The 72,089-nt window shown below is 42.9% G+C and overlaps 2 protein-coding genes across 2 annotated transcripts; one reads left to right on the top strand and one right to left on the bottom strand.

The window, feature by feature from the left end:
• The first annotated feature begins 12,948 nt into the window (after positions 1–12,948).
• UBE2S (ubiquitin conjugating enzyme E2 S) lies at positions 12,949–32,302 on the top strand. The gene is made up of 4 exons (XM_083377199.1): positions 12,949–13,159; positions 24,077–24,224; positions 24,801–24,991; positions 31,982–32,302. Exons 1-4 carry the CDS (start codon positions 13,157–13,159, stop codon positions 32,270–32,272), a joined length of 633 nt encoding a protein of 210 aa, XP_083233325.1. The 5' UTR covers positions 12,949–13,156; the 3' UTR covers positions 32,273–32,302.
• A 9,253-nt stretch (positions 32,303–41,555) lies between these two features.
• On the bottom strand, positions 41,556–50,716 carry RCVRN (recoverin; the record flags this gene model as incomplete). Its single annotated transcript, XM_083376093.1, has 3 exons — positions 41,556–41,667; positions 43,707–43,818; positions 50,336–50,716. 3 exons carry the CDS (start codon positions 50,714–50,716, stop codon positions 41,576–41,578), a joined length of 585 nt encoding a protein of 194 aa, XP_083232219.1. The 3' UTR covers positions 41,556–41,575.
• Between the last annotated feature and the right edge of the window lie 21,373 nt (positions 50,717–72,089).

Below are 72,089 nucleotides of genomic sequence, written 5' to 3'. Positions count from 1 at the left end.
AGTTCACCGACGTCTTCGACGGGTCATTAGGCAAGTACACCGGGGCCCCCATATCGTTCAAGCTTAACTCGAACATCTCCCCCGTTAGGGTCCGGCCGCGGCGAGTCCCGTTTGCGCTTAAACACAAAATCGAGCGCGAACTAGACAAGTTGGTGGCCCAGGGAATCTTAGAGCCTGTAGATGGAGGGGAGTGGGAAACCCCCATCGTGACCCCCCTCAAATCCAATGGGGAAATAAGGATCTGCGCCGACTATAAGTGCTCGGTGAACCGCGCCCTAAACCCGCACGCTTACCCGGTTCCCGCGGTCAGCCACGTTCTCGCTTCCCTCCAAGGCGGCGCCATTTTTGCAAGGCTCGATCTTGCACAGGCGTACCAGCAACTCACGGTCACTAGGGAAACAGCTGACATCCAAACCATAGTAACCCATAGGGGGGCGTTCCGGGTGAACAGGCTGCAGTTTGGAGTCAGCGTTGCTCCCGGCATTTTCCAGGAGGTTATGGAAAAGACACTCAAGGGCATTCCAGAAGTCTGCCCCTATTTTGATGACATCCTGATCGCAGGAGCATCAGCAGAGGAACTGGCAGGGAGGCTTAGGGAAGTGCTGGCAAGGCTGCACACAGCTGGCCTCAAACTCAAAAAGGAAAAATGCAGCATAGGCGTTCCTTCCACAGAATTTTTGGGGTTCAGAGTAGACGCCAGGGGAATCCACCCCACAGAATCCAAGGTGAGGGCCATCAAACTAGCACCCACACCCAAGAACAAAGCAGAGCTTCAGGCATTCCTGGGTCTGCTGAATTTCTACCATACATTCCTCCCACACAAGGCAGCCATCGCTGAACCGCTCCACAGGCTGCTAAACAAACAGGCAACATGGGCCTGGACGGCCACCCATGATCAGAGCTTCAAGGCCCTGAAGGCATTGCTGTCGGACAAGTCCACAGTAACCCATTTCATCGAGTCCAAGCCCATTTGTATCGCCTGCAATACATCCCCTTATGGTGTGGGCGCTGTCCTAAGCCACCTTGAGCCCAACGGGGCACAAGTCCCCATAGCATACTATTCTAGGACACTGTCTGGAGCACAAAGAAACTACGCCCAAATAGACAAAGAAGCCCTGGCAATCGTGACAGGAATCAAGAAATTCCACGATTACTTATATGGCAGGGAGTTCACTGTCTTCACGGACCACAAACCACTCCTGGGCCTGTTCACCACAGACAGGCAACCCCCCCAGATTCTGTTCCCCAGGATGCTCCAGTGGTCCATCTTCCTTGCAGCATACAATTGCAAGCTGGTACACAAGCCAGGGAAGGAGATGGGCCAAGCAGACGGTCTAAGTAGGCTCCCCCTAGACACACACAACCCAGACCCAGCACCAGCCACACAGATCCTAGCCCTGCAGGAACTACCCGAGTGCCCAGTTCTTGCCAAGGACATTGCCAGCCACACAGCCACAGACAACATCATGGGCACGGTGCACTCATGGGTTTGCACAGGGTGGCAGGACAAATCCCCGGGACCAGAGTTTCAGGCCTATTTCATTAGACGCGATGAAATCTCCACACACAAAGGGTGCCTCCTTTGGGGTAGCAGGGTCATCATTCCACCCGCACTACGCGCCAGGGTATTGGACTCCTTACACGAAGGGCACCCGGGGGTGGTCAGGATGAAGGCACTGGCTAGGATCTACCTCTGGTGGCCCGGGTTGGACAAGGAGGTTGAGGATCGGGTCAAGGCCTGTTATACGTGCGAGAGATCCAGGCCAGAAGTGCCACATGCACCAGTACACCGGTGGGAGGCCACACACACACCATGGTCCCGCATTCACATTGACTATGCGGGGCCATTCCAGGGTCAACTATTTTTAGTAGTGGTGGACAGTCACTCCAAGTGGTTAGAGGTAGTCCCTGTCCCCAACATGACCTCGGGGAGGACAATCCAGGTGCTCAGAGCTCTCTTTGCCACACACGGCCTCCCCGACGTAATTGTGTCTGATAATGGGCCTCAGTTTACTGCTGCTGATTTCCAGGCGTTCTTGAAGGCGAACTGGATTAGGCACGCCACCTCTGCGCCTTTCCATCCATCTACCAACGGGCAGGCCGAACGGATGGTAAGGACGACCAAAGACGCACTCCGGCGCATCATCAGCGGGGACTGGCACCACAGACTGGCCAAATTTTTACTAGCCCAACACACAACACCATGCGTGGCTACCGGCAAGAGCCCAGCAGAACTGCGATGGGGACGGCGCCTCATCACCAAGCTGGACCGCCTACACCCAGACCGGGTAGCAGCCGAAACTGGTAGGGCAACATCACCATCATCACCATCACCACCAGCATCACTACCATCACCATTGCCATCATCATCCACACACAGGGTCCTCAACCTGGGGGACCTGGTCTGGGCAAGGAACTATGGGGCTGGACATCCTTGGGTTCCGGGGACAGTGGTCTGGAAAACAGGACCCCTTTCGTACATTGTAGGGGTGGAGGGGGACAGACGCATAAGGCGACACATCGATCAGCTCAGAGGAAGAGTCCCTGAGCGCGTCACACACGTCCCTGAACTCAACGCACACGATCAACAGGAGGACCACACTCCAGGAGGGGTCAACCCAGCTGATGACGTCACAGGGCAGGGACCAGAGAAGGAGGACTTCCTGATGCCGGCTCCTTGCAGCCCTGCACAAAGGCCTCAGGAACCCACAGTCCAAGCCCAGGGGCCAAGCACACCCAGACGATCCACCCGTCCACACAGGACACCAGCCTACCTGTCGGACTATGTGTGCAAGTGATCCTCACACAAGGACACCACTGTTTTTTTATATATATATATACTCATAGTTATAGTAGTTGCATGTTGTTGTTGTTATGTGGGTCTTCTCTAAGGGGGAGGGGTGTTATGTATGCAGGCATCTGCATAGCAACAGCCCTCAGGGGGCGTTGGCCTGGACAGTTTCGGCGGGAAACCTAGGGCCAACCCCATTGGCTGTTAGCTTACCTGGCCAGGTATATAAGGAGGCCAGGTAGCCCTCATTCCTCAGTTCACTTCCCCTTCCAATAAAGAGCTGAACTCACACACCGGCTGGCATCTCTCTTGCGTCGGACCCACTTCACAATATCATGGATATTCTGTTCCAGTCTACGACTGGCCCTGTTTGTGTGTCAGGGACAACCCCTTTTTCCTTTTTACAGTCAATAGGCTGGAAAAACCCAACCCAAATTTATTTACAGTTCAAACAAAAAAGCAACAGAATATTTCCTTCAATAAATGGATCAAAATATCAAACAAGAGTCAACAAAGAAGAGTTAATCAGAAGTATCCAGAACAGACCAGGATTCCCTTAGAATGTCTCCAAACGTTTGCTTTCAGCAACCAGCCCCGCTCACACCTTCCCCTTTTATTATCAGTCTCAAGGCGTGGCTTATCACTGCCTACTCCTACTCTCACTGTGTTGCCTCATTGATTTTCTCTGCTCTGCTCTGCTCTGCTGGATTGCCTTCTGCTTCTAGCATCTCTGAACAGATTCAGCTGTGACTCTTTTGAGTCCGACACCTCATACTCACACAGCTGAACCTCATGAGGAACATGACTGGAGGGGCCAGGCTGAGAGTCCTATAGTGCATCAGAGCCTCCTTCTGACACCAAAGGCTCTCCAAACCCCTCCTCCTCCTCCTCAGATTCATTGGACTCAGCTGCTGGGAGCACAGGCTGACACTGAATCACAACAATATTACACTTATAACTTGGGGATGTTTCTGAATCCTTCTGTGGCAATAGAGGTACAATTGGCCTTGGTGGACCTTTCACTATCTTTGGATGTTACCCCACTATGGCTCTACTTGGAGAGCCTTGCAACAATATTTCCAGAAAATATTACTCTGGTATGCTATATGTGGCCCTGCTCTTGAAGTCAGTTCAGAAATTTCAAAAAAAAAATGCTGTTTTTAAGAGTAGTTGAGCTTGATTGTTTTCTTGCAGATGTTTTATTACCAAACTAGGTAACATCATCAGTGTTAGTAGGGAGTTAGGGTTGCTCTCAATTCATAACATATTCTTGTGGCTTGCCCTATTAGTGTTAGTGGGAGTGGTCTTGTTCTTTGGTTGGCTGTTTATTGTTTGCTTTTTTGGCAGTTCCTGGATTGGGGGTATTGTTTAATTTTAGTGTTAATCTCTGCCCATCTGGATGTTGATTGCTAGTCAGGATGTGTTTAGGTCTCTTTGTTCCCCTTTTGGCTTGTTGATTGTCTCTTTTGAATGGTGTGCAGATGTTGTTTATGTCGATGTGCTTGTTAATGGCTGATTTGATAGAATGCCAAGCCTCTGGCATTTTGGACTTGGCTTCATCTGAGGATGGTCACAAATTCTCAACATCTGACTGCTAATGGATGTTCATGGATGTGCAAATTTCTCATTTGCCTGATCCTTCCCACTACCAGCACAATTTTGTCGCTTTTGATGTGCAGAAGAGCAAACAGCTTACTTTCTTGCAATTCCTTCCTCTCCAATCTGTCTGCTTTGCAAGTAGGGAAGAAAAGAAGAAGAAGAAGAAAAACAAATTAGGCACAGGACAACATACATTAACTGTTAATTACTGTGACTGGGGGATGCTGCAAAGATCATATATAGTCAAAAAATGACCATGAAGTTATTTTGTCAGCACCATTATAATTTTGAACATTCGTTGAATGAATGGTTGGTAAACAAGTACTAACTGTACAAGAAAAGAAAGCCTGAAGCTGTCTATGGAGATTCTCAGTCATCCAGGTCATAGTTGTCCCAAAGATGCTTTTTCCCCAGGCAACTGGACTATCTTGCTTTTCTTTGAAGACGTTTTGCTTCTTATCCAAGAAGCTGCAAAAAATATACTGGGAATATGGAATGTAAGAAGAATGATCAGGGAAATCTCAATACAGAGGAAGCTTAAATGAAACAATTGTAGACATTTTAGACATCAACAAATTGAGATGACTGAGATTGAACACTTTCAGTCAAAGATCACAGCTGTTTATTAGCACATGATAAATAAACAATGAACAGCATTGCTTTTATACTGTACATAAAAGGTAAAGGTTCCCCCGCACATGCGTGCTAGTCGTTTCCAACTCTAGGGGCCGGTGCTCATCTCCGTTTCAAAGCCGAAGAGCCAGCGCTTGTCCGAGGACGTCTCCGTGGTCATGTGGCCGGCATGACTAGACGCCAAAGGCGCACAGAACGCTGTTACCTTCCCACCGTAAGGGTCCCTATTTTTCTACTTGCATTTTTACGTGCTTTCGAACTGCTAGGTTGGCGGAAGCTGGGACGAGTAACAGGCGCTCACTCTGTTACGCAGCATAGGAAAGGTATAAAAAGAACAGTACTTGGCCACAATGCAATCTGTGATTGAATAATAACAGTTAGACTTTGGGGACAACCCTTTACTATGAGTATCATTCATGTTTTTTTAAAAATTCTTTTATCCAGCATGTTTAGCTGTGATGACTATTTTAAAAACTCAGCTCTATATTCTATTGTCTGATTCTATATTAGGAAGGCATGAATATGCCTTATACTAGGATTATGTGATATTGGTCACAAAAATCTAGATTACATCTGAACTCAGCAAAGAGATACAGAAAGTGTGCCATCTGGTAATCATCCTGATTTTTGCAACCAGGACTTGGTAGATCTAATGAACATTTTTAAAAAAGTCACCCTTTTGGAAGCATTTTTGGGTAGAAATCAATATGGAGATTTTACATAATGACACCAGCTAATGTTAATATTTGCTTTGCCCCTTATATTGCAATCTATTAATCCATTTACTCTGTTGAATTCAATATGAAATTCACTTTCACAAGACACCATCAGACAGATTTTTGCAATTTCTGCATCCAAAACTCATCCAGAAAGTTGCAATTTGTTTAAATTATTCCAAGAGTGATAAATTATGAATTCTATACTTATTAGAATAACTTAAATAATATAGTGTTGGAAGGAAGTCTTCATCATGGTTTAATCCAAGCTGGGAATAAACATGGCAACTGTTTTAGAAACAAGGTTGCAGTTTATTCCCAGCTTGGACTGAACCACGATGAAGACTTCCTTCCAACAATTTAGCACCCCAGATGGGACTCCAAGCTAACCTTTCCAATGGACTGAGACTGGTAAGCCCCATCTTGCCGGCAGCAGACCCCTTGTGTCTGTGAATGGGTTCCCAGGCCCTGCCCATGTGGAGTCAGGGTAGAAGAGGGAGTTTGGGGTTTGAGCTCAAGGGCTGCTTTAATAATAATAATAATAATAATAATAATAATAATAATAATAATAATAATATAACAACAACAACAACAACAAACAATAATAATAATAATAATAATAATAATAATAATAATAATAATAATAATAATAATAATAATAATAATAAGTTGGAAGGGACCTTGGAGGTCATCTAGTCCAACCCCCTGCTCAGGCAGGAAACCCTATACCATTTCAGACAAATGGCTGTCCAGTCTCTTCTTAAAAACCTCCAGTGTTGGAGCATTCACCACTTCTGGAGGCAGGTTGTTCCACTGGTTAATTGTTCTAACCGTCAGAAAGTTTCTCCTTAGTTCTAGGTTGCTTCTCTCCTTGACTAGTTTCCATCCGTTGCTTCTTGTCCTGCTTTCAGGTGCTTTGGAGAATAGCTTGACTCCCTCTTCTTTGTGGCAGCCCCTGAGATATTGGAACACTGCTATCATGTCACCCCTCACCCTTCTCTTTGTTAAACTACACATACCCAATTCCAGCAACCGTTCCCTATATGTTTTAGCTTCCAGTCCCCCAATCATCTTTGTTGCTCTTCTCTGTACCCTTTCTGGAGTCTCGACATCTTTTTTACATCGTGGTGACCAAAACTGGATGCAGTATTCCAGGTGTGGCCTTACCAAAGCATTGTAAAGTGGTATTAGTACTTCACTTGATCTTGATTCTATCCCTCTGTTAATGCAGCCTAGCACTGTGTTGGCTTTTTTGGCAGCTGCAGCACACTGCTGGCTCATATTGAAGTGATTGTCTACTAGGACTCTGTCTTCTAGGACAGTTACTACTATTGAGCAAGGTACCACCTATACTAAAGCTGTGCATTTGATTTTTCCTGCCTAAATGTAGAACCTTACTTTTTTCACCATTGAATTTCATTTTGTTAGATAGCGCCCAGTGTTCGAGTCTGTCCAGATCCTCCTGTATTTTAAGCCTATCTTCTGGAGTATTGGCTATTCCTGCCAGCTTGGTGTCGTCTGCAAATTTGATGAGTTCCCCATCTATCCCCTCATCCAAATCGTTAATGAAGATGTTGAAGAGCACTGGGCCAAGAACAGAGCCCTGGGGCACCCCACTACACACTTCCTTCCATGTAGATGCAGTTCCATTGAGGACCACACGCTGAGTACGGCCGGTCAGCCAGCTACGAATCCATCTGGTGGTGATGCTATCTAACCCACATTTTTCTATCTTATCAAGTAGTAGGTTGTGATCTACTTTATCAAATGCCTTACTGAAGTCCAAGTAAATTATATCTACAGCATTCCTCTGGTCCACTAATTTTGTCACTTGGTCAAAGAATGTAATAAGATTTGTCTGGCATGATCTGTTTTTGACAAACCCATGTTGGCTTTTAGTGATGACTGTTTGCATCTAGGTGTTCGATGATTTGTTGTTTGATTATCTTTTCCAGAATCTTCCCAGGTATTGAGGTCAGGCTGATAGGTCTGTAGTTTCCAGGATCTATTTTTTTCCCTTTTTTGAAGATGGGAACTACATCAGCTCTCTTCCAGTCCTCTGGTAGTTCCCCAGTGCTCCAGGATCTTTGAAAAATATAGTTCAGTGGTTCTGAGATCACGTCTGCCAGTTCTTTGAGAACTTTGGGGTGTAATCCATCTGGTCCTGGTGATTTGAACTCGTCTAGGCTGGACAGGTGTTCACTTACCATTTTTTTGCCTATCTTGTGTTTCTATTCTGTTTTTTATGGCACTGGTTTTGGTAGGTTGGACTGTTTTTTCCCTTTGTGTAAAGACAGATGCAAAGAACGAGTTAAATAGTTCTGCTTTCTCCCTATTGCTTGTCACCTTCTTTGGAAGGAAGGTGAAGGTGAGTACCTCTAAATTTTGACTTTGGAGCCCAGGGGAGCGAGAGAAAGGTGTGTATGTCTCTGTGTGTGAGTGAGAAGACCCTTTCCCCAATCACAGTTTGGATTTTGCTCCCTCTGGTCTTTCCTAAGCGCAGAAAAGATCTGTTCAAATGGCAGACCTTGGAAAGCATGGGAGTTTGGCCAGAGCGCAGGACCTTCTGTTAGGGAAAAGGGAGAGGTGTGTGCAAATGGAATGAGTGAAGGAAAGAATTGGATTTGGGAAACCAGCTGGTTAGGCCCTGTTCTGTACCAGCCTGCTACCGGCCCTGCAGAAAAGGCAGGGACAACCCCTTTTACAAGAAGGCAAGAGGCTGGAATTACGCCTGCCAAATTTATTGCTACAAAAACAAATAGAACAAGACACGAACCAAGAAACAGGAGCTTTTCAAGCGGTTGCCTTCAGCAAACCAGCCCTCCCACGCATTCCCCCTTAAATACAGTTCAGGGCGTGGCTTCTCTCTGCCTCCTTCCGAGGAGCCCCATTGCCTTCCTCTGTTTACTCCTGATTGACTGCCTCCTGCGTCGGGCGTCCTTGAACAGGGCCAGCTGTGGGTCATCTTCATCCACGCTGTCAGGCTCACACAGCTGGGTCTGCGTCGTGACCAGATGAGAGGGGCCTGGCTGGGGGCTCTCATCAAGCTGTCCAATCCCCTCAGCAAGCTCTTCAACACTCCCCTCCTCCTCCTCCTCTGAGTCGTCCGACCCAACTGCCGAACCCACAGGCTGACCCTGAATCACAACAGGCCCTGTAAGCAAAGCTCATCTGTAGGAGGGGCTCATACTAGTGCACAAAGCACAGGTCCTCCCAGACTCCTCCTGAGTCTGAAAACTGAAGGCAGGGTGATAGAAGGAGGCCGTGTACCTGTTGCGGCACGTCCTCCTCGGACTCCTTTTGGTCTGTAAAGTGACGGCAGGGAGTTCCCTAGGGGCCTGTACTTTGTTAGGGAACCAAAGTCCTCCTGGGTAATTTTTTTTACTGCCCCAAAACTGACAGGCGGGGCGGCAGGGATAGTGTCACTAAGAGTGGCTGGGAAGTGCCGCTAGGGACTCAACTAAGCTGATTGAACCCCACATTGTACGGGGAACATGGTTAGCTATAGTTCAAGGGTGGGAATTAGGTCACCTATTGGAGATTTGCTCGAGGCATGGGATGAGAGGAAAGAGCCTGTCCTGGATGGTATGAAAAAGGAAGTGAGCAAGACAAATTTGTGAAGAATGGGCTTTGCTCAGGGCTTTGCTGGGAAACCAATTTGGCTAAATAAAGGTACTTAAATGGAAAATAAGAAATAGTGATTCATTCCCTCCCCCCCCCCTCTCTCTCTCTCTTTCTTCTTCTTCTTCTTCTTCTTCTTCTTCTTCTTCTTCTTCTTCTTCTTCTTCTTCTTCTTCTTCTTCTTCTTCTTCTTCTTCTTCTTCTTCTTCTTCTTCTTCTTCTTCTTCTTCTTCTTCTATGCAACCATGTGGTATGTTTAAGATTTGTCCCTTCCCTAATTTGAGTTGTTGCTCAAATTAGGGAAGGTGTTTGCTCTGTGGCTCCAAAGCTTTCCATGTATAACTTCCTGCAAATTCCAAGGGGGAAGGGAACCAGGCCCCCTCAGGCAATTTACAATTCACATCCCCTGACTAGGGAAGTAGCAGAAAAGAGATCTCCAAATCTAAGCCCTGAATATCTTGCACTGGTGGCCTCAGATTGGAAGTACTAGGGCTCACTATGTGCAATTTAAGAAAATTTAATAGCCTGGCTTGCATACTGGCTAACCTCAATTGGACATTACAAACCTGGATAAGAGCTAAGGCAGGAAACAACCCTTGAAAATGGGCAGCCAGTGGTTATGTACTGATGAAGACCTTGGCTGCAAAGAATTTTGGGAGGAATGTGCAAACTTGACTGGAAGCTCAAAGTGACATTCAACATTTGAAAATAATTGGCACAGAATATTGGTAACTATAAATTTCTTTTCCACCTAACAAAATTTCTGCCCTGACTTTTAGAACTTTATGGGTTGGAAGCTCCCCTTTTGGGAGCCGCTGCAGGGATCTTTTTCTGCTTGCCTTTATTAGTGTTTGCCTCTTCTTCTTTTTTTGGTTTAACAGTTTAAAGCTTGTTTACCACGTCTCCCTGATCAGATCAATTTTAATCTTGTGCCAGTGAAAGTGTGTCACCCACACTCTGATGGCACAAAGGTGGGATTGTGGGAAGTCAGCCCCCCCCAGAGAAGGAAATATTAAAAGGGCAGGAAAATATATTTCCTCAAAGGATCTTAAAGAGGCAGAAAAGCATGCCCAGTTTTTCTTAATAGCCGCAGGTCTCCCTCCCCCAAGTAGAAACCAGCTCTGTAGAAATGCAGATGGAGGCCCCCAGCTAGAAGACTAAGAAGACAAAGACACCTAAAATCTACATACCCCATCCAAACTCTAAGACAGGACATAATAGGATTAACTCATAGGTGCCAAATGGACACAGGTCAATATACATGACACAGGAAATACAAAGCCTCAAAACAGGAACAGGAAATAACTCTAAACAAAAGGCTCCAGAGGGTATAAAAACCCACTCCCTACATGTGCTCACCCCTTTTTCTCTTTTTTCCAGAGCCATCTTTCTGTCTGGCTCCCCTCTTCAATGCACTGCAACCTTCTTTCTAAAGCAGTCGTCATGTAGTTTATCCCCGGCTTGGACTGAACCATGATGAAGACTTTTCCTTCAACAATAGCATTTTCCCTATTGCTCAGTAAAATCAATGTGATATTTGTTTATACAGGCATGCAATCTATGCAAATGTTATATTTCTTGAAAGTTGTGAAATTCAGAACATGTTCCCAATGAGAGGGTTTGGATCATAATTACTTTATGGGATGTCATTGCTGTTTTTGTTCCCAATTAATTCACAGCATCCTTCAGTAGCATCTTGTCCTTTGTCCTACATGCCAGGTTTTCAAGAGTTCCTTGAAAACCTATCCATTTCACTCTAAGGCAATATTTCTCAGCTTTAGTGATTTTAAGATGTGTGAACCAACTCCCAGAATTCCCGAGCCAGCATGTGAGTTGAAGTCCACACAATTTAAAGTCACTGTAGCTAAGAAAGAGTGCTCTAAGCATATAGGAAGTCCTTGACTTACAATCATTCATTTAGTGACCATTCAAAGTTACAATGGCACTAAAATAAAATGATTTATGATAATTTTTCACACTTACAACCGTTGCAGCTTTCCCACGGTCATGTGATCAAAATTCAGAAGCATGGCAAACTGGCTCATATTTATGACTGTTGTAGTATCTCAGGGTCATGTGATCACATTTTTCAACCTGCTGACAAGCAAAATTAGTAGGGAAGCAAGATTCACTTAAACAACCCGGTTACTGACTTAACATCTGTGGCAAAAAAGGTGGAAAAATGAGGCAAAACATATATGCGGCTTAGCAAGGGAAATTTTGGATTCAATCGTGGTCCTAAAAGACTATCTGTACTTCCATCACTTATGGTGTGCTACGTTTCTACTGTTCACCTCAAAATATAGCATAAAAGCGTCAAAGGAAATTGTACTGGGAAAGAGGATCTTTCCCAAATGAATACGTAGTGAACTGTAAGTTTAATTATCTATTCTTTCAATGCAAGAGTTGGACAAAGCATTTTCAAACGTGGTGCAATGGACCCCTGGCTTCAAAAAGTATTGTTTTGCATAACTTGTGTTGCTGTGAGAAATTAAAAGAAGCTGGGGACGAGCTCCTCGAAGTAGCAGACAAGCCACTTTCGAACTTTGCTCTTTTTGCCCAACCTGCCGTCCTTCAGATATTTTGAAATTCAACCCATCCCATTTCCAAAGGCCCTGAGGGTTCTGGGAGTTGTAGTCCCAGTACATAGGAAGGTTGGAGAAATCCTATTCGTGTAAACCCCAAACCAGGGGTAGGCAACCTCGGCTCTTTTATGACTCATGGACTTCAACTCCCAGAATTCCTGAGCCAGCGCAGCTGGCTCAGGAATTCTGGGAGTTGAAGTCCATGAGTCATAAAAGAGCCGAGGTTGCTACCCCTGCCCCAAACGGTTGTGCCTGAGCCACGTTTCGCTTTGTTTTTCCTGTCAAATCCTCATAGCATCCCCCGCCCTGCGTATTATTATCAGTACCGTATCGACATATTTATTTTTCGTTCTCAGTTTTAATTAGATGCTTCTTCCGCCTGGTGGGAGGGATTATTTTTTTTCCTCTGGCCAATTAGGACCCTGCCCGCTTTGTTTGAATAAGAGGATTCAAAAGGGCTTTCCTCGTTGGCCACTTTGTCATCGTCCATTGGCTGCCCAGCCACCTCAATTGCGATTCCTTACCCCGAGCGCCTTTCGGCCCACGCTTGTATTCTATTGGCAAAGCTTCCCATCAATCGAACAATCTGAAACCCGCCCCTCGTCTCGTTCCTTCTTTACAACCGTTAGCCGATAAACCATCTTCCCTTTAGAACGCCACTTTTGCCTAAGCGTTCATATTCAAATTCCTCCAATCAAGCTCCATGGCTCCGCCTCCCCGCTACGCCGATCCCCATTGGCTGCCGACTGTCGCGGACATTGGTTGTCAACGGTTCTCAGCGAGGAGGGGACCCAAGAAGGGAGGGGGGTGGACCGGACTCCCTCCGTTCTAACGGGCCTGATTGGGTAGCCGGGGTTCTAAAGGGGTGTGGCTGATCTTGACCGTGGGTTATAAAATCGTTCGTTGCTCAGGGGCCACCCTCATTGAAAGTGAGGGTGGCAGAGTTGAGTTGTGGGGGGGGGCGCCTCACAGAGGGGAAGAAGTAGGGGGGGTGGCGGGGAAATTATCATAAAAATATACTATTTGCAAACTTGCTAAACAAGAAGATCCGGCATCCATTCAGTGGGGGACTGTCTGAACCCCCAAGTCAATTCTGGATAGGTTCCTGATCAGAAGGAATCTTTAACGATCGATTAAGGCGCGTATGTGAGCCCTCCAAAGATCAGGGGGTAAATCGCGCTACTTTGCAACCTCTGTGCAGACCCAACACAATGGTGAGTGGCTTTTAGTGCTGCGTGTCCTCCTTTCCTTGCCCACTTGTTTGAAGTTTCTGCTTGGTCTCGGGGACTCCCCAGAACTTGGGTGGGTTTAGGTGGGTAAGTTTCGGGAGGTGAGTAAACCTTAAAAGGATGGTGAACTTAAAACTCTTTCCCAAAAAAACAGAATCTGGAGAGCTTACATGGTTGTGCTGCGCAGGCACAAGTGTAAGTGCAAAAAACCAGTAGCATGGAGTGAGTGTCTTTCTGTTGCCTGAGTTCTACTGCTACTAACTAGGGACCAAAATCAAATTGTGGGTGGGTTTACGTGGGTAACTTTCGGGATGTGAGTAAACCTTAAAAGGATGGTGAACTTAAAACTCTTTCCCAAAAAACAGAATCTGGAGAGCTTACATGGTTGTGCTGCGCAGGCACAAGTGTAAGTGCAAAAACCCAGTAGCATGGAGTGAGTGTCTTTCTGTTGCCTGAGTTCCGCTGCTACTAACTAGGGACCAAAATCAAATTGCTTTTTGCAAGATTTTTCTGGAGTGTGATCTTTGGGCTTGGAGCATTAGATTTCCTACCCTGAAAAAATGTGTGAACTGTTATCAAAGTTCTATTTTGGAACAGGATGGTGTCTTTCCGTACTTCTCAGTACTGTATATTGCATGTTAAATTGAGTCAGTGATTGTAGGGTGGGATATAAATAATACGGTAGTATTGCAGGAAGTTGGACCCAAATATTGCATTTTGAGTGTGGCCTGGCCTTCAGCCTTTCTGAATGTTCAGTTAAAATTTTAAATCTCTGCAGCTTAAGTTGCTTGAAGAAGGTTAAAGTTTGGTTTAGACACTGTGGAGCGTCCATGAAGTATGTCACATTTCAAACCAATGTTTCAGATTACTTTGCTTCTTTATTTCTTTGTTCTAACTTTATTGCCCCCTCCAGGCTCTTCTCCTGAAACATGAAGTGTGGCATATCTTACGGTTAATTCTTACGAAAACTTATTTTCTGGAGACTAGAGGATATTTTAAAAAACCACTAATACTTATACAGGAAAGTAGATTTCTAACCACTAACAACATAAATAAGCTTGGTTTTTCTGGAATGCAGTGCTATTGGAAGCACAGTTTCTAGCACATCTTTAGTGATACACAATATCTGGATTGATAAATGTTAAAGTGGTGTGCATTTTTCTTTTTGTTTGACAGGCTTCTAAGTAGGTGCACGTTTTCTTCCTGCCAGATATGAGAAGATGCCTCTTTTCTCAAAGAGGAATATTCCATATTTGTCAACTTTTTCACTCACATTTAGCACAGTAAATGTGGATTGCAGTAATCAAAGCTGTGAATTTTAGTGGTTTCATTAACAATACTGTTTTCAGATCAGTCTTTTAAAAGTCTTTTGCTCTGATTTCAGCCATTTAGGCCTTTAGCTCTCTTCAGTGCACAGTTGTGTTTGTGTGCACTGTTCCGCATATCCTTTCAAATATTTTCTCTGTATTTGAATCTGCACAGTCTCTGGTCTTTTGCATGCTTTAAAGCAGGGGTCTTCAAACCTGGCCCTTTTATGACTTGTGGACTTCAATTCCCAGAATTCCTCAGCCAGCGTGCCTGGCTGAGGAATTCTGGGAGTTGAAGTCCACAAATCATAAAAGGGCCAAGTTTGAAGATCCCTGCTTTAAAGTGTATTTAAATTTGGCCTTTTCTCAAGGAGTCAGACTTGGTAAGTAGTATATGGGAGTGGGGGGAGGCACTGAAGATTGAAGATAGCTGTGGGTGAGGTCAGAACTAAGATTCTCTGCTAACTTCATCTCCGCATTCAGATTTCATTGAACAGTTTTTTAAAGTGTGTACAAAAAGGTGTGTGTGTGGGGGGGGAAATGAAGCATTTTTCTTGTACAGGTAGTCTTATTTAGCATCCACAATTTGGCCCAGCAGCTTGGTCGTTAAGCAAAGCAGCTAAGTGAAACCATGACCATGCTTACAATTTTATTTCAACTTTTCGTTGCTTTACAGATTTGAGTAGTAAATGCAAGGATTGATCATAAAGTAATTTTGTCATCACTGTCCCAACTGAACTGTTACTAAACGAGGACTAACTTTAATTTAAAAAGTTTTCTTGGCTTATGTAGGCAAACTGAGAATGTTAGGATAGGAAACCACAACAATCTTGCCTAAATCCTTTGTATTCTTGCTGGAGTCTTGCGGTTGCTCCCAAGAGATAGCATTCTTATAACATCCAAAATTATTCTACTTCTGTTTATACACCTCAGAAGTCACTTACATTAGACAGGTGCAGTCACTTCTACCATCATTGGTTATAGATTGTTGTACTGTAACATTTTTTTTTATAGTTGGTCTCTTAAGGAGAATCCGATTTTGTGGGCACAAAAGCTTCCTAAGGAAAACAGTAGCTTTATGGAGCATCCTTTTCAAGTGTCAAACTCTGTATTAAGGTACTGGGTAATTAGTAATTCAAGGCCCCAAAATGTGTGCAGCTCTATTTACACTTCTGCAAAGGGGTATTTTGATGTACCACCCACAGTTGTTATATTGTAGCCAAGGTTTCTCACCATTCCACCATCAGGTGTAATAGGTTTTTGTGGCCTATGATAGTGAATTATTGTGGCATTAAAGAAAGATATAAAATGGGAGGCCCGTGACAGAAATTAACCACGGCAGGTCTTCAAATGGAAGTAGCAAATTCTTACAGGGAAAGCAGAAACATCACGGTACAGAAGGCCCTGCTCCTTTCCATACATTATTTTTGGTTTTTTTAGAAAAAACATTCTAATTTTTAGAATTAAACTACTTCTCAACGTGGCTTGCCATTGAACATTTTAAAAGAGAAATACAGTTATATTTCAGATGTCAAAAACATCTGGTTCATCTTGATTTGCCAGAAAGGTTAAAAATGCCAATTTTTGAAATATTTATTTGAGATTGTAGAAATGATAGTGAAATGCAGCTGGACGTACCTATAGTGTAAGGGGAGAACTGGGGTTTTTCTATAGTCTGATGTCACAAAGTACAGGAAGTTTTTCTTAGTAACTTGTCCATTGTATGTTGTCCATCAGTGCAATCCCTTGAATTCTTTGTCATCTTCTGGTGATTACATATAGACGACAAGTGTCCCAAAATTTAGTACAGGTAGTCCTCAACTTATGACTACAAATGAGCCAAAAATTACCTGTTGTCAAGTGAGACATTTGTTAAATGAATTTTGCCCCATTTTATGACCTCTCTTCCCTCAGTTGTTAAGTGAATCACTGCAGTTAATAAGTTAGTAACCCGGTCGTTAAGTGGATCTGGCTTCCCCATTGACTTTGCTTGTCAGAAGGTTGCAAAAGGTGATGATGACCTGATCTTGGGACATAGCAGTGGTCATAAATATCAACCAGTTGCCAAGTATCTGAATTTTGATCACATGATCATGGGGATACTGGAAAGGTCATCACTTAAAAACGGTCATAAGTCAGTTTTTTTCAGTGCTTTTGTAACTTTGAGCGGTCACTAAATGAACTGTTGTAAGCCGAGGACTACCTGTAAGCGGTGAAGCTTCTGTAGATGTTGCAGAGTTTTGACCACTACTCAGTGCAAGGAATAGGTGGGTGTAAGACAATTTACTTTTCCCTTATTGCTGCAATTCAATTTTGCATGGTTGGCAGTGTGACACACAGATGCCTTAAGTCAGGGGTCTTCAAACTTGGCAACTTTAAGATTTGTGGACTTCAACTCCCAGAATTCCTCAGCCAGCCACGGCTGGCTGAGGAATTCTGGGAGTTGAAGTCCACAAGTCTTAAAGTTGCCAAATTTGGAGACCCCTGACTTAAGTTCTACAACACTTTCAGGTGCTTGTGGAACCTAGCAATAAGCCTTTCAAGTTTTTATATTTAAAATTGTTTTTTAAAAGTTTTACAAGTCTTGGAAGTGAGATGTCGAACATTTATTTAAAAAAAAAAACTATGCAAAATCACTGGAGGAATTCTAGTGCCTGGAAAAGGTGGCTGATTATGAATACTCTGTATTTGCTTGAGGAGGGATGTGCAAAATATTTGTCATTTGAAACAAAAGTCATTTTGCATTCAAAATGAGCTCAAAAACACTTTCCAAGTGAGAGCCTGCCTGTTTCAAACATTAACTATTAACGCAAAATAGGGTGCTTCGAATTGTTTTGTCCATTACTGTATGTGCCATCCCCTCCCACACCCTTTAGCCTCATGGACATCCCAAGAGGGGAATAACAAATTGTTTATGATCATTGATTAGTAAGATAGATTAAGTTCAGAATAGGTAATTGGCACAAGAATTTTTTTTGAAACTTTGCTCTGGTTCTAATCCAACACTTTAATGCAAGAATAGGGTGCAATTCTGCAGCCTGGCAAGCAGCCACTTGAAGACATGGAATGGGCAAGTGTAGCAGTAATGGGCTATCTTACTGCAGACCTGTGCAACACGTGGTGATCTCATCACCAAAACAACTTTTTGCTGGCCACCTATAACACAACACCTCCTGGACACACCTCCTTTCCAAGCATTGGCATCTTACTGATTATGTCATTATCAGGAGAAAAGAGAGGCAGAGTCACCAGGACCAGGTGTGGTGCCAAACGTTGGACAGACCACAGGCTCATTGTCTCCAAAATGAAGCTCCGTATCCAATCCAAGCGGTGATCACTAGGAAGCAAGGCCATGAAGAGAACTAATGGGTCCAGGATTAAGAGCCCCAGGACAGCTTCAGCACTGGCTGAAGACTTAGAAACTAAGCTTGCTGATCTACAAATTGCTGGCATTGTTGAGGTTCAATGAGAAAGATGAAGAGGTTATAGCAGTGATGGCAAACCTTTTAGAGACTGAGTGCCCATAACTGCCCCGCTCACCCGCAGCGCCACTCACCGCAGCAGATCGCCATGGCGGCCCAGCAGCACCATGGTGGCCACGCCTTCCAGCCATGCCCCACAGCATCATCTCTGTGTGACGGGGCGCGAGGGCGGAGTCTTGTCCCCGCTGCCCAGCTGCCATGTCCTTGGCTGCACTGCTCCGCGCGGGCCGCACCTGGGGGCGACTGCTCTGGAAGGGCTGCTGGTGAGGAGGAGGCTGGGGGGGGGGGCGATGACACGCGTGCCATAGGTTTGCCATTACTGGGTTATAGGCTTTACTTCTTGAAAAGCATCACCTTTGTCCTGTCTATCAGAACAACTTGTCATCGGCTGCCAAGAAAAATCCCTTTACCATTGTTTGTAGGATAGTCCAGAATTAGCCACCTAAAATGCAAGATGTCTGGCTGAGTACCAAGGCAGACAAAGTATAGGGATATGCTGATGAAAACAACTTGAAATGGTTCTGCGAAGGCCTTTACACTGTCTAACCAATGTCAGTCTCAGGAGTTTGTCCCTCCTCAGTAAAAGGTAAAACTCATTACAGGTAGTCCTCGATTTACAACCACAATTGAGCCCAGCGTTTTTGTGGCTGAGTGAAACTTGTTAAGTGATGTTTGCCCCATTTTACAACCCACAGTTGTTAAGTGAATCACTGCAGTGGTTAAAGTAGTAACATGGTTGTTAGGTGAATCTGGCCTCGCCATTGACTTTGCTTGTCAGACGGTCGTAAATGCGGATCACATGATCCTGGGACACTGCAACCGTCATAAATATGAGTCAATTTCCAAGTGTTCAAATTTTGATAACGTGACCAAGGGGATGCTGCAATGGTTGTCACTCTGAAAAACAGTCATAAGTCACTTTTTTTTAGTGCCGTTGTAACTTTGAACAGTCACTAAACGAACTGTTGGAAGTTGAGGTTTACCTGTGTAGAGACAGCTCAGATCTTGCAGAGATGAGCTGAACACTAAAACCATCCTCAGTTCATTGTCCACTTATAGTGATACGATAGACAGGATCCCCAAGGTTGACGTCAACAGCTCCATGGATGACCTACAGTAGTAACTGAAGTTACAGAAGTGTCAGCCAGCTTTCCATTGACAAAACACCACACCTGCAGAGGTATACAAGGTCAGTGGTCCTCTATTTATAGAGAAAATCAATGAGATAGTTGAGTATTTGGACGCAAGGATCCATTCCTCAGGAAGTTAAAGATGCACCCATTGTACACTTCCACAAGAGGAAAGGTAATTGACAAGTATGTGACAACCGCTGAGGAATCTTGCTGCTCCGGCCAGAAGCTATGTTACCAACATCGGGAGCAGAATCATGAATTCTGTGCAACACTTTGTTGGCCTCATGAAAGCCTTTAATACTGTCAGCTGCCAAGGCTGTGGAGGATCATGGCAGAGTTTAGCAGCCCCACCATATTTATTCAGATACAGATAGTCCTCAGTTTATGACCAGTTGCTTAGCTACCATTTGAAATTCTAACTGACCAATCTGGGGGGTTACTGGATTCAAAGTTTTGACAGTTCTCTCCCTTCTCTAAAGTTCTTTAGAGCAGGGGTCTTCAAACTTGGCAACTTTAAGACTTGTGGACTTCAACTCTCAGAATTCCTCAGCCAGGCTGGCTGGCTGAGGATTTCTGGTAGTTGAAGTCCACAAGTCTTAAAGTTGCCAAGTTTGGAGACCCCTGCTCTAGAGCAAGAATGTCCAACCTTGGCAACTTTTAAGACTTGTGGACTTCAGCTCCCAGTATTCCTCAGCCTGGCAGGCTGGCTGAAGAATTCTGGGAGTTGAAGTCCACAAGTCTTAAAGTTGCCAAGTTTGGAGACCCCTGCTCTAGCGCAAGAATGTCCAACCTTGGCAACTTTTAAGACTTGTGAACTTCAGCTCCCAGTATTCCTCAGCCAGCCGAGGCTGTCTGGGGAATTCTGGGAGTTGAAGTCCACAAGTTTTGAAGTTGCCAAGTTTGAAGATGAGCAGGGGTGTCAAACTGCTGGCCCGTGAGCTGGACGCATCATCCAGAAGCCGCGCCCACCCCATTGCCGGCAATGGCGAAAAGGCTCCGATACATTGCACGACGTCACGTGACGTCGTGAGTTTGACATGTCAGCTCTAGAGCAAGAATGTCCAACCTTGGCAACTTTTAAGATTTGTGGACTTCAGCTCCCAGTATTCCTCAGCCAGCCAGCCTGGCTGAGGAATACTGGGAGTTGAAGTCCACAAGTCTTAAAATTGCCACAGTTGGACATTTTTTTTAAATCCCATTTATATCCTGCCCTTCTCCGAAGACTCAGGGCGGCTTACAAGCTTAGCAGTAGCCTTCATTCTATGTATATGCCTTCTTATTAGGGCTTTCACACACACCCCAAGCGGCATTATTACAAAGTCAGCTTAATTGCCCCCAACAATCTGGGTCCTCATTTTACCTACCTGGGAAGGATGGAAGGCTGAGTCAACCTTGAGCCTGGTGGGACTCGAACCTGCAGCAAATCAACCACCAGGTCTACATACTGCTGATGAGCCAATGGGCAGGTCATATCATGCCAAATTAGGGCATACTGAAGCAACTCCTTTTTTTTTGCAGAACTCTTGCACAGCTGGAGGGCAGGCAGAAAGTAACAAAGATACAATAAAGGCTACTCTGAAGTTCTTTGACATAGACCCACCCACACCCAGGAACACAAAATCATTCTGCCTGGCATGGCCTCATATAACATCAGCTGCACAGGTCTAGAGCCACCAGTGCACAACTACAGGGACTGCACGTTTGCCCAACATGTGCCAGGACATTGTGCCCTAATTAACCTGACCGGTCATCTTTGGATCCCCCATACGTAATGTGATTAATGGTGTTGAAGTCTTTATTGGTAACAATGCACAAAGAACAACTGAACACTGATCAAGAACTGGCTTTCCTTTGCCAACCTGTTCTTTTGGGAAAATAACATTACAGTGATTATTCCTATTAATTAATGATCCTACTGCTTTATTACCGTATTTACAGCTAGTCCTCAACTTAAAACTGTTCATTTAGTGACTGCTTGAAGTTAAAACGGCACTGAAAAAAGCGGTTTATGACCATTGCAGCATCCCCACGGTCAGGTGATCAAAATTCAGATGCCTGGCAACTGACTCACATTTATGACCGTTGCAGTGTCTCAGAATCATGTGATCACCTTTTGTGACCACCTGACAAAGTCAACTGGGAAGCCAGATTAACTTAAACCGTGTTACTAACTTAACAACTGCAGTCGTACATTGAACCACTGTGGCAAGAAAGGTTGTGAAATGGGCCAAATTCACTTAACTGTCTCACCTGGCCAAAAAAATAAATAAAAATCTATTGCTCAGTTGTGGTCCTAAGTCAAGGGCTACTTGTATTTAGTAGATTTATGGCCACCATTTTAAACTAGTTTGGGTGACTTACAACAAATGCTTCAGTACCATCCAATAATATATATTCTCTTTTTTATTCAGTCCTTTTAAAACAGTTACAGCTTAGTGACTGTTTTAACCTTTGACCTGAAGCGTGGACCATGATAGAGGGATCTGTGCATTAGCAAAGCCCCAGGGGCTTAAGAAATATATAGCCTATCCATCATTAGAAATTCTGTTCGCATCTTGGTTTGAAGTTTGGATAGACTTTTTTGGGATTTCATGGATTACAAACCAGGGATGTAAAATTGATGGGGAATACTGATTCTGGGCCATCTATGCAAGCATATGAATCGCTTCCCGTTCTCTTCATATAATTAGATGTTTAATTGTTATTTAGAATGAGGTATTAGCTCTCTTTTGCATCAGTGTATTTCTAAACTTTTCATTCTGTCTTAATGAAAAGAAAACTCCATCTAAAACACCCTTGCTCTCCAGTTCATGCATAGCTTTCTTGTTAATTATACTGAAACAAGGGCTTCCAATTACAAGAGGCTACTAATTCTTGCTCGCTGGAATGAGCAGGTGAGCTCCATAATTAAAAGTTTGTTTAAGGTTGCATGTGGATATTGACCCGTGTTATAAGATGTGTGGTGCAATTTAATAGGTAAAAAAGGGCTCCTGGGGGTTTGGAGGTGGTAATAGTTTAAAAGTAAGCTGTTCATAAATAAATTTTGCCTTTCACATATAAATGGTCCTTGACTTAGAACCGTAATTGAGCCTGGAATTATGGCTGTCAGTCCTGCTGGTTGTTAAGTGGGTTGCCACATGATGGCACCTGATTTTACAACCTTTTTTTGAGGCAGTTGTTAAACAAATGCAGTGTAAAGTGAATGCCGCTATTGTTAAGCAAATCCATTGTCCGCAATGTGTGGGGTTTTTTTGGGTTGTTTTGTTTTTGCTGGAAACCATACTGATTTCTAGCAAAAAAAAAAAAACATCGTAAAACGTGATCATGTTTTGGGTCCCTGCAAATGACTGGTTGCCATCAGAACACTGAATCTGGGTCATAAGTGGGTCTGTCATAACTTCGAATGGTCACTAAGTGAGTAGTCGTAAATTGAGGACCACCTGTATCGGGCATATTGCTGCTGAGTGTTGGTAGGAAAAAAAATGCACATTGGAAATGGACGTGCCCTATTTCACGAGTTATTTGGAACTACTAGATGGAAAACGAAATGGCCGTGCACTTTGCTGCTTGGATGGGCTGGATCAGGGTTTCAAAAGTGAAGCACTCTGATTCTTAACCCAAAATGACAGGCGTGTGGGAGGCAACATTTTTCCTAACATACTTAAAGAGATGCAACTCTGGGGATAAGATGAGACAGTGGTCTTCTGACTGGGATATGACGCTGCTGAAATGGAGCCTTTCTCTCCCCCCCTCTCTCATTTTCTGCACCTCTTTCTCTGTTTCTTTTTTCTTGCAATAATAATATGATGATGATGATGATGTCAGAAGGAACCTTGGAGGTCATCTAGTCCAACCCCCTGCTCGGGCAGGAAACCCTATACCGTTTCAGACAAATGGCTGTCCAGTCTCTTCTTAAAAACTTCCAGTGTTGGAGCATTCACCACTTCTGGAGGCAGGTTGTTCCACTGGTTAATTGTTCTAACTGTCAGGAAGTTTCTCCTTAGTTCTAGGTTGCTTCTCTCCTTGACTAGTTTCCATCCATTGCTTCTTGTCCTGCTTTCAGGTGCTTTGGAGAATAGCTTGACTCCCTCTTCTTTGTGGCAGCACCTGAGATATTGGAACACTGCTATCACATCACCCCTCGTCCTTCTCTTCATTAAACTGGCCATACCCAATTCCAGCAACCGTCCCTTGTATGTTTTAGCCTCCAGACCTCTGATCATCTTAGTTGCTCTTCTCTGCACTCTTTCTAGAATCTCAACATCTTTTTTACATCGTGGTGACCAAAACTGGATGCAGTAGACAGTTGGAGTTGAGAATGTACTCTTGACAGAGTCAATTTTTGAATTTAATCTAAGGTTGCAAGCTGCCTATTCCTATCTTAGATAGACAAGGAACCCAGGACAGGTATTTCCAGGTATCCGTTGTAATAAGCGAGTCTTATTTCTATTGAAATGGGTTTCTTCTTTCTCCCATCTTAGTCATGGAGGCTCTGGAATCTGTTGATCTCACTTAAATGGTTTTCCTTTTTATTCCTGAGTCAGCCTTAACTCCTTCAAAAGTTGTAATGGACAAAAATCCACATCCTAGAGAACTATCTTTAGAGGGTGCGTATGACGAAAGATAAAACGAAACATTTACTTGAGAAGATAATTTTAAAAGTATGCTTTGATCATTTAGATCAAAGCCTATAGATATTTAAATTATTAAAATGTAGATTTTTTTAAAAAAAATATCTGTACAAGCTTTGCTTTCGTAAGTATTCTTTGAAGAAGACGTTGCTGGCCCAACTCTTATTTATTAAGGCCAGAGTAAAGATATTACAGTGTCATGGAAAGTTGTCTTTCTTTTGTGTTAGTGTTTTGGTCAGTGCTGTTTGGAGCGTTTTGACCCCTGCTGTATCCAGTAAGATATTCTTTTAGAGAAGATGCCCATCCTTTCTTTTAGTCTCCCATCTCTTCCCCAATTTCTCTCTTTCAGAATTCCAATGTTGAAAACCTGCCTCCACATGTGATCCGGCTGGTCTACAAGGAAGTCTCCACTCTAACATCAGATCCACCCGAGGGCATCAAGGTGTTCCCCAATGAGGAGGACATTACAGATGTGCAGGTCACCATTGAAGGACCTGGTGAGAGAGGGTTACTTGAAGAAGGTTCATCTTTGGGAATTTCTTCTCAGTGTTGCATCTCAAGATTGAACTGTAGGTGATGCTGATGCTGCTCTAGTCAAAGAATCATACCGGAGAAGGCAGCCCATCTTGGAATTATTGGTCAGTAGGAAGGAAGAAGTTAGAGGTTGGAAATGTGAGCCTTACTCGAGAAGATATTCCTCATACAGATATATGACTATAATGAAGCCTGGCCATTGTGGTTGCAACCCATGCTGATTTTTAAAGGGGAGTCAGTCACATAGCAAACCTGATTTTGCTTTCTTTTTTTGTGGCAGCCACTGAGCAAATCCATGGTTGAATGTGAATGCCACAGTCATTGAGTGAACCATTGGTTCACCGTTGGTTTTGTTAAAAAACCAGAAGTAAGTGCTGGTTTTTTTAGCAAAGCTGCTGTAAAAGGTGATCATGTGATCCCAGGATGTGGTCTGGTTGCCGAATGCCCAAAGTGTAGTCCTCATTGGAACTGATCATAAGTCGAGTGATAAGGAAACCCACCACCCCCTTTTTTTCTTCTTCTTCTTCTTCCCTTTGTAGAAGGAACTCCTTACTCTGGTGGCCTCTTCCGCATGAAGCTGATTCTCGGCAAAGACTTCCCTGCCAGTCCACCAAAAGGCTACTTCCTGACCAAAATCTTCCATCCCAATGTGGGTGCCAATGGGGAGATCTGTGTCAACGTGCTCAAGAAAGACTGGAAAGCAGAACTGGGCATCCGACATGTCCTGCTGGTAGGTTGTGGTTTTTAACTGGGTAGATCCCAGGATGGTAGATAGTGGACCCCCCAAAGTGATTGTTTTATTCTTCTTAGTACCTGGGCAGAAACCCACAGGGCTACATGTACATGTAGTCCTCAATTTACTTTCATAATTTAACCCAGAATTGTTTTGCCAGTAGTTAAGTGGGCCATTATGTGACCAGTCTGATTTTAGGACACTTTTCGTGGCGGTCTTTAAGTGAATCACCATGGTCATTAAATGAACCCATAAATGCTGATTTTCAGCAAAAAATGGTAAATTGTCCCATCACTGCAGCATGCTGAAATCTTGTAAATGTGGACCAGTTGCTCTGTGCCCAAAATCTGTCTGTCTCTATATCTATCTGTCTGTCTGTCTGCCTGTCTATCAAATCATCTATATCAGGGCTTTTCAACCAGTGGTACGGGTACCACCTGTGGTACGTTGGCAGGTGGTACGCGACCATCCTAGAAAAGTGGTAGCGGGGGAGGGGAATGAGCTGAACTGGTGGCAGCACCGCACAAGCCTGAGCGAGAGATGGCTGGAGCTGCAGGGCTGTCAGGGCTCAGCGGAAGCACCAGGATCAGCACCAGGCTCCAGCTGGAGCTCGGCGCTGATCCTGCCACTTCTGCTGAGCCCAGAAGAAGCAGCGATTAGATGGAATGTTGCAGCATCCCCAGGGTCTTGTGATTTACATTCAGATGCTTGGCAACTGATTCACATTTATGACGGTCACAGTGTCCCAGGGTCATGTGAAGTGACCAAAACCTGCTGCAACCACCCAGCAGACTAGGGGAATAAAAACCAAACATCCCCCACCCCACCCCCGCTGCCAATCCTCAACAGAAACGCTCACAACAATGAAAACCTCAGACAGGAGGAAGAGCGCCACCCGGGGGGGGGGCAGGCAGGTGTCTTGCTCGGCTGTGGCTTGGGGGGGGCACTTTTTTCAGTGCCATTGTAACTTTGAACAGTCACTAAGCAAACTCTTTCCTTTTTTTTGGTCATCAAGTTTTTGACACCTTGCTAGGTGACTGGTGGTACTCAGATGTTGCCATATCCTAAAAGTGATACAAGGGGTGAAAAGGTTGAAAAGCCCTGATTTATATCAGTGAATGTACCTGCCTGGCCTATAGTCCCCAAACTGGCTCTCAGTGTGCCAGCAAATTTTACCCAAAAATATCGCAGTATCTGTCTGTGTATCTGTCTACTCAAAACAAAGTGGATCATGCAGCAAGACAGTGACCCAAAAGCATCTAGTCTCCTTGGTGGAGCAGTGGGCTAATGCCTCCTTAAGTAACACCAGCTGCCTGCAATTAGTGCAGGTTCGGGTCCCACCAGGCTCAAGGTTGACTCAGCCTTCCATCCTTCCCAGGTAGGTAAAATGAGGACCCAGATTGTTGGGGGCAGTTAAGCTGACTTTGTAATAATGCCGCTGGGTGTGTGTGAAAGCCCTAATAAGCAGGCATATACATAGAATGAAGGCTACTGCTAAGCTTGTAAGCCGCCCTGAGTCTTCGGAGAAGGACGGGATATAAATGGAATAAAAATAAAAATAAAATAAATAAATATAGTCAGAGTTAAAAGATGTATGAAGTAAATAGTTTGGAAAGTCTTGGCCTTATTTGTTGTTTAGTAAATTTATATGACTAGCCCTCTCATATACATGACTCTGGGTGGCTAACAATTAAAATCAATAGAAACAAAGCAAATAGCGACCAATGATTTAAAACCTAAGTGACAGAATCCTATAGAAATGCGGAAGGATCTGAAGCATGGAATTCATGTGAAGATGCCCACAGACATCCCTAACTTGAAGTGTTCTGTGAGGAGGAATGGGCTGAAATTCTTCCAAACCAATGTGCAGGACTGATTGACAGTTATTGAAAACATTTCACTGCAGTTATTGCTGCTCAAGGGGACCCACATTATTACTGAGAGAAAAGTTCACAAACCTTTGCCAGACGCCAACATGTAGCTTTGAATTATTTTTATGAATAAATGGACAAGTGCTGTTTGGATATTTTAGTTGGGTTTTCTTTTATCTAGTTTTTGTAATTTGCGTGGAGAACAGCATATCTTAGGTCATACTTACATAGAAATAGATGAAAATTCAAAAGGGTTTGCGAATGTTTGAATTTGTAAATGTGTGACTTTCTTCAAAATAGCTCACGGAAAGATTTGGAATGAGCTGTTGAGGAAATTTTTTTCCCCCCAAAACTATAAAGCTAGTCCTTGAGTTACAATGGTTCATTTAGTGACCACTCAAAGTTACAATGGCAATGAAAAAAGTGACTTACTGTATAGCAATAGCACTTACGCTTATATACCGCTTCATAGTGCTTTACAGCCCTCTCTAAGCGGTTTATAGAGTCACCATATTGTCCCCAACAATCTGTGACCTCATTCTACCGACCTCGGAGTGATGGAAGGCCAAGTCAGCCTTGAGCTGGTAAGAATCGAACTGCTGGCAGCTGGCAGTCAACACAAGTAGCCTAGAGTAGACTTATGCCCGTTTTTCACACTTGACAACCGTTGCAGCATTCCCCCACAGTCACGTGATCAAAAGTCAGATGCTTGCCCACTCATGTTTATGATGGTTGCAGTGTTGTGGGATCACGTGATCCCTTTTGCAACCATCTGGCAAGTAAAGTCAATGTGGGGGGAAGCCAGATTCACTTAACAACCATGTTACTAACTTAACTGCAGTGATTCACTTAACAACATAAAATGGGGCAGAATTGACTTAGCAACTATCTCACCAAGTAACAGCAATATTGGGATCAGTTGTGGTTGTAAGTCAAGGGACTACCTATATTTTAATTTTTTCCCCCCAAAAAGTGTACAGCAGAACGGTCCTTTTTTTTTTATTCAAGGAGTTTCAGGAGGCAGAAATGATATTCTGCTTTGCCCACTTTGTTTCCAGATGAAAAAGCAGAGAGAGGGTGTTCAGTATTTACACACAGCTATGTCGAAGAAATGAAAAAGGAGGACAAGGTTGCATGCAGAAAGAAGCACTTCAAATCACTTAGAAAGCATTTTAGTTAAGAGACTTTGTATTACTGGATTAATTTATAAGATGCATTCTGGTTAATTTCTATGCTGGTCTGGTACAGCTTTGACTTTAAGAAGAGTAAGTGGTCTTACACATCACAAAATGGTGCTTCCGAGCTTTGGTAATTTGTAGATATGTTTGCATTTAATTAAACACCTTAAAAGGCACATGAATAATCAACTATAAATTTGGAAGTCATTTGTAAACTGCCAGGCATCCCTTGGAGATTCAGTGGTCTACAAATGTAATAAATAAAGGAAAATCAATAGTCATTGGTGAACTCCATTAAGAACAGCCAGCACAGTTTGCAAAGCTTAATTCCTCATTTTTCCTACTGCCAGTGTGCAGCAAGAGGGTGGGGGATTTAAAAAGCCGTATTTTGTCCTCGTCCAGCTTTTCTCCTGCTGCTTCCAGCACACCTTTCCAGCTCCTGAGTTTTCAGTTCTAAAGTCCCGGAGCTGAATCTGAAACATGGCTTGGGGCCCTGGGATGGTGCTACTGTCTGCAAAACGGGAATGTGTGACCACCGAAGGCTTGGGTTCAAATTTCAGGATTGGAAACAGTAGCGTTGTAGAAGTCACGATGCTCCTCGCACTTGATAAGGCAAGAGAGATAAGCGGGCTGGTTCGAAACCAGTCAGAACTGAAGAAGCTTCTTGGATGAGAAGCGAAACGTCTACTAGGGAAAAAAAAACAACAAAGTCCAGTTGCCTTTTGAATAAACATCTTTGGGACAACTCTGACCTGGATGACTGAGAATCTCCATAGGCATTTAGCTGGTTTGAAAAGCTTTCCATTGATTGAGTTTTCTGGATAAAAGGAAGCTTAGAGGTCAAAGAGTCTCCGAGGATTGGGGTGAAAACTGCACGATCGTCGGCACAGTGTTGTGATTGAAGTCCTGCCCTTTGTGTATATGTGTACATCACAGATTTTTTTTCTCAAAGGGACAGAGGTTCGATCACAGTGTTTCACCTGCCATCTTGCAGATTTTGACTCTTCCCACCACTGATGCCTCTGCGTGTGGGCTTAACTCCTTAGCCATTGATCTACCATGTTAGCTCTGTTTTCTGAAGTGAAGTGCACTTTCCTCACAAACAGAGATCGAAGGGTAATGCACTTGTGAAAATGGGCTGCCTTGTTCCTAGCTCTGTTTTTATTCTGTAGAACCAAAAGACAGTGGGAGCTAAAAAAGTTGGAAAGTTTTATCTTTTTTAACTATTGATTTTTTATTATTTGCATGGGGGACGTTGTTTTATAGGGGGAATGGAAACATTTTAAATGTAAAATTGTGTACCCTTTATATATATATATATATATATGGATCTTTGGTCATTCGGGTTTTTCCCCACGTAGAATTGAAGGTGTAAGAGCAACGTTTCGACGGAATCCCATCCGTCATCCTCAGGCTGGTGGCTTCAGCTTCCTTCTTCTGGGAGAAGCATGTGGTAGTGGAAGGAAGCTGAAGCCACCAGTCTGAGGATGACGGATGGGATTCCGTCGAAACGTTGCTCTTACACCTTCAATTCTACGTGGGGAAAAACCCGAATGACCAAAGATCCACATACAAACACCCGCGAAATCGAGCAATCGGATTACATTACTGTACATGGCTGTGTGTCCCAATTATGCTACTGAGATAAACCTTGTTGTTCCAAGAGAACAAAATGGAGTAACAAATAGTATGTCATAGACATTTAAGGCTCTGAGATGGAGAAAAAACATACAGCTAAACGTACTTTATACCAATACATCTCTATGCTATTTTATCTTTGAAAATCACTACATCCATACAGTGCTTTATACGTTGCCTTAAACCTCCCAGCTTTGTCTTTTTAGAGTTCTTATCGACTCCTCCTAGCTATAACTTCCTTAAATTTTCTTTTCCTCTCCACTCAAACTTCCTTCATGTACATTGGGATCTTGTTACTCGGGTGCTTTGAAACATCAAATTTGGTACTCAGTGCATTTTGACGTGAAAATTTTGTCCCAAAACTCATCGTTTGTTTGGTACTCAATGCTCAAGCTAGAACTTGTCAGTGTTGGCTGGCTGCCTTGTGACTCACTACATTATTCCTTATGGGGCAAATGTGTTTGGTATGCATAGTTTTTGGTAGTCACGGCACCTCTGGAAACAATTAATGATGAGTACCAAAGTACCACTGTACTTATTTTGTGATTTCATCTTCATTCCTCCGGTATCACTAAACCAGTTCAGTGTACTTCATTCATTCTTACAGATCACTCCACATCTAGTCTTGATGCTATCTCTTGCTCAACCACATACACACTCCCATTGCATCCAACTTTTATGTTTCTGCGCTTCCGTACAATAAAAACGAGCAGAAACGCACTCCAGGCGATCATTTTCACTTCTTTTTATCAAACCTTCGTTCCTGGCAACTGGACAAATAGTATCCACTACTTTACGGTCAGCATTCAAAAGACTTCACATTTCTCCCAACTGTGTCCTCATCTTCAGTAAACATTGTATCAAATTGGGCGAATTCATCTTGCTTGCTCGTGGTTCTTTTTTTTTTTTTAAACCGTTTAAGAATGACCTGCAATAATTTGCCTTATTTTTCTTGTCAAACATAACTGTCTTGGTTTTGGAGGCATTGATTTTAGATCAGACTCCTTGGAGTGCCATACGGCTTTCAAGCCTTTGTTGCAGATCAATTGTTCTTAGCCACCCAGGTGGCCTTGTCTGCCAACAAAAGCGCACGTACATCCACACCTGCAGCCAATACGCCTCTAAGTGTTGCCATAAGCGTGCCTTGTGTATTCATTTATAAACACATTGAGAACTGTAGCTTTATTGCAGTCGCTATGATTTGCTGAAAGAGAAAGATCTGCTAGTTCTCAACACTTCATTTAGTGACTGTTCAAGGTTACAGCGTCACTGGAAAAAAGTGACTTATGACCATTTTTCACACACAACGACCGTTGTAGATACCCCATGGTCACGTGATCAAAATTCAACGCCTTGCAACTGACTCATGTTAATGACTGTTGCAGTGTCCCGGGATCACACGATCATCGCCTTTTGCGATCTTCTGACAAGCAAAGTCAGTGGGGAAGCCAGATTCACTTAACAACCGTGCGACTAATTTGACCGCCGCAGTGATTCACTTCAACACTGTGGCAAGAAAAATCACTGTCAAATGGGGCAAAAATCACTTTAACAACTGTCTCAACTTAGCAACAGAAATTTTGAGCTCACCTGGGGTTGTAAGTCAAGGACGACCTGTATAAAGCTGCATTGTGCTTCCCCAGCGTCTAGAGTTTTGTATTGTTTGTGACCAAAGCCTATTATGTCTCTTCTCCATTCCTTCAGGAGACTGGAGAAAAAAACCTCTTCGGTTGGGGAGGCAGAAGGAAATAAACTCATCAAGGGTGGAAGTTAGTCTAGCCCAGGGGTAGGCAACCTCGGCTCTTTTATGACTTGTGGACTTCAACTCCCAGAATTCCTGAGCCAGCCATGCTGAGTAGAAATGGAGAGGTTTCCATGCTGGCTCAGGAATTCTGGGAGTTGACGTCCACAAGTCATAAAAGAGCCAAGGTTGCCTACCCCTGGTCCAGTCCTTGGAGAGAATGGGAGACTTGCCATCTTCCCCTGGCCCTGAATGTCTTGAGTTCTGTCTGATGATTCCTCCCACTTCCCCAAGGTGCTTTTTCAAAAGGTGCGCCTGGAGTTTGTTTTCCCTGGAAAACATTTTGCTTCTCATCCAAGAAACCTCTTCAGCTCTGACTAACCTCTTGTTTGGGGCAGCCATTAAGCAAATCTGTGATCATTTGTATGAATGCCACCAGGAAAAACAAGCCCAGTTGCAAGAACGCCTTTGGGGGCAACCATGACCTGGATGACTGAGAACCTCCGTAGACATGCCTCCCTCTTGTAACTGTGATTTCCTTATTTTGCTCTTGCTCCAGACCATCAAGTGTTTGCTGATCCATCCCAACCCGGAATCCGCCCTGAATGAGGAGGCAGGGCGCCTCCTGCTGGAGAACTATGAGGAGTACGCCTCCCGAGCTCGGCTCCTAACCGAGATTCATGCCCAGCCCTCCTCTGGCTTGCATACCAAGAACCCTGCTGAGCCTTGCTCTTCTTCGGCAGGTGCCTCCGGGGAGGGTCCCATGGCCAAGAAACACGCAGGTGACAGAGACAAGAAACTGGCTTCCAAGAAGAAGACTGACAAGAAGCGAGCTCTCCGGCGGCTTTAGGGGATGGGGTGGGGTTGGGGTGTGAGGGTGTGAAACAGGCGTGTTGTGGGCATTGGGGGTTCCATAGTACATTTTCAATCTCTCCTCTCTTCCTCTGCCATCTTCACTTGGAGACTGCAGTCCAACTTTGTCTTACCCTTGTCGGATTTTTCTTCTTTTCAGTCTTTAAGTTATTTAAATTATAAAAGCAGAAAAATCTATTAAATGCCTTTGTTTTCTAAGGAAGGCTCGTACATGTACGGTTGTGCCATCATATGAAGCTGGGTGGGGGAGCATGTTGAGGGTATCTGGTTCCCCTCCTTAAAATGAAGGCCTTCTGGAAGACCCAAAGGTCAGAACTCGGTGGAGGTGGGAAGAGGTACCTGTGCTTTTTGGAAGAAAAAAACCCTGCTGTTTTCATTTTAAGGGAAGAAAACATCAAGGAGGGGAATAGGTCTGGCTTATAAAACTACAAGGGAAGGGTACTATGACTTCTTAGAGTTCCGTGTCACTTTATAAAATGGCTTCATATCAGAAAAGGGAAATATTTCCTCACGCAATACCTGAATCACAAGTTTGTTGTCGACATGCTTTTCAGATGTGGACATGATGGCAGGTATCTTTATATAGAAGGGAGAATTATGTGTCTTTGCGACCGGTCACAATGAGACTCTTGACATTTAGGGGTTGTGTAGATCTAGAATGTTCAGGTAAGGGAAAGCTGGAATGACTGTTCTGGGAAACATCTGTATGGCAGCTTGCTGGAACTGAGCTATCTCAGTTTGTTGAAGGGTAAGTTCGTGCATTTAAAACATGGGTGTCCTAAAGCAAAGAAGATGGTCCTCTGGGTCACTTTAGTGCAAGTGATTTTTATGATCGCCCTCGGACTTTCTGAGAAATGGCTGGCCAGAATTTCACACTTAACAACGTTAACTTGCAATGATTTAAGATAATTTGAGAACTTGCTGACCACAAATGTGCAGTTCTTTGCCAAGGGTTCAGGACAAGATGAGCAGATAGGCCTATAAAACAATTGATGTTCCTATTTGCCCCATCCAGTCAGCACTGAACAACTTCAGGTAATGTATTCTGCTTGGAAATCTAATATTTATTGCACTCGGTTTATTTTTACAGTATTTCTGTGTCCATTCAGTACTCAACAATTCAGACCCTTCAGCATTGCCTACAAGTGCCGTCACAGAGCGACTCAAAATCTGCTTGCCTTTATCATTTTATGACCTAGTTTTTAATTGATGCTTAAAAACTTTTATATAAATATTTTGTGGAGTTTTCCCAAAGCAGTAAGTCCATCAAAGATTTTTTTAAAAAAACCTATTACTTTTTTTGAAATAAATATCACATATAAATGGAAACAAATCAATAAAATTAGAATTTCAGTACCATTTATTCAAAATGAAGCGGAGTGTGCAGGTTTAGGGTGCCGATTCTTTTGAAATGGAATAGTTTTTGAAAGAAAGAACAAGATGGGAGTTCATTAGATGTAAGAAGGAAAACTTTCTAGAGGATTAGAGCCATTCCTGAAAATTCCTCTTTATTTTCACATCTATCTACAGTGAAGAGTCACTTCAACAGTGAGATGGGTAGCATATTAAATTTTAATATCTTCATGTATCAAGAGTAGAACAAATAGGGCTTTTACATCTTCAGTCCATGTAGGGATTTGGCTTCAAATCCAAATGTGTCAAGAACGTTGAGCTGATTCCTGATTTGTCCATTGAGACCTCTTCAAGTGAACAATTGTCCTGTAACTACAGAGAAGTTTGTTCAGCATGATTTAATTGTTGTGAGGTGTCAAGAAATTGGTATCTTGCCAATTCAAGCTGGGTTTGAGCTTGAGGAACATGATGCAGGAACATGCAGACTTATCTGCATGGGAACTGGTGAAGCATAACAAAGAAATCAAAATAAATTTTCCCACCACAGTTCATGCTGACGTATAATGGCGGGAGTTATTTTTGCCACCTAGTTTGCAATGCTTCTCCAAAGGGACATTGCACTGCAGAGCCAGAAAATAGGCTGCTAAAAGCTATCCAAAGCAAGAGCAATGAGGACCCAGATTGTTGGGGGAAATAAGCTGACTTTGTAATAATGCCGCTTGGGGGGGGGGCCGAAAGCCCTAATAAGCAGGCATATACATAGAATGAAGGCTATTGCTAAGTACATTGATTTGAGCTTTAAACTGTAAGCCGCCCTGAGTCTTCGGAGAAGGGTGAGTTATAAATGGGATTAAAAAAAATACATAATGTTGGGTTTTGGGGGGGGGGAGTTTTTCTCAGTTTAAATGCAGATCGCCCAATTAAAAACTCAGCCACCTAAGGCGCTTGCAATAGAAAATGCTTTTCGTGCAAGGAGTGATGATGGGACACTGGGTTAAATAATTTTAAACAGCCTGTGAGATTTGGGGATAGAAGCCAGAAGTGATGAAGAAAGGGTGATGGCACAAAGTGGGGGGAGTTGTATGATGAGCCTTGGCTTTTCTTTTAATGGACTTTTTTGTGAGGGCTTGTGTTAACATTCTGCATAGTTCCCATTTCAAAACAGATGGAAAACTCACTGGTTCAGCACCACAGAAGCTTGGGAGTCCCCAAAAGTTTGAGCTGTGTGTTGCGTCCTCCAGCTTAGATAGGCCTAAAAGGTAGGGAGAAATAACAGTGATTCTGCACTTGGCGGATCCAAAAATGTGGAGATCTCTACCTTTTTCTGGAGAAACGCGGCAGGAGAGACCATGATGGTTGACTTTTTCAGAGGCCAGCAGAGGGCACTGCTGCATTTTGTATGTTTGTGCGTGTACCTGTTTAATCCAATGTTACTCATTTTGAATCAACTAGAGGTGTTTTTTTTTATTCCATTTATATCCCGCCCTTCTCTGAAGATTCAGGGCGGCTGCTTTTTACCTGGCAGCAAAGCAATGGGAAAATGACATCTCTTAAGAACCTGCTTGGTGCTGTTTTGGAATATTCAATATTGTTTCTCCCACAAATCCTGAGCAGTACAGAAAGCGGTTAGAAACACCAAGAGACCTTTAGCCAAATGAGTCCATTTCTGTTTCATCACCTGGGGCCTAGGTTTTAAGCGGCCCGGACTCCCTTGATGGTGTGCAAGGAGAGCACAGGTGAGGCTTAGGCCTGGGTCAGAATCCAGCAATGTCAGCCAGTTTGCATCTCTAGGTGGAAAACAGAAAATAATACCGACTTCGCTTACCCTTCTCTCCATGGGTCTCACCTACACATGGATATGCATGCACATACATGGTCTGTCCTACTGGGCATATTCAGAGCTATAGTCCCACTTGATAGCTATGGAGGAGGGGATGTTGAGAGAGCACAAAAATATGAATATAAATTAGGGATTGGAATTCCTTGCCTCGGAGGGTTGTATTTCTGTCAACCCCGTTAGATGGATCAAACCAGGAAATCAACTCCACAGGAAGGCTAAAACTGCTTTGATTAGCTATAATAACAATCTTCCCAGTCTGATTGTACTAGAACTAGACCATCTGCTTCTTGTATCTCGGTGAATGAGAGAGACATTCATTCATTCAGTGAATTAGCTAATGATTCTTGAATATTTCTGATACATTCATATTCCTTGTTCTCTGATATTCCCTCGGCCATTTTTTTGGGTTGCAACCATGGGGAAGAAACCTTTGTTTGTTTCCCTAAAGGTAAAGAGGTAAAGGTTCCCCCGCACATGCGTGCTAGTCTAGGGGCCGGTGCTTATCTCCATTTCAAAGCCGAAGAGCCAGCGCTTGTCTGAAGATGTCTCCGTGGTCATGTGGCCGGCATGGCTAGATGCCAAAGGTGCACGTTACGCTGTTACCTTCCCACCGTAGTGGTCCCTATTTTTCTACTTCCATTTTTTACATGCTTTCAAACTGCTAGGTTGGCAGAAGCTGGGACAAGTAACAGGCTCTCATTCTGTTACGCGGCACTTGGGATTTGACCCGCCAAACTGCCGACCTTCTGATCGACAAGCTCAGCGTACTGAGCCACCCCCTTAATTGTTTCCCTAACATCTGACAGATACTTCACTTGTTTTCTGAGTTTTTTTTCTCCAAGGGACATAGGCAAAAATGTGAAAATAAATAAGGTGGGGAGGGTCTGAAACTACTTGCTGACAGATTTTTAGGTGAACTTTAGGCCAAAGACCATGATTTGCTTGCTCCCATTCTAATGTTCTCCCCTTCAATCTTAGCTCCTTGTTCCTTTCTTTGGAGTACAAAACAGCCCCTAAATCCTTGGGTTCAGGAACTGGATTTTTTTTCCACCTCCCACTAATTTTATTTATTTTAATTCCATTTATATCCCGCCCTTCTCCGAAGACTCAGGGTGGCTTACAAGCTTAGCACTAGCCTTCATTCTATGTATATGCCTGCTTATTAGGGCTTTCCCCCCCCCAAGCGGCATTATTACAAAGTCAGCTTATTGCCCCCAACAATCTGGGTCCTCATTTTACCTACCTCGGAAGGATGGAAGGCTGAGTCAACCTTGAGCCTGGTGGGATGCGAACCTGCACTAATTGCAGGCAGCTGGCAATAAAATATTTCTTTTCATCCCCCCCCCCCTTTGATGAACCTGGAACTTGAGGTTTGCTGAAATTCCTTTTTTAAAAAAAATTAAAAATATTTAAAATTTATTTCCTGCTTTCTGAGGCCCTCAAGGCCATGTACTAGTGATGCTCAAAACTAAACGTTTTACACAGCCCTACAAATGTACATACTATTATCTAACCATGGTGGGCAACTATGGCCTCTTTAGAACCTGTGGATTTTATCCCAGAATTCCTCAGCATGGCTGGCTCAGGAATTCTGGGAGTTGAAGTCCACAGGTCATAAAGGGGGCATAGCTGCCCACCTCACCCCCTGATCTACTAACCCTGCAAAGTAGGCTAGGCTTACCCAACATCTAATGAGTTTCCCAACTGGATTGCAGTTGAAGATATTCCTCTCGGGTCTTAATTCAAGATTTTTAATTGCCATTTTCCATAGGCTTAATTCAATTTCAATGGAAGGTGTTTTGAGCCTGGAACGTGCCCCTAGAAGTCACTTGCGTATCTTTGAAACCACAAAGGAAGAAATAAATTGAAATGAGTTCTGCGTAGATTTGAATCTCGTTTGCCATGTTTTGGAAATGAAAAGCCCGTTATTTGTGCTCTCTTCTAGTGTATTCTATTTTTACTCTTTCCACCAGGTGGCGCTTATGGTCAAAGTTAAGAAATGAAGAGGAAGTTTTATTATATGTCATTTTTGAAAGATGTCTTTGGTAATCTTTGAGCATACACAAGATGGAGGAAGAGGCTGGTAGGAATGCTGGTCAGGTGTAATTTCAGAATGGAAAGGATTGGCTGTGCTTTTTCTCTCAACCTTGTTGTAACTGACCACAGCAAACTCCTTAGAGCCATATTCACTACACAGGCAGATTAGTGCGGATCAACTCCTTAACTTGCTTACGTTTAAAACTCATTGGAGGAAGATGGGACAAGCCTGCTTACATAATCCCTGCCTTACCTACAAAATCTTCCTTGTGTGAGGTCAACATAAAGCTTTGAAAGTGCCCAAAGTAGGTTAGCAAATGGCATAAGCTTGGTGTCTTTAATAGCTTCAAAGGCAAAGGGAGAAGGAAAATAAAAGGGGCTGACTCCCCACGTTGAAAGTTTTACTTCATTCTAGATCCTTTAACTGGAAGAAACTTAAAAAAAAACCTGCCCAGATCTAGAATTCGTAACCACAAGCAGACAACCATGAGCTATGCTGGTTTGTTTACTCGAGTCAGAAGCATTGCAATTAAAATAAGGAATACTATGTGATGTAAAATTTAAAATAGTAAGTTAAGCTGGTGAAAATAAGGCAAAATATCCTTAGCTTCTTTAGATCTGGAAAAGCTTTGCCTGCTAAATTTTGGTGGCTTCTGATGCTGCTGTGGCAGCTCAGACTCGGGTGGGTGATCCAGTGGGACCTGGGATATTAATATTCTTGAGGGATGAAGGATATTAGAGTGTGACTGAATGACATTTAAAGCAAAGAGAGGCAGAGGTCTGGTGGGTTTTTGTAGATGAAGAACGGAAGCTATAATTCATTTGCCATGATTTGGACTCACTCTGTAGCCCAGTTTAAAGCACAAATGCTCCCAAGCTGGGTGAGCCTTCCCCACTGCCCCAATCAAAATGGGTTTTATGTTCTGAGGAAACAACATCCAGATGCCTGGAGTTGGAAGTGAAAAAAGCTGCATTAGGTCCTTCCATGTTGGCCCATCCAATCTGTTTGTAAGCAACACAAGCCCCCTGACCGCCCTCCATAAGAGGTGAGAGATCCTGACAGATTTTATCCCCTTGATGCTGTTCTTGGACAATGTGGGAAGAAGTGTGTGTGTGGGGGGGAAATAGTGTCTTAATACCAAGACAGCTAAGCAGAGTTGCCTCAATCATGGGCTAGGAATGAGGGTAAGACAATGACCTTGGGACATAGCATAAAAAAAAGGTACTACTGGCTTAAGTTTGTGTCATGATGAATATTAAAGTGGAGAAAGGCTCTAAATCGGGTGTCCAATCCTGGCAAGTTTATGACCAATGAACTTCAACTCCCAGAATCCCCCAGCCAGCCATGTTGGCTGGGGAATTCTAGGAGTTGAAGTCAACATGTCTTAAAAGTTGCCAAGGTGGTTACCACTGCTTCATTTTTCCCCCTCAGTTGGCTGTTCTCCGCATGTGCCCTCAGCAAGCCCTTCCACAGAGGATGGGATGTGGTGCACAATATCTAGAGAGCACTCGGTTGAGGTAAGGTGTCCTAAGAAGTCCATCATACAATTTTATTGAGGAGTTTATGGGGTGATTCTATAATAAAATAAGTTGCACTGTTCCCTAGAAGTGAGCTTGGTGCAGCACTATTAAATATTCTCTGATACGCAGCCCACTTGCAGCTACCAAACATCCACTGTCAGTTGATTTGTGAATATTCTCCTTGGTGAATATTCCTTTCAGCTCAGCAGCCTTTATTGAAAAACACACATCGATTTTGAAAGTGTCCTATTTTATTACATTAAACCCCTGCACCCACCCCTGAAAAGTAACCCATTTCTTAAATAAACAAAAAATAATGCTAATGTGAGAAATGAAGGGAAGAAACAGAAATGCATAAATATCCCCAGGATGATGGGGATATCCAGGCCCCCTGTTTCTGCTAAATAAAGATTGTCAATGCACGTTTTAAATGCACCGTTGGGAAGAAAGAAGAAAAAGCAGGGAAGGTTGCTTACGCTGATAAATCTTTCACACATGCAGAACTATCGATCAAAAGAAATATATCAAGAATTAGTAGAAGGTGAGTCCCATTGGTCTGAATGCTACTTACTTCTGAGTAAACATATTTTGCAACGTAGCTGTCAGCATCTTTTAAGTTGGGACCGGTAGCATTTAAGGGTGGATCAATGTGATCTGGTTTTGCAGGTAGTTCCTGACTTATGAACAGAATTTCCATTGCTAAGTAAAACGATTGTTAAGGTAAGTCACGCTCGATTTTATGACCTTTTTTGCTACAGTTGTTAAGTGAATCACTGCAATTAATCACGCAGTCGTTCAGCGAATCTGGCTTCCCTCACTGCCTTTGCAGCTGGGAAGGTCCAAATGGTGATCACGTGATCTCAGGACACTGTCATAAATACATTGTTGGTTGCCAAGTGCCCAGATTTTGATCATGTGATCCTAGGGATGCTGTGATGGTTGTAAGTGTAAGGACCTGTCATAAGTCAGGGGTTGTTTTCCAGTGCCATTGAAACTCTGAATGCTTGCTAAACGAAATGTTAAGTTGAGATTCTACCTCTGTATGGTTATTTCAACTGACATTCTTTCCCTATAAAAGATTTTAGGAATAATTGACAAGACACTACGAATCCTCCAATATGATGTGCCTTTAGGGTCCTAGGTTTGCTGTTTGAAAAACGGCAGCCAAGGGTTTCATTGGTAAGTGTGAGCTCCGAAGTCATGAGAAATGAAGAATGGACCTACCTGTATGTAGCAAGTTAACACCTGGGAGCTGTAGCTTATGAATGCCAGGGCTTTTTTTTGTCATAGAACGCTCAGAATGGAGTTCCGGCACCTTTTTTGGATGGAACCTTGTAGGGTAGGCAAGGCGGGTTGTATGATATGTGTGAGTTCCGGCACCTTTTTCTTTTCCAAAAAAAGCACTGATGAATGCTATTTATGTATTACAGAAGGGAATTGTTCCACTTGCTGTATTTGAATTTTAAAATAGGTCAGCAGATAGCGGACTAATAGAAGAGAATATTTGTAGCTCACAGTTGAACTGGTAGGATCTTTGGTGCTCTCTGAGGTTGATGGTTTTCTTGCAGACATTTCGTTTATTTATTTATTTTTGGGACTTATATGCCGCCCTATCTTCCCGAAGGACTCAGGGCGGCTAACAACAATAAAAACAACAATACAAAAGTTAAAAGAAATTAAATAAACAGCCCCAATAAATAAGTTAAACTAAACAATTAAAATTAAAAAAAAAACATTTTAAAAAACCCTGTCGTCAGTCCAGGTCAGCCTGATGAAAAAGGAAAGTTTTAAGGCCGCGGCGAAAGGACCGGACATCCAGGGCCATCCGGAGCTCAAGGGGGAGTTGGTTCCACAGGGCTGGCGCTCCCACAGAGAAGGCCCTCCCCCTGGGGGTCGCCAGCCAGCCGACATTGTCTAACCGACGGCACCCTGAGGAGGCCGTCTCTGTGTGAGCGCACTGGGCGATGGGAAGTCGTTCCCGGCAGCAGACGGTCCTGCAAATATCCCAGGCCTAGGCCATGTAGGGCTTTAAAGGTAAGTACCAGCACCTTAAGGGAATGGGGTTTGCAAATCACGCTCCCTTCTACCACTGATGTTGTTACTTAGTTTGGTAACGAAATGTTTGCAAGAAAACCATCAACCTCAGAGAGCACCAAGGACGCACAGACGCTGGACCTTTTAGGTGGTTTTTGGAATGAAGAGATCTTAATCCCACAATTTATCATATTGCTAATTTCTTTCTTTTTACAAATAATACAACTCAGGATAACAAAAACTGCTTTCCATCCTTCATTGAAGAATTCTAGGAAACCGCAAGATGAAATATGGGCTGACTGCTACTGCTAACAGAACAAGTAATGGGACTTGGAGAGAGAAAAAGGAACACTGTTTTGGAGTTGTATTTTGTCTTTCATATGATGCACAAAAGAGACACATACTGATTTTCCCCTGCCTGTTCATCACATGTTGCCTTTTCACATCTCTTGTTTGTTTGTTGTTTTTTTTGCTTCCTGTCCAACTTGGGAGCCCCTATTTATTTTCCTTGGGGGTGTACTGGATGAGGCGCATTATTGCTTCATTCTTCATCACTCCATCAATAAACTCCCTTTCAGCAATTTTGTCTGTAAAAACAAAACCAATGTGTTACAATTAAATGAATATTTAGGTAGCATGAAATATAAAGAAGGGAGCAGGGCAGAGGACTAAAGGTGAAGACGCTCGCCTCCCATTTGGAAGATTGAGAGTTTCATCCTAGGTAGCGGCAGATGTTTCTTCTCTCAGAAAGATAAAATATTTGCTGTGAACTCTGTGTAGGTGTCAGGAAGGGCATCTGGCCAGTAAATGCTCAGCTCTACCCAGTCACCCTGACCCGACCCCGAATTAAAGGGACTACAGCATCATAAAAAAGAAAAAGAAGAACCCAAAATATAAGGAAGGAATCAATGAGGGCTAATTGGTAACAAGTAGAAGTTAAGAGATACATAATATAAATTATTTAAATGTTTTTAGGCCCAGACCATTTCCTGGGTATTAAATCAGTACAGAACAAGAGATAGCTAAATGTGCAACAGAAAAGTTGAAGAGTTTTCACAACATCACTTGGAATGGATGTTACAGACATTCCTGTATTAATTGTGAACAGTTGGAGATTATGAAACTATAGTAGAGCTACCATATCTGGGGGTGCAAATTTTTAGGCAGCTACTAGATGGTAGCAAAGCATCTCTTTGCTGCCTTCTCTGCCTCTCTGTGCTGCTATCTACTGGTCTTTCAGATTCCTACAGCCCAGATATGGTAGTCCTGATGATGGTTGCTATCTTCTGAGAAAGTCTATGTAATCTTGGGAAAAGGTATAAAAATAGGTAAGCTTTCAGGATGGAGAACTCTACCCCCTTTTCCCATTCTGTATTATGCAAATATTTAATGCAACGCAGAAGCAGGCCAAATCTTTCAAAAAATATTTATCGGACTAGCTTCAAAATGGTAAATATTTTGGGAAAGAATCAGTAAGTATAGATTCAATTCAGATTAATTTGACTAAAATTATGCTACTTGGGTTCAAACATTAAATCTAATTATAAGGTGATTTCTTTGAGGTGGAGTAGTGAGTTGCATGAAACCACTCTTCTAATTTGTTAACTATGGTTAAGAAACCAAGTGGTTGTATATAATATGAAGCTAATTCTTGACCATTCTTAATTTCGAGATGGGCCAGAATAGGTTTTTACTGTATAACCCTTGGAAAGTTATGACAAGGTGAGTGAGTTGCAATCTGCCCTTTTTGATTTTGCAAGACAGAGAACTGTAATATCTTACTTTATGCATAGCTAAAACATTGTAGGGTGACATAGCAGATAAGGTATTATCCTCAAAGGACGGCAAGATTCTTAGACCGGTGTGCCTTTGCCAAAATAGGATCCAAGCTGGAAAGGTAGTTTAATATCTCTTTCTTTATAGATAAGTGAAAAAGAGGTCTTCCACTGATATAAAATGAGAGAACCCTTAAAAGGAGGGGGGAAGAATCACTTTATCTACAATTCAAACATTGGGTTTGGGATGTGTTCTTCAATTGGCCAAAATCATTTGAGTCATCAAACATCTAGAAAGTACGCTCAGTAACTTTATATGCAACAGTTCATATCATCCCATAATACACTTAGCATGATCTTGTTAATGCCTAATTGCACTTTCAGGTGTGTTTGCCACATTATAATATAAGTCCCATTAAATAAATAAATAAATAAATAATGAATTCAGGTTATTTGAGCTTAATCTCTTGCACAGACTTTGCTTCTGGCTAGCCTGAACCGGTTCTGATCAGAATCCACAATCCACATGGGAAATTTGCTTGCTACTAGAAACAATCAAAGGGACTCCTTGTTGCTGAAAACAGGTACTCAAAGAGGCCACCTTCTCCTGCTCCCACCAAAAGTCCTGGATTATGAGAAGAAGACACCGGTTCTAGTCTACCCTCAAACCATTTAGTGGCTTTGGGCTGTCCCTCTCTCAGGTTGTAGAGACAAAATAGTAAAAAAAATCTTCCTCCAAAGTAAGCTTTTATAGAACAGGTGCACATTGTTTTATATGTAGATCAGTATATGTAAAGTTCTATAACTAGTAAGAATAAGTAGTAGGGTTGGGCGATGAAAGGCAAATTTACCAGCATCTCCCTTTCCAAAATATGCCCACAGCTTGTCAGCCCGTTTCTGCGGGGTGTTTTCATCCTCAGGCAGGCCTTTCTGTTCTTCTGGAGGAATCATCTTAAATATTGCCTGGCAGAATAAACAGGAAAAAATAAATAAATTATAGTCCTTTCTATACAGCTAAGCTTCTTGATGTTTTAAATCTTTGCACAGAATACCTGGAGCCACTGATTCTCAGTAACGAACGGCCTACCTGCCAGAGTTGTAGAAGTGCCAGGAGCCCTGCCCTCCGCATCTAATCTGGTCCTGGTCCTCCATTGGACCATATTCTCTAAAGTACTATGGTCCCCATGGGTAAGGTTTCTGAATGGTACTCAGAGCGGTAGGCTTGCAAATACCTGCCTTATTTAGGAACTGTAAAGCTTGGGGAATCATCTAAATTTAAAAGGACATGTAAATAGGAGAGGAAAGGAAGGTAAAGGTAACTTGGGAAAAGAAGGAGAGATTGAGTGACTACAGAAAGATAACAGTTGGAACAGTTTGCCAACATTGCAAAAGTGTGTAAGAGAGAGGATTTTTAAAATCACATTTATTCCCCTGTGTTCTTGTTTGCAGCCCAGACATAGCAAAGTCAGGGAAGGAGGTGCTGGCTTTGTACCCTTGTGTTGTCAGTTTTGCAGGTAGGAGTAAGAATTTCCCAGCTCCTGCAATGAGAATTTTTTCTTGCACATTTATCATAATTACAGCACCTGATTGCTTAAAGCTGATGTCTTTGAGTCAGGTGTAGCTTCTGATGTCTTCGTTGGCATGGCTCGTGGTTTCCAGAAAACCATTATGGAAGTGGTTTGCCATTGCCTTATTCTGGAATGTTGAGTTCCCAGAATGGCTTTTCGAGTTCTTGGTAGGTCACCCACTCAAAAAAATATATAAAGGACTCAAAGATATACTAGTTTACAGCTGAGTTACAGAATCTGTGACTATAGAATCATTGGCCTAGGGCAGGAGTAGGCAATTTCGGCTCTTTTATGACTCATGGACTTCAACTCCCAGAATTCCTGAGCCAGCATGGCTGGCTTAGGAATTCTGGGAGTTGAAGTCCATGAGTCATAAAAGAGCCAGGTTGCTTACCCCTGGCCTAGGGTTCAAGGTAATACAATCAACATCTGAAGATCTTTAGATTCCTTGCCTTTCACTTTAACTCTACTATATCTAGTAGAGTTATTTAGTAGTGTAACCAGCTCCCTACGAGCAGAATGATAGGAATTCTAGTAAATGTACCGTATCTGGGCTGCAAATATCCAGATGTTCACTTGATGGCAAATAGTCCAGATATCATATCCTTGAAGTTGAGGAGCATCAATGCATCATGGAGACCTAGTTGTGTATTTTGACTTATGGTGGTATCTTTTATATGTGTGGGACTGCAACTCTCACAATTCCCAGCCAGCAAAACTGCCAGTTCTACCATTAGATTATGGATATAAGTCTTGGCAATTATTTGTGTGCTGAAGAGCATGAAATATGGATTCTGTGTCCTGGAATGACGGTCCGGTACATTTGGAAGAGAAGCGTGACATGGCTTAGCCTGTTCAGCAACACTTTTTCATCTTCCAAACTGAATCTCAATGTTGAAAGAGGCTGATCAGTTAGAGCTGCTTCACTGAAACTTCTCTCTTGCAGCCAGTTACAAATATCTGATTCTTATATGATGATGTAGTCATGATAGGCAGTTGTGGTTCTTCAAGTGTTGACTACATCTCCCATCATCGTTCATCATTTTTCATCTGGGTAGAAGGTAGAATTCTAAAATATCTGGAGGCCCCCTCCCCATCTGTGATGCCCCTGATTTTTCTGCTGTTCATCCATAAGACAAGGTCAATCAAAAGATGGAGCGTATCCATTTAAGATCTTGGGTTTGTTGCCTCTTTGTCTGACTGGAAGGGCTGGGGGATGCTTAGCATGGGATCCCCCTAATGGCCGACATCATAAAAAAATAGATGTTAGTGGTTCATCTTGTGAGCTTTAACTGTGAGCCTTTCCTAGCTAATCATCCTCCAAGAATGTTGGAACCAGAATTCCTGAAATGTCCATCTGACCATGCCAGTTCTGGGGAATTCTCAATTGTCCTATAAGCAAAAACATGAGCTCAATAACATCCGATTACGAATTGGCTGCTCATCCGAGGTCACCCGAGTTCTTATCCAATCTTCTTTCAGTTTATCCCAGATTGATCTTGTAAGCCCTTCTCTGACAGAGACTTAAAGATTCCCTGCATTCAGTCTTTTTAGAATTCCCGTCTGCCGTTGCCAGCACAAAATCTGCTGGGCTGCTTACGTATTTGCTCTTGTGTTTGTAAAGACTATTGAATCTAATCCTGTGCCTTTGATGAAGCAGCCTTACCGTACAAAAGATAAATTGGTTTTTCCACGTTTGCCCACAAGCACCCCCATAGTTTCTTTCTCTCACTCTCATTTGTTCTGATAGAGTTGCTAAATTTAAAACTTTGTATGTGTCCTCTTTTTATGCTTTGAATTACAGCTTGACACCTACCAATTAAGCAGATCAAGTTGTTTTCTTCACACATTTCTATGCCGTTAAGCCTTTTATTTCTGCTTATTAAATGCCTGCTGGTAAAGGTGCAGGAGCAGAAACAATTAAGTCACAACTTGCTCACCATTTGCTGAGAGGAAAGAAAGTGACCTTGAAGGAGTTGATAGAATTGTGCCAGCTCTGTCGACAAGGGGCAAAACAGCTTTTAAATTCACAACAAACAGATAATATTCTGAAGAGGTTCAGCCGGACACTCCCCTAATTCGCTGAACTATAAGTAGTAGGAGGGGGTAAAACTTAACCAGAATTATAAGATTCTCTTCTTGTTGTTGTTGTTAGTCGTGAAGTCGTGTCCGACCCATCAGGACCCCATGGACAACGTTCCTCCAGGCCTTCCTGTCCTCTACCTTCTCCTGGAGTCCATTTAGGCTCACACCTACTGCTTCAGTGACTCCATCCAGCCACTTCATTCTCTGTCGTCCCCTTCTTCTCTTGCCCTCAACCTTTCCCAGCATGAGGCTCTTCTCCAGTGAGTCCTTCCTTCTCATTAGGTGGCCAAAGTATTTGAGTTTTAGCTTCAGGATCTGGCCTTCTAAAGAGCAGTCAGGGTTGATCTCCTCTAGGACTGACCGGTTTGATCGCCTTGCAGTCCAAGTGACTCGCAGGAGTCTTCTCCAGCACCATAGCTCAAAGGCCTCAATTCTTTGGCGCTCAGCCTTTCTTATGGTCCAACTTTCACAGCCATACATTGCAACTGGGAAGACCATAGCCTTGACTATACGCGCTTTTGTTGGCAGGGTGATGTCAATAAAAGTCATTTTAGTCTTCTTGTGGACTTGATTTCATTATTTGGTCTACTTGTAAGGGATGACATCAATCTTTCCTCCAACAACAACCCTTTGAGGTGGGTTGGTCTGAGAAGAAAGCGGTTGGGCCAAAAACACCTATCTGGTTTCTTTGCTTAAGGGAGAATAAGAGTTGCTAGTTTCTAGTTAAGCACCTTAATCGTGGCACCATGCAAGTTTAATGCAGCGTTTTCCAGCCTTGGGAACTTTAAAACATGTGGACTTCAACTCCCAGGATTTTCCAGCCTGGCTCTTTGAATTTCTACATAGCTTGAAGTGTTCTAAATATGTACACAGAACCTGTATGTAGTGTGCCATAAGTGTGCCTTTAAGACTTATAAACTTATTTGGGATAAACTAGAGCCTCTGTATAGAATTTATTCCTTTTAGCATCAAGGAGGCAAAACATTTCTAGTTAAGAGTGGTTAATTGCTTTGATTTTATTTTCATTCTTCAAAGCCAAGTTCCTAGTGCTTATAACTTTTTAGAAGACTAATTGAAGATGTGTTAACAATTTCCACTGGTAGGTGACACCAATCAGTACCTAAATGAGATCCAAAATTCGTAAATCCTGCCTATGAAAAAGATGCCTAATTGATAAAAACTAGTTTTGTTGTGGTTTCGTCAAGTGAACTTTGGCTTTAGAAAATTGGGAATTTTTGAAGTGCAATATACACATGCACACCCCCTGCATATTAATAAACTAATGTACAGCATGAGGCTAATATGTCACATTAAAATTAAATAATTGGATTCAACCAAGCAGGTGATAAATGTATAGAGTGTTAGAGATTGACTACTTCACAGCCTAATTTTTCATCTGTGAAATGGAGCAATACAGGCCTATCTTAAAATCAGTATAGGTAACAGGGCCTGCCCATCACGGCCCTATGTCTTGATGGTCATAAAATGGATCACCCACATCACTGACCTGATTTTATGACCTTTTTTGGTGGGAATCGTTAAGCAAACACCGTGATCATTAAGTGAATGTCACACTCGTTAAACAAACCAAAGGTTCGCTGTGGGCAGCTTTTGTTCAAAAATGGGAAGTAAATGCCAGTTTGGGGCTAAATCTTCATAAAACATGGTCACATGATGGCTGGATGATACACACAGCTGTAAATTGTATTTATAATTTTATTATTGTAAGCCGCCTAGAGTAGCCCACGGCAAAAAGGAGGCAAAAGGAGGCTAAATAAATAAATAAATGCAAGTTGGTTGCCAAACACCCAAAATGTGGACATGTGACTGTGGTTCAGTTGTCGGAACTGCAGAACTGGGTCATAAATACCCCCAGGGAGCAGTGGTGGGATTCAAACAGGGCTTTTTTTCTCATAGAACGCTCAGAACGGAGTTCCGGCACCTTTTTGGGATGGAACCTTGTAGGGTAGGCAAGGCGGGTTGTATGACATGTGTGAGTTCCAGCACCTTTTTCTTTTACAAAAAAAGCACTGGATTCAAATATGTGAACAACCGGTTCTCTGTGTGGATGCCACTTCCGGAAGTCCGTTCTGGGTCTGGGCAACAAAAAATTAGCTACCGCTTCTGCCAAACCGGTGCGAACTGGCTGAATCTCACAACTGCCAGGGAGGTTCATTGTAACTTTGAACTGTCACTTACCAGTCATAAGTCATAACTATATCATAAGAGAATATTTTGTTCTCAGTTGTGATTTTCAGGCATTCCGAAGGCTCCGTAGCAGAAAATATTGTACAGAGGCACCTCCAAATTTCACAGCTTGTGGTCTATTATTGCTGTCCCGAACCTTTCATTCCAGATTTCCTGTACATTGTATGGCTAATACCCTTTCCAACCGTTCATTTCTACACAGCTATCTCTATCCAACTATTTGCCTAGCTTAGTTTCAACAAGAAGCCAACTTGGGCTTGATATTTATTTTATTTATTGCCCTTATACACCACCAGATGCAACAAAACCGTGACATCTGATGGTTTACACTGTAAAAATATAAAAGCCAATGAAAACATTTCTAAAAAACATAAGGCAATGAATGCATTTGTGACTAAGAGCTAGGACTTGTGTTTCCGCTGAAGAATTTTTGCAAGAAGTTACGGATTCGACATACTTGTTTGGATTGAAAATAAAAGGAAAAGGAAAGCTTATTTCAAAACCACCATTTCCCAGACGGTCTGCTTTGTCCCATTAAGCCGAGATGGGGAACGAGGGCCCCCTTTATGACTTGTGGACTTCAACTTCCAGAATTCCTGGGTCCGCTTTTGTTCCCTTTGTTTTTCCCCTCTATTAAAAATAATAGTAAAAATAATTAGGTCTTTGCCTGGATCTGAAAAGCCAACATGGTCTACGTGTTTTTCATGCCTTTATCTTCTTAAGATCAGAGGAATGGACTCCTGGTTGAAATAACAAAATTGAAAGCACAAATACTGTACGGAGAGAATCCGAGCTTTAGGTTCACCTAATCCAATATTCATCTTTGATTGCTTTGTTCTTCTGTGCTTTGTGGTGCACAATTGGGAGGGAGCTCTGGAAGCTGGAAAAGTAGAACTAAAATGACTTTTTTTTCTTTAATAAAATAAAACCTTTTCTCTCAGAAAGGCGTGGGTTGACACCCAAGAGAGAAAATTATGAGGGGATTTAGAACGATTTCTATTGTAAGAATCGTGCTCATCCTATTAAATAAGCACAATCGGTTTCACCTCTTCGCATATGGGAAGGGCTAATCCATCTGGCTGCAGGAGACAAATATTAGCCTACATAATCCATTAATTTACCATCACCTAGAAGTAGATTGAGAAAGCCACACAACCATTAACTATTATTCCCTCTTGATGATTACAACTGTTTTTAGTTTGGCAAGTGACCCAGCCTCTCATAAGAATGACAGTTTGTATGGCTTGAGCTGGTCCAGACAGGATGAGATCTGAGACCAGTTAAGTTGAACAGGATCTTATACTTGAATGGCAAGAACTGGATTTTCCAAGTTTCCATCTACTAAAGTAGGCTTATTCTAAAGGACGTAATTCAAGGGAAGTTGATGCAAGCTTCACAGGGACCAGACAGTAACAGGAAGGAACTTTTTCCACAAGCTTTCCTCACCAAAACCATTATGGACATCCACAGTTAGCTATCACTGTATTATTGTGCAAGAAGACATTTTAATCATAGATTGGGCAATGTCCAACCCTTAAGAGCTGTCCCGAAGTCCTCCCAACTCCCTGTCCCTTCCACGCGACACCACCTCCATTTCCCTGAATATCCTCAGCACTCACTGCAATGATCTCGAGAACTTCGTTCTTGCTGATCTCTCCGCTGCGGTCTACATCGAAAAGCGAGAAAGCCCATTCCAGCTTAAGGTCAGTCTTGCCCGATGAGGTCAGATGCAATGCGATGATGTACTCCCGGAAATCAAGAGTCCCATCATCATTGGTGTCAAAGCTTCGGAAGACATGCCGAGCGTAGACTTTGGGGTCAGAGTTGGGGAAGAAATTGCCGTAGATCTTTTCAAAGTCAGCTTTACCGATGCGCCCGTCGGGGCATTGTTTTTTGAAGGCCTCGTACCATTTGACCAGCTCGTCCTCTGAGTACTTTGTGTTCATTTTCAGATCATCAAGGATCTCCTTGGAGATCATCCCACTCTTCTTATTTCCCATTGTTTGGTTGGACGCTCACCTTCCTAACAACGCTTCACCAAATGCGGCTAGAACTAGCCTGTTTTCTCTTATCTCCACTGAGCTAGTGGAAGGGCAGGTGACCAGAATACCTTCTTATATAGACTGCTTGGGATGGGCCTTTGAACCTGCTCCTTGCCTCCCCTAATGGTCATGAATGCACAAACCCGGATATCACACATATAAACGGAGAGACTATTTTGGTTGTGCTGATCACAGTTTCTCCAAGCTCTTTAACACAAAGGAAATCAGCTTTAGACATTACTGGCCTATTCCGCCCTCTGCCTTTTTTTTTTTTAAAAAACAGCCAGCTCTATTTCAGATGGTGTCAGTACCAAGATGGGAACTGGAAAAAACAAACTATGAATGGCGAAAGATGGACAGACAAATGGTCAGGCAATTTTTGTCACTGATGTGTTGGTCCTTAAAAAGCTACTGAAGTATGTTTCAAATAGGTCTTTAGGATTAAATTCTAATAAGGAGAAGGAAGGAAGGAAGGAAGGAAGGAAGGAAGGAAGGAAGGAAGGAAGGAAGGAAGGAAGGAAGGAAGGAAGGAAGGAAGGAAGGAATTATACACCATGTTAAAATGTCTCCTGTCATCCTGCTTGATCCACATGGAAAAAAATATCAGCATCCAAGTGTCTTAAGATATATTCCCTTTCTACATTTTCAAATTGTAATAGTTTTTCCTCTAGAAAAATAGGCATTGTTTTCAGGAAAGCAATGTTGTAAACTTAACAGTAGCTGCACAAAGGTATTTCAGCAGACATGATCTCAGTTACTGTATAAATGGCTTCTCAAGGAATAAAAGAAAGCTTTATTGGGGTTTTTTTTATGAATGCGTACCACATGTAATGTAAGTACATACATGAACAGGGAGTCCTTAAATTATGGCTACAATTGGAACCATATCCATTGATAAACAAGGCGGTTGTTAAGCGTATCACTGCAGTTATTAAGTGAATCATGCAGTCATTACGCAAATCTGACTTCCCCAGTTGGCTTTGTCAGAAGCTGGCTGGGAGGGTCACAGATGACCCCAGGATGCTGCCTCCATTGTAAATAGATACTGGTTGCCAAGTACCTGAATTTTGATCTTGTGACCGTGGGGAATGCTATGATGGTCATAAGTGCGAGGACCGGTCATAAACCACTTTTTTCAGTGCCATTGTAACTCATCTCCGTTTCAAAGCCGAAGAGCCAGCACTTGTCCGAGGACGTCTCCGTGGTCATGTGGCTGGCATGACTAGACGCCAAAGGCGCATGGAACGCTGTTACCTTCCCACCGTAGTGGTCCCCATTTTTCTACTTGCATTTTTACATGCTTTTGAACTGCTAGGTTGGCAGAAGCTGGGACGAGTAACAGGCGCTCACTCTGCTACGCAGCACTCAGGATTTGACCCGCCAAACTGCCGACCTTCTGATCAACAAGCTCAGCATCCTAAACCACTGAGCCACCGCGTCCCTATGATGGTGGTAAGGAATCAAAATAGTTAAAATGGCGACTGTGACGATGGGATCAAGGGCTTACCTCTTTTTGCATGTGTTGCACATAAAAAAGCATCAAAGATTTGATCATGACTTTAAGAGTACCATATTGATTTTTTGATATCCCCTCTGTTCCACTGTTGAAAGTTACAATAGTTCTGAAAAAAGTGGCTTATATCCGATCCTCGCACTTATGACTGGTGCAGTATCCCCACAGTCATATGATCACACTTCAGGCGCTTGGCAACCGGTATGTAGTTACAATGCTTGTAATGTTGCAGAGTTACGTGATAACCATTTGCGACCTGCCCAGTCAGCTTCCAACAAGGAAACCCAATAGGGGAAGCCGGATTGGCTCAGGCATCACATGATTCGGTTCACATGTGCAGTAATTTGCTTAACAACCATAGTTGAAAAAGGTCATAAAATCAAGTGCAATTTGCTTAATGACCACCTTGTTTAACAATGGAAAGTATGGTCCCAATTGTGGTCATAAGTCAAGGACTGCCTGTTCATGTACATAGTTACATTACACGTGGCATATATTTGTCGAAAAAACCAATACAGCTTTCTTTATTCCTTGAGTAGCCATGTAACAACCATGGCAAAAATGTTATAAAATCAGGCATGTTCATAAGTGGAGAACTTTCTGTACATTAGTCTGCATTCATGGGGAAGAAGGCAGGTGTAAATGGAATAAAATCCCTTTAGAATTGGATCTCATTAGAATATAGGCGATAAATCTGAGAGGCTTAAAGATTCGCATGCTGGATCTAGAATGTTCTTCTCATTGCTTACACTCCTTCTAATATGTTTCTTCTGAAAACCTGTCAGCAACAGCTCTTGCCTTATTGTTCCTCTTATAACAGAGTAACAGAGTTAAAAGGGACCTTGGAAGTCTTCTAGTCCAACCCCCTGCCCCCATATTATTCTGGATAAAATGGCTGTCCAGTCTCTTCTTAAAAACCTCCAGTATTGAAGCACCTACAACTTCTGGAGGCAGGTTGTTCTACTGATTAATTGTTCTAACTGTCAGGAAATTTCTCCTTAGTTCTAGGTTGCTTCTCTCCTTGATTAGTTTCCATCCCTTGCTTCTTGTCTTGCCTTCAGGTGCTTTGGAGAATAGTTTGACTCCCTCTTCTTTATGGCAGCCCCTGAGATATTGGAACACTGCTGTCATGTCACTCCTCGCCCTTCTGTTCATTAAACTAGACATACCCAATTCCAGCAACCGTTCCTTATATGTTTTAACCTCCAATCCCTTAAGTCCCCCTCTTGTAATAAAACCACAACTCACAATTCTCTGGCTCTTCAGCCTGGCCAAGAGACATCAAGGGACTCACTCCCAAACTTCCCACTTCAATGCCTCAGTTAAGACATTATTTTTCATGCTGATGTGAGGTAGTTTGGTGTAGTGCAGGGATCTCCAAACTTGACAGCTTTAAGACGCATGGACTTCAACTCCCAGAATTCCTCAGCCAGTCATGCTGGCTAGGGAATTCTGGGAATTGAAGTCCACTAGTCCTAAAGTTGTTAAGATTGGAGATCCCTGGTGTAGTGGGTAAGAAGAGGGTCTGGAAGACCTAGGTTCATAGCCACAGAGGCTCATTCAAATGACATTGGGCCAATTAAATGCTCCTGCCCCACAAGATAGTGGTTGTGAGAAATTTCCCAGAGGAGAGTGCTAGATGTACGCTACCTTCCAACTTTCTGGAAGAAAAGCAGGAGAGAAGTTTTACACATAAATAAAACTTGACATACTCAAGAGGTTAATTGCTTTGGCCCACAGCTAATTTGGCTGTCCCTTGCTACCTTCCACCATATGTTCAATCCTCTTTGCCCTTCCCGATCTGTCACTAAAGCAGTATTAATGTCACCTGAAATCCATCAAGACTCAGTTGAGTATTTCTGTGTGTGCTTGTGTGCATGTACAGTATAAGCAGTAGAGATAAACTTCCTTTGCATTGTGGAAGGAGAGGAAAAGACAGGAAGAAAACGTTTCCAGTCCCTCTCTCTCTCCCTCTCCCTCTCTCTCTCCCTCCCTCTCTCTCTCTCTCTCTCTCTCTCTCTCTCTCTCTCTTTCTTTCTTTCTTTCTTTCTTTCACCTTAGTGGCAGTGGATCCATCCTGCTAGATGGCCAATGTGTACACTGAGTAATGTAGTTTAGGACGTCTTCAACGAACTAAATTGTTTCTGCGTACAGAAAATTCCTCAACTTACAACCATTCATTTAGTGTCTACTCAAAGTTAAAATGGCAAGCAAGAAAGAAAATTACAGGTAGTCTTCAACTTATGACTACAGCTGAGCCCCAAATTTCTATTGCTAAGCAACACAGTTGTTAGGTGAGTTTTGCCCCATTTTACAACATTTCTTGCCATAAATGTTAAATGAATTATTGCAGTTATTAAGTTAGTAACACAGTTGTTAAATGAATCTGGCTTCCACATTGACTTTGCTGGTCAGAGAATTGCAAAAAGGTGATCGCATGACCCCAGCATTTGTAATCATTGTAAAGACATGCCAGTTGCCAAGCGCCTGAATTTTGATCATGTGACCCTGGGGATGCTACAACGGTTGTAAATATTGAAAAACGGTCATAAGACTTTTTTCCAGTGCCATTGTAACTTCAGACGCTCACTAAATAAGAGCCTTGGTGGAGCAGTGGGCTAATGCCTCCTTAAGTAACACCAGCTGCCTGCAATTAGTGCAGGTTCGCATCCCACCAGGCTCAAGGTTGACTCAGCCTTCCATCCTTCCGAGGTAGGTAAAATGAGGACCCAGATTGTTGGGGGCAATTAAGCTGACTTTGTAATAATGCCGCTTGGGGTGTGTGTGTGAAAGCCCTAATAAGCAGGCATAAACATAGAATGAAGGCTACTGCTAAGCTTGTAAGCCGCCCTGAGTCTTCGGAGAAGGGCGGGATATAAATGGAATTAAAATAAAAAATAAATAAATAAAAATACTAAATGAGTGGTTGTTAAGTCAAGGACTATCTATATGAGAGATCCTCGCACTTAGGACTATTACAGATGCCTACAGTCATGTGATCAAAGTTCAAATGCTTGACAACTGGCATGCATTGACAAGGATTTCAGTGGTCATAGGTCTAAGGCTAGACTTGTCAACGTCTTAGAAAATTCAACTTCATTTCTGCATCCTACAAAAATTAGGATGTGATTTATTCTGCAGATTGTAAGAACAGGTAAACAAAATGAAGCAGATAAAGTCCCAGATTTTGGATCAGATTGCTGGGATTTCTAGATCTGATCTGGGATATAGAAATCTCATTTATACCCCATGAGTCATCTAGCCAATACTGAATGGGTTTACACAATGCACACAACTTAGTTTGGTTTTGATTGATTGCTATGCAAACTCAAAAAATTGATGGAAATTCCTGCACTGCTCTCAAGTTATTTTACCACCATGGATGTGCTGTGTCACAGATATATTTACCTCGGCCATTCAAGATTATGGGGGACATCGCAGGTTGGATTCAAGTTTAATCATCCTTAAAATATCAATAGTTCTAAAGTTAATCATGATTAAAATTTGATTTTGATTGGGACCAAGTAGAGCTGCTCTTGTTTGTTATATGTTCTTTATATGTTTTAGCCTCCATTCCCTAATCATCTGTATTGCTCTTCTCTGTACTTTTTCTAGAGTCTCAACATCTTTTTTACATCATGGTGACCAAAACTAGCCACAGTACTCCAAGTGTGGCTTTACCAGGGCATTATAAAGTGGTATTAACACTTCACGTGATCTTGATCCTAAAGCATATAAAGAACAGTTGCTGGAATTGGGTATGTCTAAGAAGAGAAGGACTAGGGGGTGACATGATAGCAGTGTTCCACTATCTCAGGGGTTGCCACAAAAAAGAGGGAGTCAAGCTATTCTCCAAAGCACCTGAAGGCAGGACAAGAAGCAAGGGATGGAAACTAATCAAGGAGAGGAGCAACCTAGAACTAAGGAGAAATTTCCTGACAGAACAATTAATCAGTTGAACAACCTGCCTCCAGAAGTTGTAGGTGCTTCAACACTGGAGGTTTTTAAGAAGAGACTGGACATCCATTTTATCCAGAATAATATGGGGGCAGGGGGTTGGACTGGAAGACTTCCAAGGTTCCTTCTAACTCTGTTACTCTGTTATAAGAAGGAGTGTAAGCAATGAGAAGAACATTCTAGATCAGGGGTGTCAAACTCAATTTCATTGAGGGCCGCATCAGCATTGCAGTTGCCCTCAGGGGGCCGGGTGGGTATGGCCAGGGTGGGCATGGCCTACTGGGTGGGCATGGCTAGAGTGCGTATGACCTACTGGGTGGGCGTGGCCAGCTCTACAACATTCGCATCAAGGGTGCCTATGGGGGCCTGGGCAGGAGTGGGACAGATCTGAGGGTCTCTGGCAGAAGGAGGGTCTCTGGGCAAGGCAGTGGGAGCCGTTCCCTCACTGTTTCCAGGATGTCTTTGCGGGCCACATGAAACCACTTTGCGGGCCGGATCCGGCCCCCGGGCCTTGTTTTTGACATGTCTGTTCTAGATCCAGCATGCGAATCTTTAAGTTGTGAATGCTGAAATGGTATAGGGTTTCCTGCCTGAGCAGGGTGTTGGACTAGATGACCTCCGAGATCCCTTCCATCATCATCATCATCATCATCATCATCATCATCATCATTATTATTAATTATTTATTATTATTATTATTATTATTATTATTATTATTATTATTATTATTATTATTATTATTATTATTATCAGGCAACTTTAAGACTTGTGAACTTCAACTCCCAGAATTCTCCAGCCATCCCCCTGATTTAAATTGTCCTTGTGAAATGGCTATCAGGATTCTTAATAATTCCGCAGAGGGGAAGAGTTCACCATTTCCATATCTCAGACCTGTGGCCTTGCTGTGCAGATCTTACTGTCAGAAATCCCCCCCCCTTGTATTTAAACTAAATCTAGGCAGTTGTAACTTTTACCCATTATGTCTGTTTCTGATTTCTGTCTCCCTAACGCCCATCTCACCTCACTCAGGCCAGGCCCGAGAAAAGTGAAAAACGGTACTTTTTTTCAAAGTCTAAGATGAAATTCAAACCATCCTGCTAAGTCTTCTTCTTTTTCTGTTTAACATTTCCAGCCTTTTCACTCATTCCCCCTTTTCCACGGAGAGCTTTAAATCTGGATGCAGCCTCTATATTCCAAAGTCACTGAGTTTTCAGACTGGGCTCTAAAAGAATTCGTGGAAGCTTATCAGGGGCTCTCTCAGAAGAATGTCAATTTATATTTATGCATTACAGGTTATTGAATGGGGTCTGCCAATTTAGTTACAGCACTCTCTCGCTAGCTGGGCGTGTACCTGCCGTGCACAATGTTCTCCATTCCTCACTCTGTGTATTGTATCCAAGTTTCTCCGATGGCCACTAACGTTACAGGAACTCCTTAATTGCCACCTTATCAGTCCATCATCCGTATTCCAGGATGATTGACACAGAAATCAGGGTGGGGGAGCCGGGAACCAAATTTAAGATCAGCAGCAGCAACAACAGCAGCAGCCAGGCTGGCAGGAGAGACCGACAGAGTTTTGTCTGGTGCTGGGTTGACTGGAATCCAAAGAAGATAGAAAGTGGGATCGTGGCCAGGCGCTAAGGATCTGGAACGAATGGGAGGGAAGTAATTTCTCTACAAGGAATACTGACTGTCAGCTAAGGTAAGTAAGAAACAGATGGACAAGAATATACTTAGGAGTTACACTAGGATTTGCACAGCACAGCAAAGGTCACCCTCCAAATTGGGGTGCTATTGCATCCAAGGGGGAGGGAGGCGCGATGGCTCATAGGTTAAAGATGCTGCAGAGCTGACAGCCGGGGTTTGAGACCCCGAGCTCTGCGCAACGGGTCAGCTCCCGTTACTTGCCCCAGCTCCTGCCCACTTAGCAGTTCAAAGCATCCAAATGCGAGTAGATAAATAGGTACCACTTCGGTAGGAAGGTAACAGCGTTCCATGCTGATCACACGGTCAGGGTAACTGTCTTCGGACAATGCTGGCTCCCTCGGTCAAGAAACTGAGATAAGCACTGCGCCCTAGAGTCAGACCCAGCCGACATGGAAACTTTTACCTTAATATCCAAGGGGAAGGGCTATCGAGGAGTAAAATTAAGTTAACTGTATCCATTTTGCCCTTTAGCTTTTTCTGACAACTTCAAAAAAAAAGGTGGTAGGGTGGGAGGAAGTGTTTGATCTTATCCAAGCTGAAGATTTTGTGGCAGGCTGGTGTGATCACACTTTTGGTACCTCTCTGCAAGTGAAAGGGATGGGGAAGAAATATGTTTAGATTACTTTTCAGTGTAAAACAACGTACCCAGTTTAGCATTTTCAAAGCCAAATGCGGCCTTTGTTTGAAATATCCTCCAAATGTTGTGATGTAATTTGCCAACCGTTAAAAAATAAAGCGTATTCAGGAAAAGTCGGTACAAAATGCATAGTGTCCTGAAAATAATGTATGTGGTTGCAAAAATTAGAGAAAACGTTTGCCAGAAATATGTACATTGGGCAAAATTGCAAGTGAAAAATGGTTGTTCAGATGTTGGATCGAATGAGGATGTTCCAACTTGAAAGTCCCATTGAACTGTGAAGCTTTGGGCCAGTTAGTCTTTTTCACAGCAACCTGTTTCACAGGATGATTATTATGGTGATATAAATAGCCACTTGCAGGTAATGGTTAAGGCACCAAACTAGTAACCAGGTGACCGTGAGTTTTAGTCCTGTCTGAGGCACAAAACTAACTGGGTGTCCTTGGGCCAATCATTCTTTTTCATCCCTAGGAAGGAGGCAACAGCAAACCATTTCTGAAAACTTTGCTAAGAAAACCGGAGGGACTTGTTCAGGCAGCTACCAGGACTCAAAAACTGACTTGAAGGTACAATAAATGAATAAATATAATAAAAGACCATAAATAATAAACCAGCTTGATCTACTTGTAAAACCATGAAATGCTGAAACAGACAGATCGTCTAATACCAAGTAGATGATTCCACTAGATCAGGGGTAGGCAACCTCGGCTCTTTTATGACTCATGGACTTCAACTCCCAGAATTGGAGATATGCTGACTCAGGAATTCTGGGAGTTGAAGTCCATAAGTCATAAAAGAGCCGAGGTTGCCTACCCCTGCACTAGATCCTCTTGGATATCGTTGTTTCTGTTACAGTACAATGAGAGTTAATGTGATCAATTGTTGAACTGGGCTCATCATTCTGATGCCAGCAATCTGTTTACATTCTATTGCTACAAATTTTTTATTTTTGATGATGGCACAGCAAATGAGAGTTGTTGTTTTTTCCTGGAGAAGTCAGCTGAGTTTTAGTTTTTCCCTTGGGTTTCAGTGGATGCTCTATGCTCCTTAATTTTATCCATACATAACTATCTGCCAGCAAATCTCACTGAAAGAGTAAATCTCATTTTTAATCTGCTAAGCTTGTAAGCCGCCCTGAGTCTTCGGAGAAGGGCGGGATATAAATGGAATTTTAAAAAAAATCACTCAGGACACCATTTTTAAAGGTTTTCTGCAACATTGGATTGCGGTTCTTTTGTTTTTGTTATTTGTTTGTTAGCTATTTATGCAGAAAGTATTTAGGCATTGCAGGGAATTGTTTCAAACGTAGCAACTGTACGGTGAAAATACAAATACAAGTTGTTGTTTTTTCAAAGTCAGCCTGAGAATACATGGCTTTTTTTAAAAAAACAAAAAACCTTAAACTAAATTTTTTTTTCCTTAATCCCATTTATATCCCGCCCTTCTCCGAAGACTCAGGGCGGCTTACCATCTAAGAAGCACAAATCAGTGTGCTTAGCAATAGCCTTCATTCTATGTATATGCCTGCTTATTAGGGCTTTCGCCCCCCCCAAAAGCGGCATTATTACAAAGTCAGCTTAATTGCCCCCAACAATCTGGGTCCTCATTTTACCTACCTCGGAAGGATGGAAGGCTGAGTCAACCTTGAGCCTGGTGGGACTCGAACCTGCACTAATTTATTTATTTATTTATTTATTTATTTATTTATTTATTTATTTATTTATTTATTTATTTTATTTATTTATTTATTTATTTATTTTATTTTAATTCTATTTATATCCCGCCCTTCTCCGAAGACTCAGGGCGGCTTACAAGCTTAGCAGTAGCCTTCATTCTATGTATATGCCTGCTTATTAGGGCTTTCACACACACCCCAAGGGGCATTATTACAAAGTCAGCTTAATTGCCCCCAACAATCTGGGTCCTCATTTTACCTACCTCGGAAGGATGGAAGGCTGAGTCAACCTTGAGCCTGGTGGGATGCGAACCTGCACTAATGGCAGGCATCTGGTGTTACTTAAGGAGGCATTAGCCCACTGCTCCACCAAGGCTCTGCAAAGAATCAAATATGCAGCAGACCAACTTGCCTCAAAAATATTCCTTTACTAATTCAGCCTGTAGAATAGCTATCAAGGACCTCCTTTGGTTCCCTTTATTTTTTCAGAGGGCCACCCTACACAGTTAGGTTGCCAATTAACTGGAAGTAAAACTAAACAGTCAATCTTGAACAATCACTTCTGACAACAGGGGAAAGTGCAAAATTAAACAAAATCCTCTGAGAAGGATTTGCAAAATCTAAATTTAACATCTGCTAATGGCTGTCACTGTGGTTGTTCCAGAACCAGAAATTTAATTTTTTTTTTGACTATTCTTTATTCCCAGCATCTTTTTGGTTGGGGCAGTTACGAATTCATTCTTTTGTCTTTTAAAAGCATTGTTTTCCATTTGCAACCACAAGGCTCTGTTCACAGGGCCTGGCAAGGCTTTTTTTTTTAAAAAAAAATCAAAATCCCTGGCCTGCTGTCAACTTTCTTCCATAATTTCATCTAATATATCTTCCTGGCTTTTCTCACAATTTCCCTTGGGAATGAATGGATCCCCCACTGGGTTGTAATCTCAGCTGAAAAGATTATTGAATAATGTCATCTTGAGCTCCCCTCTGGCAAAAAAAAAAAAAGCAATTTTCTGTCCTGCCTCCTCCTACCCCTTTCCAAATCCCCTCTGATGATAATTTATCTCTAGTCCATCGCTGAATAAACTTACTACATGTATCCACTCAGCTTGTCCAAACATTTTGATGGTTAGTGAGACAGACCAAAGGCAGACATATATCCTGCGTGTGCGGAAACATTTTCAATACACAGTCTCCAGCTTGGAAAAACAATCGCGAACCACACAAACAAAATCTGGAAATACAATAAGCGGGTGTGTTAAAAATGCTTTCAGCCTCCTTTACAATGCCACATTTGATTCTTTTCATGCTTAAGATAAAAAAAAAAGTTTTGATCTGCCTGACCTAGCTATGCCCCACATGAATGCTGTCTAGAAGCACTGGACCTTAACTGTGGTTCTCTTCTGGCTGGGGATGCCTGCAGCTGTAGTCCAGGTATCAGTCTAAGGAAGGGGTAGGCAACCTCGGCTCTTTTATGACTCATGGACTTCAACTCCCAGAATTCCTGAGCCAGATATAAAGCTTGGCTGGCTCAGGAATTCTGGGAGTCCATGAGTCATAAAAGAGCCAAGGTTGCCTACCCCTGGTCTAAGGGAAGTTCAAACCTGTTTCTTGAAAGATTAAACTTACACAAAGGATGTCAGGTCCTGTCATGGATCGCATTGTATAGACTGGCCTCCAAATATTCTTGTTTATGGCCTCCCTAAGTGGTCTTATGAATTTATGAGGTCTTATGAATTTCCTATCTTTCTTTTCCAGTCTTAAAGTGAATAGCATAAAATGCATCAGCATATCACACAGGGACGCGGTGGCTCAGTGGGTTAAGACGCTGAGCTTGTCGATCAGAAGGTCGGCAGTTTGGCGGGTCGAATCCCGAGTGCCGCGTAGCAGAGTGAGCGCCTGCTACTCGTCCCAGCTTCTGCCAACCTAGCAGTTCGAAAGCATGTAAAAATGCAAGTAGAAAAATAGGGACCACTACGGTGGGAAGGTAACAGCGTTCCGTGCACCTTTGGCATCCAGTCATGCCGGCCACATGACCACGGAGACGTCCTTGGACAAGCACTGGCTCTTCGGCTTTGAAACGGAGATGAGCACCGGCCCCTAGAGTTGGAAACTACTAGCACACATGTGCGGGGGAACCTTTACCTTTTTACCTATATCACACCCAATCTAGACCAGCATTTTCCAATCATGACAACTTTTAAGATGTGTGGACTTCTGCTCCCAGAATTCTAGCTGGCTGGGGAATTCTGGGAGTTGAAGTCTATACCTCTTAAATTTGTCAAGATTGAAAAAGGCTGATTTAGGGAGGTCTTTGGGCTTTACGGTTTATGGAGTCAGCCAAGCTATCAGTATGGTGATATAAAGCTTGTCTGCATTAGTGCTATATCACTCTAACGATGGCTGAAACGGTACTATAAATCTCTAGTGTGGAACACTTTGGCAGTAAAAATATAAAGACAGTCGTAAAAGCCCTATGACTGATCTGTCTTCCAGCAGTTGGGAATAATAAGGAATCCGAATGTTCTCAAGAGTGTATGCGGGAGGGGTGTGGGTGTCAAAAAAGAAGAGCCATGGCAAAGAAGAGCCATGGGCACCATTTTGATGTTTTTGACACCCCCTCTCCCCCCCCCGACTGATGCCTCTGAATGCCACCAGGGAAAATGTTCAAAGGGGCAAACCTCAGGTTTTCCCTTTTTTTCTCGTACAGCTTCAAGATCCACCAATCAGAGCCGTCCACTAACGACAGAATTGTTCCGAAAGAGTGCCTCTGAGCATATAAGCTGGGCTCATAGTCCTTTCTTACAAATTACTATTGTTGGTGGCCCTGAGTTTTAGTGACCCTGCCTGAAACATTTGTCCTTAGGAACATTTTGTGAGTTGAGCGGCTATATCCGTATGGTGAATTATTAGAGAAACATAGTTGGATGGATGGATGGATGGATGGATGAATAAATAATAAAGAAACCGATTTACTGTTTTGGACCCTAGAATTTGATTCTGCTCTTATGACTAATGGCAGCTAAGAGAGCAATCAATCAGAATAGAGCTATAAGGGACCTTGGAGGTCTTCTAGTCCAACCCCCTGCTCAAGCAGTAGACCCTATACCCTTTCAGATAGATAGCTGTCCAGTCTTTTCTTAAAAACCTCCAGTGATGAAGCACCTACAACCTCTGAAGGCAAGCTATTCTCCTGGTTAATTGTCCTCACTGTTAGGAAGTTTCTCCTTAATTCCAGATAAAACACAAGAAGCAATTCTGAATCCAGTCGAATCATTATTCCATCTTATTCACAACCTGTCATTCTCGACGCCTGCCATGTGATTGGGGGCGACTCTTCCCAATTCCCAATTCTTCTGGAGAGGCAAAAGGCAAACATAAATATTTCTTCTACCTAACTCCAAGCCCACTTTCCAACCTCCCAGTCTTGCCAACCTTTGAAGGTGATTTTCTTCCTTCAACCCTGCTTATAAGTAGTCCTCAAGTTACAAGCATTCCTTTAACGACCGTTCAAAGTTGCAGTGGTACTGAAAAAAAAGTGTCTTATGACATGTCCTTATGACCATTGCAAGCATCCACATGATCGTGTGATCAAGATTGGGGTGCTTGGCAACCAGGATGGATTTACAATGGTTCCAGCATCCCAGAGTCATATGATCACCACTTGTTCCCCAGCTGGCTTCCGACAAGCAAAGTCAGTGGGGGAAGCTTAACAAACTGTGTGATTCACTTAACAACAATGGCAAAAAAGGTAATAAAAGTGGGTGGGATTCACTTAACCCCCGCCTTACTTGGCAACAGAAATTCTAGTTCCACTTGTAGTCATAATTCAAGGACCATCTGTATTTCCTTCTCTTGGTAAAAAAAATAAAATCAAATCTGGCCTCCTTTCTCAAATCAATTCTTTATTACGGTCGTAGACCAGCCTAAGTCCTCTCTGCTGTTTTCCTCCATAGATTTGTAACAGTCATGGCTCTGCCATCCACTTTGCCTTACGACCGTGTAATGGTGAACATGGAACGGGAAGAGGTTTCTCTGGGGCGTACCAAATCCCAGCTGGATCCCCGCCTCATAAGTACTACCACCGGCAGCGTGGAAAACTCCTGCCACAGCTGCCTGCTTCCTTTTGGGGTGCTGGCCAGCATCATTGGCCTCGTAACTACGAGTGTCGCTTGTGCCGGTAGATTCTCTGACACCATCCTGACTGTCGCAGGCGGAGTCCTACTGGCTACCGGGCTTCTCGGGGTGACCGTAAGTTGCATCTGGCAGCAATACAGGAGAAGGAAGCGCTGCGGCAGCTGGACCATCCTAACAGGTGAAACGGAAGCAAAGAAACCAGTTATCTGAAGATCCGGAACTAAATCCAGACCCAGACCCAGGAGAGTTAACCCTATGACAAAATCTCATTTGGCCTCATTGGGTAAAGCTCATTTGGAACTAATTGATGACTTTCAACAACAACTTTATTGATTAGCCCTTGGGCCATATCAAAGTACAAAGTTCCAGCAGATTACTTTCAGAATTTGTTCCCACCTTTCTAACTTTCTTTTAGATCAAACAAAAGCAACAGCAAAATCAGGGGGAGAAAAGAAGAAGGAATCAAAAGGCGTACAAGGAAAAAAAAATGGAAGTATAAATACGTTCAAATGAATGTATTCAAAATAAACATAAAAGCATTCCCAAAGACTAGTGCTTTTTTTGTAAAAGAAAAAGGTGCCGGAATTCACACATGTCATACAACCCGCCTTGCCTACCTTACAAGGTTCCATCCAAAAAAGGTGCCGGAACTCCGTTCTGAGCGTTCTATGACAAAAAAAGCCCTGCCAAAGACTGAGTGGATAGGGGCCCCTACTTTGCTTTATAACATATGCTATAAAAGCAACTTTTTAGCACAAAATGAAATACAGGTAGTCCTTGTTTAGCAACTGCCTTGTTTAGGGACTGTTTGCAGTTACGATGGTGATGAGAAAGTAATTTTGCTATCCTCTCATTTACAGACCTCTTTTGCAGGTCTATAAAGCAAAGAAAAGTAGAGGCTCATCAGCACAGTCACAGCTTCATTTAGCAACCATTTTGCTAAACACCCAGTTGTGGTTGCTAAACGAGGACTACCTATAAATATGAGGCAAAATGTAAGTTTTTCCTTTGCCATTGTGTCAAAAAAGATTTACATATTAGTGCATATTTTGTTAAGGTCCTTTCGGGGTAGCTTCTGTTTCAAGGCACTGCAAATATGCATTTATGCGTCTTATGCTCAAGCATATATGAATGCCATTCTCAGTAACCTGTTCCTTCTTCTTTTTCCATTGCAATGATGGAAATATCATTTCCCCCAAAGGGAAGATGATCAGATAAACTTCACACGAATGCTTATGAATAAAAATTTAAGGTTTGTTTGTGATTATTAAAGATGTCCCTTTGAGGAAAAATATCTCTACTTTTATTCACAAATGATGCTGTGTTGTTGGTTGAAAACTCAAAGATTTGCAGCAAATGTTGGATAGATTGCAGAATGAAACAAAGAGTGTGGCTCTAGCAGTTAATGAACTAAAGACCAAGGTATTTTATTTGACAGGGAAAATGGAACGAGTGATTGCAAGTTATACAGAAATGGTGAAAAAACTAGAGCCATGCTTCTGAATCTTGACAAGTTTAAACTGTGTGGACTTCAACTCCCAGAATTCCCCAGCCAAAAGAAGAGTGAATAGGATGCAAGAAAGAGAAAGACGGAGAATGTAGTGGTTGGCTGGAGATGATAAGATCCTCAAAAAGAAAAAAGAGTGCAACTCTAAAAACGAAAGGCAAGCTATGAAGAAGTGTACAGGCACAATTTTCATGAGAGTTATGAAAAATATGTAGCTAGTCCTCAACTTACCACCACTTGTTTAGTGACCATTTGAACTTACAACAGCACTAAGAAAAGTGACTTATGACCATTTTCACACAACCATTGCTTGCGGCATCCCCACGTGACCAAAATTTGGACGCTAGGCAAGTGGCACCTATTTATTATGATGGTTGCAGCGCCCTGGGGTCACGAGATCACCATTTGCGATCTTGCCACAAGCAAAGTGAATGGGGAAGCCGGATTCACTCAATAACCACACTTCTAACTACTGCAGTGGTTCACTTCACAACTGTGGCGAGAAAGGGTGTAGAATGGGGCAAAAATTCACTTAAACACTGTCCCCCTAACAACAGAAATTTTGCGTTCGGTTTTGGTTGTAATTTGAGGACTATCTCTAGTGAAAGGGGTTGGTGCAAATTAGCTTCAACTGTCCTCCTCCCCTCCCCTCCCCTCCCCCTCCTTTTAATTGCATTAATTGCATTTATGTTTTCTTGCAAAGGGGGACGTTTGTGTACAGACTGAAGCACCGGTGCATTTGCTCCTGTAAATGTCCTGTCAGTCCAAAGTTGCACCATCCAGGCATAGGCTGAGCCCTGTGGCTAGTGCTTTGGAAAATAGACTTCTGCCTGTGGGCTGGAAATTGGGCCAAAGCTTCCAGTGAAGGCAAGATCCCAAGAGGAAAGGCCCTCCTCCCAATCCTGGGCTACACGCATAGCCTTGCACAATCCCCTGTGGGGCTGGCGCAATCTCTGCCATCTCGGTGCCCTTTTATAAACAGCCAGAGCTTATCGCTCCGTTCATAGACCTCTCCCAGGTCAGCGCATTGTTCCGAGAGCACGGCCCCATTTCCTGCTGATGAATGACACACTCTCCAGGCCTTGCAGGCTCTCTGCCTGAAAGCTACGCAGCTCTGAAGAGCAGAAGAAAAATCAGAAACGCAAACATCCACCCACATTTTTCCTTAGTGCACCTCCATCCTGGCAGGCAGGCCCAGGGTTCATTCGGTCACTGCATTATATTGGTTGTCCAGCTTCGTTCCCAGACTGTGTGTAGCTTTAAGCTTCTGCAGGTGCACCAACATTTATGGATGCTAAATAAAACCAACCATAGGAGGACCAGGAAGAAATTTTAATTCAGAGTGTCTTTCTGCTGGGAAAACTCATGTTTCTGCTGATTAACCAGTGGTTTGCTTGCAATGTAATAACTTCATAGAACAGGGCTTTTCAACCAGTGGTATCGGTACCACCTGTGGTACATTGGCACCTGGCAGGTGGTACGTGACCATCCTAGAAAAGTGGTAGCAGGGGGAGGGGAATGAGCTGAAGCAGTGGAAGCACCGCACAAGCCTGAGCGAGAGACGGCTGGAGCTGCAGGGCTGTCAGGGCTCAGCGGAAGCACCAGGATCAGCGCCAGGCTCCAGCTGGAGTTCGGTGCTGATCCTGGCATTTCTTCTGAGCCCAGAAGAAGCAGCGATTAGCTGGAATGTTGCAGCATCCCCAGGGTCTTGTGATTTGCATTCAGATGCTTGGCAACTGATTCACATTTATGACAGTCACAGTGTCCCAGGATCATGTGAAGTGACCAAAACCTGCTGCAACAACCCAGCAGATGAAGGGAATAAAAACCAAACACCCCCTACCCCACCCCCGCTGCCAATCCTCAACAGAAATGCTCACAACAATGAAAACCTCAGACAGGAGGAAGAGCACCGTCGGGCGGGCTGGCAGGTGTCTTGCTCGGCTGTGGTTTGGGGGGCACTTTTTTCAGTGCCACTTGAACAGTCACTTTTTTTGGTCATCAAGTTTTTGACACCTTGCTAGGCGACTGGTGGTACTCAGATGTTGCCCTATCCTAAAAGTGGCACAATGGGTGGAAAGGTTGAAAAGCCCTGTCCTAGAATGACACAAAGGGTCGTAATCTATTTTCCTAGCCTGGTGCTTTTTAGCTAAACTGGCTTGCACCCCTCTTCTCCAAGCAACGTAATTTCCATATGATATGCTCTTTTTTTTGCATAATCATGATATGGTTAAACTTGTTTTCAAAGGAACGCTTTATTTTTAGGAAAGGAATCTAGAAGAAAAGCAATGTTCTGTGAAATCAGTGGTTGCACCATTAAAGCTTATGGAAATGCAGTGATCTCAGGTAACCCATTCTCAGCTTCAGAAGAAGGAGTCATCAAACAAACTTTACAGGATTGTTGTGAAGACCACTGCAGTATGAAATACTTAAAAACATTGTGTGAGGTACACAAGAAATGTACATGTTGTAATTTTCCATTTCTGTTAAAGGAATAGGCATATGACAGCACTTAGCTAAGATACATTTAGGAAAGGAGATATAATAAGCTGAAGGAACAGAGAGGAATTATATACTGACTTTTAGGGGATACTTTTAGAATAGTCACACTATTGTAGAATAACATATAGCTTATGAATTCATTTTAAATATGGCTTTTTTTAAATAAAAACTCCTTAGAGTTAGTATTTTAAAGTATAACTAAGAACCAAAGTGCAGCCATGTTTAACCGAAGCGTAAACTCTGTTACACATATAGCTTCTAGATGCCAATCAGGCATTCTTGTAGAAAAACGAGGGAAAACATAAATCTTTTATAATTGCAATTATCCAGTTTGGGTACCCCGAATTAGCAGGATGTTACAAATCATGTCACAAAAAAGGGAGTGAAGATTATACAGGAACAAAAGGGGCATTTGATCTAATAATTGGAGGGTCTGGTAATTGTAATGGTTGCTAGGCGGTCAGAAAGCATGTGACCAGGTTGGCCTATCAACTGGGCTCACTTTGGAAGGATGCCGCGTGATGTACGGGACAGGGTATAGGGTATAAAAACCTATGCAAAAATTGATTCAAGTGTGTACTCTGGGATTTGCCATTACCAAGAGTTCCACCGCTTTTGCAAAAGGTTTAGTAAAACTTGTTTTGTTCTCCAACACCCTTGGAGTTGAATTTTTATTCCTCACAATTGCATTAAGATGAAAATCTCCCTCAGACCAAAGCTCAGTTCCTGATGGACAGACACATGTCTATACAAGCAATGCTTAACTTACAACCATAATTGGAAGCAGAATTTCCACGGCTAAGCATGGCAGTTGTATTAAGTTGTGCCTGATTGTGCTGCTTTTTTTTCTTTTTTGCCATGGCTGTTAAGCAAATCATCGCAGTTGTTACGGGAATCGCAGTCATTAATTGAATCTGCCTGTCAAAAGCTGGCTAGACAGATCATGAATGGTGAGCACGTGATCCTAGGACACTGCAATGGTCCTAAATGGATGCTGGTTGCCAAGTGCCAGGATTTTGATCATGTGACCATGGGGATGCTGCAACAGTTATAACAGTTGTAAGTCCCTTTTTCACTGCTGTTGTAACTTTGGTTGCTACAGAAATGGTAATAAATCAAGGGCTACCTGCAGCTCATTTAGCAACAATAGTCTTGCAGTTGCCTTCTAGAATTTTTCCCCATTTCTTCATTTTTCCCTATACAGGTAGTCCTTCACATACAGTGTGACCACAATAAAGCCCCAAATTTCCGTCGCTAAGCAAGGCTGTTGTTAAGTGAGTTTTCCCCATTTTACGACCTTTCTTGCCACAGTTGTTCAGTGAATCACTGTAGTTGTTTACTGAATCATGAGGTCGTGGGGTTGTTGTAATGGTTGTGTGAAAACTGGTGATAAGTCGCTTTTTTCAATGCCATTGTAACTTCTGACAACGAATAGTTTAAGCACTATAGACTCTCACCCAAGCAAGGATCAGACCTAACATGTTTTAGCTTTACTGACATTGCCTAAGATTATCAGACACCAGCACCTAAGCTGGACAAAAAAATAAATAAATCCTTGAGTGGAGAGCATCTTATAATAATTACATATTACCTCATTGCACAACCTCATAGGAACGCTAATAAACCCCACGGTCTTGCGTGTCTTTTGGTGGTGTGACTTTTAAAAAACGCTTTGCAGTTTCTATAATCTTCACCTCCCAAACAGCAGATGCATCTATTGGCATTTACAGCTTAATAAATTATTAAAGCAGAGAAAACCTTTCTCAAAATATAAAAGAACAAACCCTCGAGGGGGGGAAAGGGGGGGAATTTGATGTGTAGCAGGGCTTGAAAAATGGTGAACGAATTTTAATGACTAAGCCAGGTTCCCATTTTGATATCATTAGCTTACCGATATCTTAGTATTTTCTATCACTTTATCCTCCAAATCTAATCAAGACACTTTGATTAGATTAATAATTGCCATTTTCACCTCCTCTCTCCCCTGGGCTGAGGACAGAAATTCTGCAAGTGACTAGGTGGTTTTGTAAATGGAAAGTGTTGAATTCCCCCTTCTCTTTCAAGTTACCAATATGCTTATCATATCCCCAGCTGCAACCTCAGTGAATAAGCTACCTATAATATGAGAAATGCAGATAATTGTGAGCTTCTGGGGAAAACAGTAGGATTAGAATGTAAAATAAAAGCTGGGATTCTGCCAGCTTTAAAAAAAACAAAAAACAAAGGCTTAAGTGAATTTTCTGCTACAGAAGGTGCTGTTTTATTTGCATTAATGTTATTTTTTTTCAACACTGCAAAGTTCCTTTTCAAAATAGGGCAAGCAGAATATCGTTCAATCATTTTCACCTATGTGTCTAAATAGGGCACAGCAAAGAGCCTAATTTGCAGAATTATCATTCACTGCATATACATTCAGCTGTTGTTGGTGATGTGAGGTAAATCTGCACCACCAGATTGCCTCAGTGTCGGTACTGGCCACTGTTTCTTGAGGACTAGCAACCATTTTGAGTGATTGCAAGTTATACAGAAATGGTGAAAAAACTAGAGCAGGGGTAGAAAACCTTGGCTCTTTTATGACTCGTGGACTTCAACTCCCAGAATTCCTGAGCCAGCCATGCTGAGGGGAAAGAGAGAGGTTTCCAAGCTGAGCCATGGTGGCTCAGGAATTCTGGGAGTTGAAGTCCACGAGTCATAAAAGAGCCAAGGTTGCCTACCTCTGCCCAAGCCCACCACTACAGAAATTTCGGGTCATTTTCTTTCCTGCTATGCATCCAAAGTAGTGATTTCTGACTTGTGCTAATACAAGTGGTGCTCTACTGTTCAGCCCCTGTGCTTAATTCTGTTGTAAGCAAATTGGGGATGCTGCAAAAGTAACTCTGAAAAATGATCGTAAGTCACAAGTTTCACTGCTGTTGTAACTTTGAATGGTTACTAAATGAACTGTTGTAAGTTGAGGACTACCTGTAAAAGGTTTGCTAATGGAAACCACACTCCTCAAAGACCCACTCAGGGAAAATTAAGCAATTGGTTTTTACTTTCCCACCATGAATGGGGAGGGATAAAGAAGCAAGGAACTACAAAAATTAGGGAAGGGGGGCATAGGAAATGTGTTCAAGACAGACTACTAGGCCATCACAATGGCCACAGGAGAGGAAGGGGCTGAAATTCAGAAAAGGATTTCTTTAGCTTGCTTTATTCCTACCCACTTTAGGTACAGGAGCTGAGGGGCTTAAATCTGTGAAGTTAGAGAAAAAAACTCACCCTTTATTAACAGCGTCATACTTTGCTACTCCAGCTTGCTTGTAAGTAAGGCAGGACAAGAAGCAATGGATGGAAACTAATCAAGGAGAGAAGCAACCTAGAACTAAGGAGTTCCTTAGATTAGAGATCCCCAACCTTTTGAGCACCAGGGACCGGTTCCGTGGAGAGAGGTTTTCTGTGGACCGGAGGGGACGTGGTTTCATGTACTGCCTGCATCCCATGGATGGGGGCTTTGCTTGTTTGCGTGGACCGGTTTCTGGCACGCTGCGGTCCAGTGCCGGTCCATGGACCTGGGGTTGGGGACCCCTGCCTTAGATAGTTACACCTATATTAGGAAGGCATTTTGAAAAGAATTCTACACTATAACCAAGACCTCCTAGAAGGAACAAAACCATTTGCTTTCAATCTAGCTGCCACCTCAGTTGTGGCATCAAGGAG

The sequence above is a fragment of the Vipera ursinii genome (genome assembly GCF_947247035.1).
Source record: "Vipera ursinii genome assembly, chromosome: Z".
NCBI lineage: Eukaryota > Metazoa > Chordata > Lepidosauria > Squamata > Viperidae > Vipera > Vipera ursinii.
This window is presented reverse-complemented; position numbering and strand designations above follow the sequence as displayed.

Bases quoted from the DNA above. Each gene is read 5' to 3' on its own strand.
- UBE2S (XM_083377199.1), top strand. The intron at 24,225-24,800 runs GTGAGAGAGGGT...TTCCCTTTGTAG, and splicing joins GGTCACCATTGAAGGACCTG to AAGGAACTCCTTACTCTGGT. The intron at 24,992-31,981 runs GTAGGTTGTGGT...CTCTTGCTCCAG, and splicing joins GCATCCGACATGTCCTGCTG to ACCATCAAGTGTTTGCTGAT.